The sequence below is a fragment of the Paroedura picta genome, chromosome 17, assembly GCF_049243985.1.
Source record: "Paroedura picta isolate Pp20150507F chromosome 17, Ppicta_v3.0, whole genome shotgun sequence".
Taxonomy (NCBI): domain Eukaryota; kingdom Metazoa; phylum Chordata; class Lepidosauria; order Squamata; family Gekkonidae; genus Paroedura; species Paroedura picta.
In genome coordinates, this window is record NC_135385.1 from 13,931,849 (window position 1) to 13,998,162 (window position 66,314).

At 50.8% G+C, this 66,314-nt stretch overlaps 2 long non-coding RNA genes across 2 annotated transcripts; both read right to left on the minus strand.

Annotated features, from left to right (window-relative positions):
• Window positions 1-12,628: 12,628 nt before the first annotated feature.
• On the minus strand, window positions 12,629-19,821 carry LOC143827150 (uncharacterized). The gene is made up of 3 exons (XR_013227204.1): window positions 19,718-19,821; window positions 16,731-16,865; window positions 12,629-12,885 (listed from the first exon to the last, which is right to left on the minus strand). It is a non-coding gene; the product is annotated as an uncharacterized LOC143827150 (long non-coding RNA).
• A 63-nt stretch (window positions 19,822-19,884) lies between these two features.
• Window positions 19,885-22,187, minus strand: LOC143827149 (uncharacterized). Its single transcript, XR_013227203.1, has 3 exons — window positions 22,011-22,187; window positions 21,848-21,917; window positions 19,885-20,033 (listed from the first exon to the last, which is right to left on the minus strand). It is a non-coding gene; the product is annotated as an uncharacterized LOC143827149 (long non-coding RNA).
• Window positions 22,188-66,314: the final 44,127 nt, after the last annotated feature.

Genomic DNA, 66,314 nt, shown 5'->3' on the forward strand with positions numbered 1-66,314 from the left:
TCTTCCTGGCTGTCCTTAATCTCCCTGAAGCATTTTGCGGTGTTTGTTTGAGCGCGATTGCTGGTTAATTCATGTGCCCCAGTCAGGACGGTGGTGACTAATCTTCAACCCTCCACACGCACACACATACACACAAAGGACACACAATTCAGCAGACGGGCACGCCCTGTGACTTTCACAGGGAGTCGGATCAGAGTTGTTAAATTCCCGTTCCCGGCCAGGGGTCAGAAGCGACTAACTGCTGTGCTCCCAAAGGCGCTGAGGCATTCCGCCCGTGCCGTTCATTTGCGATTCAAATTCCTCCGTGCTAAGAAATTCCAAGTCTGCACAGGAACCAAAGGACGTATTTTTGTCAGCTCTCGAGCGAAAGTTGTACTTCCTGCTTCTAACAATTCAAACGCCCCTCCTCTATTAATCCTGATGAGAAGCTTTTGACCTATTTGATTTCCTACTTAAAAAAAGAAAAGAAAAAGGAACCCCCTTCTAAATAAAGATAAGAACACGTATGGCTCAGGAAAAGACGTGGGAGGTGCATGGATTTCGAGCATAGTGATGCCCACCTAGTTCAGGTGAATCGACATCTCAAACTACTTCCTGATGGCAGTGCCTTCACTGGACATGCAAGGCTACAAGGGGCCATCCAGGCCATCTAGTCCAACCCCCTGCTTGAATGTAGGACCAGCCTGAAGCATCCAGGATAAGTGTCCGGCCTCTGCTTCCAGAGGGGGAGCTCACCACCTCCTTAGGCAGCCCAGTCCACTGTTGAACTACTCTGACTGTGGATTCCACCCACCCACCCACCCTGATATCTAGATGGAAATAGGGTTGAGACCCATTCCTGCAGGTCCTCTCCTCCGCTGCCAACAGGAACCTTTCCCTGCCCTCCTCCAAGTGACAATCTTTCAACTACTTAAAGAGGGCCATCATGTCCCCTCTCAACCTCCTCTTCTCCAGGCTGAATGTTCCCAAGTCCAGATTCAAATGGGTAGCCATGTTGGTCTGATGTAGCACAATAAAACCAGAGTCCAGTAGCAGCTATAAGACCAACAAAGATTTATTAAAGGTGTGAGCTTTTGAGTGCAAGCACTCGAAATAGGCTGAGGAAGAGTACTTGCACTCGAAAGCTCACGCCTTGGATAAATCTTGGTTGGTCTTAAAGGTGCTCCTAGACTCTGATTTCCCTCAGCTTTTCCTCATCTCTGTCTTCTGCACCTTCTCAGGTTTGACCACATCCTTGTTGAAGGAAGGCCTCTGGGACTGCACCAGGACTCAAGGAGGGTCTGCCCAATGCGAGATGCAGGGGGACCATGACCTGTTGCGATTCTGATGAGATGCTTCTGTAGATACAGCCCAAGACTTGATTGGCCTTCTTTAACTGGGGCACCAACATTACATTTGAGTCCTGGCATTGAATTCCGAAGCTGTTGGCGTCCCTTCCTGACTTGGCCCCCACCTTCTCTTCTGGGGTCACCAGAGCGACCCCCCCCCCCCGAGGGACGGATTCTCCGGCAGAGGAAAGCTCCAGGACCCATTGTGATGCGGGCTCAGAACGGGGCTTTCCATGGGGCGCCCAGGGCCCAACCGTCATTTGAGGCCAAGAAGATGGAGAAAATGGAGCCTGATCTCGTAAGTAGGACCTTTATGCCTATAGTAGAGAGGAGTGGGGGGAGGGGGGAATAGAAAGGGCCGTTTGGTGCCAGGAAGGGGCTGGGCAGGCAGGGCAGCGGAGGGGAGGGGAGGGGAAGCCGTGCCTGTCCTCCCTCCCTGGCATCTTGCCCCCAGGCTGCCCCCAGGCAGGAAATTCACCAATCCCCATTTCTTCCTGCAGGTGCTAGAAGATATTGAGGATATATGGAGTGTGGTAAGTTTTCCAGGGGGTTTGTGTTGGGCGGACCCCAGGGACACAGTGGGGTTGACGGGTCAGAGGGATAATGTCTAACGCTTTTTTTCTTCTCTCCTTTCCAACAGGATAGTGACTTATCGCTGGAGCGCGGATCCACTCCCAGTGGGTTCGTCTCCAGCTGGGCCTCTGGAGACGGATCCACTGGGTCATCTAGTGGAATAACATTTGTGGTAAGTCCAGCTCAGCCCCCAGACCCCCGTCCTGCCCGTGAGGCCCCCTCCCTGAATCCCCCTCTGGCCTTTATCACAGGCTGATTGGTGCCCCTCTCTTTTGCCCGCAGGCACAGTCCGAGGAGGTTGAGCAGGAGGAGGAGGAAGAAGAAGAGGAGGAGGAGGAGAAGGAAGAGGAGGAGGAGAAAGAAGAGGAGGAGGAAGAAGAAATTGAACAAATTATTCTGAGCCCGGAGCCCTCTGCAGCCGGCCCTCCACCAGCCCCACCCCGCATTGCCTGGGCCGCCCCGCAAGCGGCCCAGGGGTGCTGGGTGGGGTTACGCCGCCGGCTGCGGAGGGGCCTCCGGCGGCTCTTGGCCACTTGTAGATTTTGTAAATAGTACTATTTTATTATAAAGTTTTGTTCTTATTATAAAGCATCTTTGTGTTTTCTTCTAGGCTGCATCCCGGGGAAGGGGGTTTAGGAGGAAGAGGGTGTGTAAATTGTTTAACCTGACGTATAGAGTGTGGTTTTTGGCCTTCTTGGCTGAAGAATCGTAGAATCCTGGAGTGGGAAGGGACCTCCAGGGTCATCTAGTCCAACCCCCTGCAGAAAGCAGGACATTCACCACTCCCTGCCCACATACAGCGACCCTAGTTCCAAACCCCCGAAAACAATACAAAATTACTATAACAACAAGGTGAGAACAGGAAAGCCGGTCGGCCCTTTTTGGAAACGCTTCTGTTAAGCTCTTGGAAGGCTAAAAAGGCAGAGCGGGACACAGAAATGGCTGAAAATCACAGCGCTTCAGGGATGGTAGGACCACGGAGTTGGGAGTTACCTCCAAGGTCATCTAGTCCAACCCCCTGCAGAACGCAGGAAACTCACAATTCCCTGCCCACCCATGGTGACCCCAGTTCCGTGCCCAGACCCTAATTCCCTTCTGACCACCCCCTTAAAGGTAAAGGTATCCCCTGTGCAAGCACCGAGTCATGTCTGGCCCTTGGGGTGACGACCTCCAGAACTTCGTTCAGGGGACGAGGGAGGCCTGCATTTCTCCTCCTGACTGCAAACTGGGCAGCAGAGGGGTTGGACTAGATGACCCTGGGGTTCCCAGCCAGCTCAGAGCCCCTGCAAACGAAGGCCACTGCCTGAGCAGGGGGTTGGACTAGATGACCCAGGAGGCCCCTTCCAACTCTAGGATTCTATGAAGGGTGCTCTGCTATGCCGCATAAACAACAGAACCAGTTGTGCTCTGCTGGTGCTGGTGCTACGGGCCTTTAAAGCAGGCCCTTTAGCAGCCCTTGAATGGGCCCTTAAGTCCTTAAATCATGCCTGGCTCCACAAGTAAGATTTGTAACGTGTATGTGTGTGCGTGTGCGTGTCCGTGCGTGGGAGGGGTGTATTCAGGGGGTCCTCATAACCTGAAACCATTATTTAGTTCCTGCATAACTCTGGCTCTGTGAACATCACACGCCCCGTTCACAAGCAAGCTGTTTGGTTTCCTCCTTCCTTTCACTCCTGACTGTTTCCTAGCCTTGGAAAGGTTTCACCTGTTAATTCATTTACTCCAGGTTCCCCCCCCCCAAAAAAAATATATGGAAGGGGGGCTAAGCTTAGGCACCTGACATTATTTTTGCCACTTCTGTGGTCTGAGGAAAAAATCCCTTTTCCCATGGGCAGATTTCAGCATTTGGATCCTAATAAGGACAGCGACCGAGAGAGAATCAGCAAGGATCGATCCACGCCGTTCTCCAAGGCTCTCTCCTGGCAGAAGAAGGAAGGCAGGGGAAGGTCTTTTAACCGCCCACACCCAATGCATATTTCATTTGTCTTTCTTTTTTTAAAAAAATGTTTTTTTTCTTTTTCTTTTAAAGCAAGCAAGCCCCCATGCAAATCCCTTAAGGTATATAAAAGGAGATGGCGAACGAAGGGGCCCCGGTGACAAACGCCATTTCCAAGGTTGTGTAAAATATGATTCAGAGCTATAATTAAACATAACAAAGAGACGTGGTACCTGCAGCTAGGGAAGTTACATAACGGGAGAAAAAGGGACGCACTTTATGGGCGGCCTCCCCCCCCCATTCTGAACCTCACACAGGTCCAAGAAGCCAGGGACAATCTGTTGTGAAGCTCGACTCGCAGTCTGAACTTATTTACTTGGGAACGGAAAAGGGATCAGCTTTCAGTCGCATTCCCTGCTCCGCACAGTGCGTCCTTTGGACTGCTGGACACGTGGAGATGAATATTTCCCCCTCTTTCTCTGCATCCTTTCCCCCCCCCCCACCGGAGAATCAATCTGAAGCTGAGATCTGGACCAGGGGAAATTCCATCCGGAAATGTGTCGTTTCTTCTGACTTCTCAACCCCCTTCCCATGTAGGAAAAAAACAAATATGAGAGGATTACAGTATCTGGGGTATTTGAGGCTGATCCTCAAGTATGGCCCCTTCCCTCCTCTAGGATTCCTTGATCCTGCATCGAGCAGAAAAAAAGGGAAGCCGTTTGGTGCCCATTCTCGGTGACAGCCAGGAGATGTTTAGCATCTGCCTACTTAAAACCAGCAGGCCCCCTGCAAGGTCTGTGCCAGAGAGACCTCCCCTCTGCTGCTGGAGCTCTTTGGAGAGGAGATGCTGGGGGACGAACCTGGAATCTGTGCGTCTGGCTGGTAGGACAGGAAATGGGAACTACCAGCCCTGGTGTTCCTGGGAAAGGAATTGGGGAGACGGGACGACGCTGATCAAGCTCTGTCCTGTCTGGCTTCTCCTTCGCTCAGGGTTCCCCGTCCATCTCCACGGGGGCCAAACTGGGCCTCTCCAGGAGTCTGTGGACTACAATTCCCACGAGCCCCAGCCAGCCAGGATTTCATGAAAAGAGATGACTGTCTCAGTTGTCTTAAATTCTCAAAGTTTAGCCTAGCACGAATTATTTATTTATTTATTTATTTATTTATTTATTTATTTATTTATTTATTTATTTATTTATTTATTTATTTATTTATTTATTTATTTATCATACTTCTATACCGCCCTCCCCAGAGGCTCAGGGCGGTTTACACTATAACAGAGAACCATACATAAAACAGTCTGTAGAACATGTACATCAATAACCAACAATTGCAACCAAACACAACACAGTATAACAATAAACAATTACAGCCTGGAAACGACATTTCACGGCCCCACTGACTTTCCCTGGCCAGCAGAAAGGACGGGGTGAAGGGCTCCCTAGAAGGGGAGATGCCCCTGGGAGGCACTGCATCCCCTCCTTTCTGCCGGCCAGGGAAGATGAAGTGCCCTTGGGGGGCACTCCACTTCTGCTGTCTGTGGCTTTTTGCAGTTTGCCCTCTGGGAGGCCATTCACCCCTTCCTTCCTTCCTGCCAGCTGGGGAGACTGAACTGAGCTCCCTTCTCCAGCCCCATCTGAAGGGACTGCACAAAACTGCTGAAACACCTCCCCGTCGCTCAGCTGTTTTTGTGGGTTTGGCATAGAGCAGAAAGGAGGGGTTTAAGGGGACCAGGAGCTCTTTAAACCCCTCCTTTCTGCTCCCTCCACAAATCAACACAAATGGCTGAAGAAGTTCAAGATGGTGGTAGACCCTCACAAGCCTCTCTCCACAAGCCGCAAACAAAAATTCACAAACCACCACACAAATCCATGGCGACTTTTGCTTCGGAGTTCAGTTTGGGCCCATCCCTATCCAGCACACATATATTCCAAGAGCCAGTGCGATGGTGGGGTTAGAGCCGGTTCTGGGAAACCCAGGTTTGAAGCCCCGCTCGGCTCCGGAGGTTTGCTGGGTGGCCTTGGGCCAGTCCCACCATCTCAGCCTCACCTACCGACAAAATGGAGGCACGGAGGACCCTGTAAGGTGCTTTGGGATTCCACTGGGGAGAAATGAAGTAAACAAACAGACGGGGAATTCAGGAAGAGGTTTGACGCATCTCCTTGGATGCTTTAGGATGCTTAGGGCTGATCCTGCGTTGAGCTGGGGGTTGGACTAGATGGCCTCTATGGGCCCTTCCAACTCTTTGATTCTATTGGCCATTTCGCACGGCTTAAAAATAGCACAATGGTTGCTGATTGAAAATGCTACTAATTTGGCATAACGCACGACGTCGTAGACAATCTGCAACACTCCTGAAACCGACCCGCAAAAAGCGCTTCGTTGTAGCGCTTTTAGGGGAATCCAGAAAAGTGGATTCACCCTCCTGATAGCGATACACTCCTGCAACCAATCTGCAACACTAGCGCTAAAGACCTGTGCGTTACCATTGTTGCGGGTTCTTCAAAGTCCCTCCTCCCGAGCCTTTCCTCCTAACTTCCGGCGAACTGTTTGCCATTTTTTTTTCTCGGACCGAGCACAGATCAACGAGGCAACGCGACAGCGACTGGCTTTCTAGCACGATCACTGACGGAATTTGTGCCCGAACACCACAAGAGTATTTCAAAAGCACAGTGGCACACACCGTCACGTTCCCAAAATTTGCCCAAAGCTTAAAACCCCGTCTACCATCGGCCAGTCCTAGCGGAGTCAACGTACAGGGAGCATTTTAAAAAATTTTCCTCTGAGCGTGCCAACGAACGTTCGCCGCTCGCAGTCTCCTGCTTAGCTTAGAGGGGTTCAATAGACATGATTCGAGGTGATATCATGAGGGGCGGTTTATGTGTAGTGGGTCTTTGTGTGGTTCCCGGTGCGTGGTTGTGCTTGGGTGCGGACAACCCCTTCCATCGGCGGCTAGACCTCCGGCAAGCGGAGTCGCCGTCCCCCGTTCATTTTAAAAAACTTTCTTCTGAGCGTGCCAACGAACGTTCGCCAGTAACATGTCATGTTTGGTTGATTTATGCTGTGGCTGGTGAATATTATTGGGGAACTGCCGAGTACCGCTGCACTTGCTCTCGGTTGAACACCGGCATGCGTTTGTGTAATGGCGGACATTTCAGTACAATGGCCCCCACTGCATGCCCATACTGCTCTCCTCGCGTGTAAACGAATCAGCGCATGCGAGAAGTCAAACAACAAGTGCGCCAATCTGGCCATTAGGGGCAGATCCTGTTCCCGCGCGAGGAGTTTTGAACGTGACATGTGACCCCGTGTGGCCAATGTGCGTGTCCCCTACTGGCCACCACCAATCAGGAGCCGGCTGGTCCCTTTGTCTTTGTGTGCGGGAAGGTATATGATCCGTTGCACCCTGCTCCTCGCACCTCCATTTTGCTTAGCTACTCGCGAAGGCAGCATGGAAACTTCCTCACAGTCGTCGTCCGTCCAGGCAACCGGCAGGGGGCCAACATGGAGGGACGCCAAGATCAGGGACCTGATTGCTATTTTCTCCGAAGAGAAAATCCAGGACGCCTTCCAGTCGTCACACAGGAATCGAGAGGTGTTTGAGCAAGTGGCCATTAGGATGCGTGCCCTGGGCCACCAGAGGACCGGCCTCGAATGTCGGTCAAAAACAAAGACCATGCGGGCAGAGTACATGCGTGCCGTGAACCACAATAAGGGTTCCGGCAACGCTAAAGTGACCTGCCCGTATTTCGAGGAGCAGCGGGCACTGTACGGCGAGGGGGACGGAGCCGGCAGGCCGAAGCGCGTCGGGAGGAGCCTGAAGGTGATTCGTAGGCCGGCTGCCCCGGTGGAGGAACCACCCGCTGAGGAGGATCGCGGAGAGGGCACCTCGTCCACCGTCCGGCCTCCACCCCAGGTCCAGCAACGCGGTGCGGACCTCGTGACGCTGGACCTACTGGCCATCGTTCCTGGGGAGCCAGAAGAGATTCCGCAGGAGACGCCCCTGGCCTCCGGTAAGCACTTGTATTTTAATTTTATATTTAATTTTGAGCAAATGTGTGTTCTGACGTTTGGGAATCGTTTTCTCGTGTGTTCGTTGCAACGCATAAGATGGTAGGCTGTGGACTGCTTGCTGTGGTTACTATTTGAAACGGTTTTAATTTTATATTTTAATTTTAATTTTTATATTTAATTTTGAGCAAATGTGTGTTCTGACGTTTGGGAATCGTTTTCTCGTGTGTTCGTTGCAACGCATAAGATGGTAGGCTGTGGACTGCTTGCTGTGGTTACTATTTGAAACGGTCATGTTTAACCAACAACCCCAAAAGATTTGCTGCATGCCTCGCCCATAGGCCTTCTGCAGTACTTTGGCTCACTACTTTGGGAGCTTGCTGTGTGGTTCATGTCGTATGCTTGCTCCTTTTTCACTATTTTCTGCTCTTGTCCACAGAGACACAGTTGCCAGGGACGGGGCCCCTCGAGTCTCCAGCAGCGCCGGACGTGGATAGTGATTCGGGGGCATCAACAAACATTGGTAAGTATTAGTTACAATAGGGGGGGGGGGCTGTTTTAACTGCTTTGTGCTTTTCTGTTTGTGCAGGGCAGCAGCACTGCTAAGAGAAAGAAGAGAGTCCCTCTGCGTTGCTGGTGTAGGCTTTGAAGCTTGCTTTGCCACCCTTTGGTCCTAGATCTGTTTTTTTTTTCTTTTTTTGCAGATTTCATACCCGGAACACAGGAGGAGGAAGAGCGTGGGGTGCCTGGACCTCCTGCCCAGCGCAGGCGGATACAGATTCAAGATGGTGAGCGTGCATGAACTGTTCCTTTCGAGCCATAGCTGCAGGACAATGTCGCAAGCCACTAACCATGTGCTCCCTTTTCATTGTTGTGAGTCTTGCTGTGAAAGTTGGCAAAAGAAAAAGCCCACCATGGGCAAACAAACACTAACCATGTGCTCCCCGGGCATTGTTTAGAGTCTTGGTTTGAAAACACGGGAACAAAAAAGCACACCATGGGCACCATGGTGGGTTTTGACTGTATCGATGGTACTAACAGTTTTGTTTCTCATTTTTTGCCAACAGAGGTTCTTTCAGATGAGGAGGAACCACCCCTGGGTCCAGCCAGCCCACCACCTAGAGGTGCGCTCCCAGCAGAGGAGAGGCTTATGAGGGAACGCGGCAGGCTGAGGCGCGTCTCCATCTTGACAAGCGTGGGAGAGAGGCTCCTTGAGCACTGCCAGGAGGAGTCACGGCGTGCCGCGGCCGCCGACCAAGCCATGCTCACCCTCATTGCCCAGGAGGGGAAAAAATTGAGGGCAATCCTTAGGGAGTCGAACCAATCCCTACGCGAAAGCGTGGAGGAGGTGCGACTGATAAGGAGACTGATGGAGAGGGCGGTCGTGGTAATGGAGACGGCCAACCCTCCTCAGATTACCGTCCACGTCCCCCCCCCCCACCCACACCAACACCACCACCTCCAGCACCCACCCCACCGACCCCGTCTCAGAATGCCGCCACCCAAACAAGAAGGAGGACTATTCTCGGGAAGAGAAAAATAAAACCAGCGGACAAGTTCTCCCCCTGCTAGTTTGGCCCAGTTTTTCTATTTAATTTTATCTATGTTTGCTGTTGTTTGTTAAATAAAGTTTATATTTTTGACTCTGTCTCTGTGTACCCTACTGTAGAATCAGGAAGGCCAAAAGCGGCCTCTCTAGTGATGGTGTTTATTCTGGTTCTGTTGTGTGGGTTGGAGGTTGGAGGGGTGTCAGTTAAAGGCGTTTTAGGAGTGTGGGGTGAAAGGTGTGCGAGTGTAAGGAGTCACACTGGAGTCTTTCTCAGAAAAATTGCAATGACATTTTATTTTCAAAAACATTTTAACAGGGGAAAAACATTAGGGAATGTAACTTGGACCCCCCCCCCACCCTCCAGGAAAGCCAACTTTTTTTTAACAAATGTATATATTTAACAGGGATAAAAAATTAGGGAATGTAACTTGGACCCCCCACCACCACCTCAAAACACACACAGAAAAAAATACTCAGGTCCCACTGCTCCCCTCACCAGCCCCTTCCCCTCCGGTCTCCGCCATCTCCCTCACTCTTCTGCACAACCGTCCCATTGTTCCCCTGACTTTACGGCGGAACAAGTCTTCGTCCTCCTTCTTCTTAACTGTGGGGAGGGAGAACAAGTACACATTAGTGCCACACATATTTTCCAATCTGGAGTTTACATGGATACACTTTTCAGTGGCCTTAGCCACAGTGTGAGGAGAGTTGGGCAGTGGGGAACAGAACCTACGTTCTTCCGCCTCCCTCTGCTGCCTCTGCCTCTCCATCTCCCCTCTCAGGTCAGCCACTTCTGCCTGCCCTGCAAATGGGTTCAAAACAAATGGTAAGCCATATATGTAGGCTAAAGTCACACAACCCACACCCAAGCACAGGTGCAGTACTCACAGTCCCTTCTCTGCTGCTCGACTAGCCCCTCCAAGGATGTCACCCTGGCCTCCACGGCACGCACCCTGGCCTCCATTGTTTCCGCTATAGAAATCAAATAAAGAATTCAATCAAACTTCAAATGGAAGCATCACGGCAGGCTCCCTTATGGCTCCATGGGGGTACACACACATGGGTGTCCCTCAAAGAAATAAAACTCTCACCTGCAGCCTGTCCTGAGGTGGAAGGTCCCTCTTCCTCCCCTTCCTCACGCTCAGGTACTTTGGCAAGTTTAGATGGTGATTGTGTAGCTGGGCGAAGAAAAAGAGAATTCATAACTAAAAGCACACAAACCAAAGATCAAACACAGCTGATGGCCACACCACAATCAGAGCCAAAGCGCATTACCAAAGTGGTTCGACAGTACTGGCGGGCTAAGTCAGAGGGAGTTGACAGCATCTTAACACTTTCTGGAATATAATGTAGACAGTAGGGGAAAGAGGCATCTAGACATTCCATGCATGCTTAAGGGTAAAACATAACGAGGGCAGCACTCACCCATATGCCTCCTCATCTCCAGGGGGGGCTTCCCAGCCTTCTCCCATATCTGTACCATCAGATCGTGGAAGACCTTTCTCCCACTGGGCTGCGGAACCCCCCCCCCCCACTGTTCTAGACTATTTAGGAAGTCCAGCTTCACCCTCTTAAATTTCGTCCGGACCTGCTCCCAGGTCCGGACGTAGCCCCTCTCCCTCAGCTTGGATGCCAACACCAGGTAAGCACCCTTGGTGTGGCAGTGGGTGCTGGCCATAAGGCGGCCAACGCTTTTGGACTGGAGAACCAGCTCCAGAAGTGCCTCAGCCTCGGCGCGCTGCCAGAAGGAGCCCTTCCGTGGCTTCGGCATCTTCGGAATGATGGTTAGGCAACGAACATGCGTTGCTCCGATCGACCACCCCAATTTCAAATGTATCAAAGCCGCCCACCAATAAAATTATTCCTTGGAACATCAGTGGTTTTATCCTCCAGTTTGACAGGGGTCGCCAATACTTCCTGGCTACCCGCCTCCCCAACCTTTCCCTGTTCTGCGCTTCCGTACTGTGTTTGTCAACTTCAGCGTGGAGTTAGCATGAAGGGTGCTTTTGTCAAAGTGCTTTTGGACCAGAGATTCCCCGTTTTTTGGCTGGCTAAGTAGACAAACCGCACAAGACAAGGTTAAACAAAGAACATAAACCTTTATTTTACAACAGAGTAGAAAGAAACAATCAAAGACGCCTCCTATTTCTGTAGAGGTGGGTGGCTATAGCGTCCCGAACCTTGCACCCCTCCGCATAGATCCTTTTTTTCCTGGCTTCAGGGATGTCTTGTGTGTCCTCAAGGACTACAGGATCAGGTTCATCCACAGGGAAGGGGATGTTATGTCCCTTGTCCTCGCAGATGTTGTGCAAAATGACACATGCGATGATCAGCGGAGTCACATTGTCTATATGCACATGGAGTCGTGACATCAAGCAACGGAACCGAGACTTCAAACGTCCAAAGGCACGCTCCACTACATTCCTTGCCCGGGAGTGACTGAGGTTGTAGTGGCTCTGCACGTCTGTCCTTGGCCGCTTATAGGGAGTCATGAGCCAGCGGCGTAATGGGTAGGCTCCGTCCCCGAGCACCAACGCCGGCAGACGCACGCCCTCAATGGTGGCGGTGGGGTTTCCTGGAACAAAGACCCCTTCGTCCATGGCTTTCCTGAGGTTAGATTCCCTGAAAACAAGGGCATCATGCCTCCTGCCACTCCACCCCACCTCGGCATCTATGAACCGTCCGGAGAAGTCCACAGTTCCTTGCAGGAGAACAGAACAAAAGTCCTTCCTGTTCCCGTACTCCTTTATGCTTCCCCCGGGTGCACGGATAGGGATGTGGCTTCCATCGACGGCCGCGAAACAATGAGGAAATCCTAGCCTGGCAAACCCGTCCATACTCTGAAATAAGGGAAAGAAACCATGGCATGTTAGCGTGGGGTGCATCGCGTATTCGTTGCTCACCTGTCAAACAAGAAAAAAAAATTTAAAGGGAAAAGGGCATAGAATGACACTCACCGCTCCAAGCCGGTCTCCGAGGCACACCACTTTGCTGTACAATTCCGCCTCCATGGCGAGGCAGAACTCCTTAAGGATATCGCCAACCGTTGTGACTCCGAGTCCGAATTGCTGGGCAACTGTCCGGAAGTACTGCGGGGTGGCCAAGTACCACAATGCGGCTGCGACCCTTTTTTCCACTGGAACGGGGCGCCGCATGCCAGTGACTTGCCTCTCCATGCGGCCACGTAGAGCCTCCACGAGTTCAAAAAATGTCCCACTCGACATCCTGAAGTTGGCAATCCAGTGGTCATCATCCCAGCGAGTCCACACAAAATTCTCCCACCAGTCAGAGGATCGTTCGTCCACCCAGAACTGTCTGGGGAACCGGACCTCTGCCAGAGCTTGCCAGCGTTTCTTGGCCGCCATGGTTGCCCTTAGAGAACGTCTTCTGCTGGTGGACATCGTTCCGGCCACACGTTCTCGGTACTCCTCGATAGCAGACGTCCTACGCGACACGGCGGTATGCATACGCTGGACCACCGCGAGCATCTGAGCCAACAATTGAAAAATAAGCCTCTCCATTGCAACGTTGACCTGTGCTGCGGGCAGTAGGCTACGCAAACAAAAGAGTGAGGCCGACCGCGTGTCTGCCTAGGTGCATATAAGCAGGTAACCTGTGGGCGTGTACTGTGGGCGGGGATTAACCAATCAAACATGTCAATGCATCAACCTCTGGTTCATAGAAAACAATAGAAAACCCGTTCCAACGGCGCCAATGATTTGACGATGACGCGTTGCTACGGGGTTTCCTGGGTTTTTTTTAAAAAAAGGGAACCCCAACAAGTCCGGCTTTAGGGTCGAGGTCAAAGGTGTCCCTGCAGTTTGATTGACGGCCACGGGAGGCCAGAAGCGCTAAAAAGGGACCTCCTTTGTGGCGATAAGACGGAGACCGGAAGCCTGTGGGTTACGAAAGTGGCGAGAAGTGAAAGTGCCAAATTCCGCAAAAACCGCAGCTGTGCGTTACGGGCACAGCTAGTTACATTTCGCTAGTTAAAGTAGCGATTTCACAAACAGCAACCAAATAGCCACTTTGAGCTCTGTGCGAAATGGCCCTGTGTGTCTTCCAACCTGGGACCTCCCACGCTGGTTCGTATCCAGCCTATTCTCCACCAGCTGCAATGGTTACCAGTTGAATTCCGGATCAGACTAAAGGTTCTGGTAATTACCTTCAAGGCCATACGCGGTCAGGGCCCAGTGTACCTGAGGGACCGCCTCCCCGCCTGTGCCCCCAAAAGAGCTCTACGCTCTACTGCCTCCAATCAGCTTAGGATCCCTGGCCCTAAAGAAGTCCGCCTGGTCTCGACCAGGGCCAGAGCATTCTCTGTTCTGGCCCCTACCTGGTGGAACGAGCTCCCAGAGGAGATCAGGGCCCTGACGGAGCTTAAACCCTTCCGCAGGGCCTGCAAAAAGGGGCTCCTCCACCAGGCATTTGGCTGAGACCAGATGTAATCCACAGCGACCAAGGGCCCCTGCTCCCCCCCCACCCCCCCCAGAATCCCATCAACAAGCCCTGGACCTGTTTGTATTACGATTGTTTATTGTTATACTGTGTTGTGTTTGGTTGCAATTGTTGGTTATTGATGTACATGTTCTACAGACTGTTTAATTGTTGGTTATTGATGTACATGTTCTACAGACTGTTTTATGTATGGTTCTCTGTTATAATGTAAACCGCCCTGAGCCTCCGGGGAGGGCGGTATAGAAGTATGATGAATGAATGAATGAATGAATGAATGAATGAATGAATGAATGAATGAATGAATGAATAAATAAATAATTAAAAGGGCCAGACACACTGGATGCATACTGACATTACATCAGAAAGACCTCACCTGTGTTTAATTGAGAAGAAAAAAACCTCTTACTGTCTTTTGAGGCGATCTTTAAACAGTCTAAAAGTCATAAAAGGGCCAGAGACACTGGATGCCTACTGACATGACATCACAAAGACCTCACCTGTGTTTAATTGAGAAGAAAAAAACCTCTTACTGTCTTTTGAGGCAATCCTTAAACAGTCTAGGAGTGAGAAAAGGGGCCAAACTACACAGAGACACTGGAGACATGCAGAGATGACATCACAAAGAGCTTACCTGAGTTGCCTTGACAGGAAAAAAACGTCTTATTGGCTTTTGGGGCGATCTTTAAACAGTCTAAAAGTTATAAAAGGGCCAGAGACACTGGATGCCTACTGAAATGACATCACAAAGACCTCACCTGTGTTTAATTGAGAAGAAAAAAACCTCTTACTGTCTTTTGAGGCGATCTTTAAACAGTCTAAAAGTCATAAAAGGGCCAGAGACACTGGATGCCTACTGACATGACATCACAAAGACCTCACCTGTGTTTAATTGAGAAGAAAAAAACCTCTTACTGTCTTTTGAGGCAATCCTTAAACAGTCTAGGAGTGAGAAAAGGGGCCAAACTACACAGAGACACTGGAGACATGCTGAGATGACATCACAAAGAGCTCACCTGAGTTGCCTTCACAGGAAAAAAACGTCTTATTGGCTTTTCGGGCGATCTTTAAGCAGTCTAAAATTGATAAAAGGGCCAGAGACACTGGATGCCTACTGACATGACATAACGAAGACCTCACCTGTGTTTAATTGAGAAGAAAAAAACCTCTTACTGGGATTTGAGGCGATCTTTAAACAGTCTAACAGTCAGAGAAGGGGCCAAACTACAGAGAGACACTGGAGACATGCTGAGATAACATCACAAAGAGCTCACCTGTGTTGCCTTCACAGGAAAAAAACGTCTTATTGGCTTTTCGAGCGATCTTTAAGCAGTATAAAATTGATAAAAGGGCCAGAGACACTGGATGCCTACTGACATGACATCACAGAGACCTCACCTGTGTTTAATTGAGAAGAAAAAAACCTCGTACTGGCTTTTGAGGCGATCTTTAAACATCTTTAATCTTTAAACTTGCTTTACACGGGCCTGCCCTTGTCTCTGACCCAGAAATTGCAGCTGGTGCAGAATGCATAGAATCATAGAATCATAGAGTTGGAAGGGGCCAAAGAGGCCATCTAGTCCAACCCCCTGCTCAACGCAGGATCAGCCCTAGGCATCCTAAAACATCCAAGAAAAGTGTGTCTCCAACCTTTGCTTGAAGACCGCCAGTGCGGGGGAGCTCACCACCTCCTTAGGCAGCCTATTCTATTCTATGCAGCTGCTAGGATCCTCACAAGAACACCATAGAGGGCCCATATCCAGCCTGTGCTGAAGCAGCTGCATTGGTTGCCAGTGGTGGTCTGGATCAGCTTCAAGGTTTTGGTTTTGACCATTAAGACACTTCACAGTCCGGGTCCCACGTATCTGAGGGACCTCTTATCACCCTATCCTCCCCGTAGGACTTTGTGCTCTGTGGGTTCCAACTTGTTGGTCATTCCCAGGCCCAGAGAAGTACACCTGTGCTTGGCCAGCCAGGGCCTTTTCAGTCCTGGCCCCTACCTGGTGGAATGAGCTCCTGGAGGAGCTGCCATGGGCCCTGGGAGAGCTCTCAGATTTCCGCAGGACCTGCACAACGGGGCTCTTCCACCAGGGCTATGGTTGAAGTCAGTGCTTGTGCTAGTAGAAGATCAGATGGGACTTCCCCCCCTGGAAGAAGTTTATAATTGCCTGTATCCTAACAACCCCTTTGATCCTCTGGCCTGCCATCCTGCCTTAGCCCTTAGGTGGGAATGCCTTAGACCTGCTTCGTCCCTCCCCCCCCCTGTGTTGTGCCTGGGAATCACTATAAGGGATTGTTAGGTTTGATTTTCCAGTCTTAGCAAAATCCCTGTGATATTATGTTAGTTATTTCTCCAATAAAGAGCTTTCTTTTCCTAAATGAAGCCCAATTATTGGGAATAATCAAAGACTCTCCCAAAGGAAGTTGGAGGAAAATGGCTCCCCTTGTCAGATATGGTCATGAAGACCACCAGCTTAGTGACTTCTTTGGGATGGTAGAATCTTGACTCATTTGTGCTCCCTTTGTGTGTGTGTGTGTTATGTATGTCATTCATTGTGTGCATTTTGTGTCATTCAGATATGGAAGAAGAGTCCATTGTAGAGGCCTGGCATGGAAATGGGCCCAAGGAATCAGACCTATAGACTACATCATCAGCTGGTGCCTGTGGTCCACCAACCTCTCCTGGGTTTCTTTCACCCCTTCCAACAATCTTACCTGCTTCTCTGCAGGTAGAAACATTTTGGCTTTCCTTGTCTGAATCCTAGCCTCTGAGTGGACGATGTCCCTGGAGGGTGTGAGATGAATGTTTTAAAAAGCACACTGACCAGGCAGCTGTGTGCCTAAAAGACTGTACAGGGGACTTGATGTCCCAGCTCACCTCCTTGGCTCTGTGGAACACATCGTCCAGGACGATTCCTGGTAGACTATTCCTGGTAGGTAGGCTATTGGGACTTCCAGGACCTTGGTAAACACCCTCGGAGATTCTAACAGCCTTCTACTGGAAGAGCTGGACCTGGAAATCAAACAGAGAACCGTCTGGAAGGTGGAATATACAGGTAAGTATCTCAAAGGCCTAAGGACTATGTGATCATCCTGCTGAACACACTGTAGAATGCAGTGAACTGATTCAAACCAGAATTTGCACTTTGCACTTACCCATAACTTTAGTTCTTTTTGATTTAGGATTGTTTGCTAGTCCCTGGATCTTACTGGGATTACAAGTAGCATGGAATAAATCAAAGGGAAATGCTGTTCTAAAGGCCCCACACACACACACACACACACTAGATGTGCACAGAGAAGAAAGTGTCTCTATTCTGCCTTGGGAAGTGGGGAGACACAGAAGGGGGTGTGTGGGGCCAGAGTTGGCTTATCTACGTAGCATATTTAGCATGTGCTGTGGGCCCCTTGCTTACAGTAAAGGAGGTGTCTGCATTGTGCAGGTGCAGTCCTAAGAAGGTGGAGCCAAGAGACCCGGCAAGTAAGAGCATCATTATTATTAACTAGGGGCAAAGCCCGTTGTCTCCAAGAATACAACGGGCGCTAGAGCTTGGCAGTGGGAAGAGGAAGGGGAGGAGTTGTCCAGTCTGTAAGGGCATGGGATTGTCATGTGTGTTGTGTGGGAGGTTGTGGTGGCATGGTGGCAAATGAGGCCATGGGTGTGGTGATATGGGTGTCAAGAACCTGTGGTGTGGAATGTTGGTTGATTGTGGGAGAGGACTGACCTTTGGGAATTGTGGCCTAGTGGTTACAGATGAGCTTTCCAGAGCCATGTCCTCAGATATGTGAAGGGAAAATCAGACTGGAGACTCTTCTTAGGGGAAGATTACATGGCAACCAACTCCTCCCAGTTCTGTGTCATCTCCCTCCTTGTGTGAATTAGGCCACATTCACCGAAATGCCCCTCTGCCCTAATACACATGGGGTAGTCACAGTACACAGGTGTCCACCCCGTTCCTTCTGTCTCCCATATTTTCACTGTGGGTAAAATGTTATGTGCCCACATGCTTCTTTCATGGTTGCTCCTTAGAAGAACGGATTTTTGTACCCTATTGCTTACTACCCAAAGGAGTCTCAAACACCGTTTCCATTCGTCTCTCCACAATAGTCAACCTGTGAGGTATGTTGGGTTGTGAGAGATCTGAGAGAACTGGGAATGGGCCGCAGTGACCCAGCAGGCCTCAGGTGTCTCAAAGCATTTTCCAATCGTCTTCCCCATAGCAGACTCCCCATGAGGGAGGTGGGGTAGCGAGCCTCACAGGGAAGCTGGCAACCCTAAGAGGAAGACTGTCTGTGCACAGCAGTCTTGACCTTAGTAAGGTTTTTAATACTGTTTTTTTATTTGCCAGGCCAAGGTTATTTGCCAGTTATTATTTCAGTTACGATGTGTCTCCAGACATTTACTTGTTCTTTATTTAGTTTCAGGCTGTAAATATTTATTTAGATCTTCCTGCACTTTCCAGACTCACAGGACTGATGCTGGTCTGCCTGTCTGCGCCCCAGAATACAAACAGTGGCTGATAAGGGCTGGCCCATAACCCATAGGCCAGGAGGGACACTCCTGCACCACTCCCTCCCAACTGCAAGCAAAAATGGCTCATTTGAAGGCTGGACTTGAATGCCTCAATTGTACGATTTTGAAGTCCCACCTCCAAACCTCCAGGAATATTTCCAACCCAGGGGTAGCCAACCTACAGGTGTGGCCTGGAGAGCTCCTGGAATTACAGCTCACCTGCAGAGTATAAAGATCAGCTCCCCAGGCAGAAAGGGCTACTTTGGACAGGGTTGTGTTAGAGAAGAACATTTAAGGCTTCCCACACAGGTTGTTGTTGAATTGAAAGACTTGAGGCCTACTGCACAGGGTTGTTGTGCAGATGAAACAGGAGACAAAAGAGCCAGTTTCGTCTGCAGAATAAGCTGTGCAGTGGCCTCAAATCTGCAGAGAGTTGCAAAGAAGAAAGACACATGGCTTGGCTGTGTCCAACTCCCGGCCAGAGCAGTATTTTAAGCGAGAAGGGGCTTTTCTGTGGCCTCCCTATCAGGCAACTGTTTGGCAGAAGGGGAAAATGCCTCCCTCCCCTCAGTCAGGGCCTGTCAGAGGCTCCTTCCCAGCAGGCCTGAAGGGAGAAGGGGGGACCTCCTGCCAGCTCTGCCAGGGCTCTGAGGCCATCTGCAGGTGGACCTGACAGGTAGGACAGCCTTGGGGCGAGAAGGGCTGGTGCAGCCTCTGTTCTCATCCCCCTTGGCAGCCCTGCTGACCTCCTCTCCCTGCGGAGGTCAGGAGCAGACTGGCAGCCAGACTGGGCTGGGTGAATGGAATTTTGGTCTGTCCTGGTGAGGGGCCAATAGGAAGGCACTTCGCGCGCCTCCCCATTGGCTGCATGGTCCTGGATGGACACTCGGAAGGCCCAATCAGGAGCCGCTTCGCGGCTCCTGATTGGGCCCTCTGAGTTTTTATCCTGGACAGGGCCCGCCCTAACTCCTCACCATGTGGCCTTACTCTTTTATTTAATAGGACCCTGTCCTATTTAAAGATGCAGACTTTCTTTTGTCCTTATGTTCCCCTCAGTCACCGTGGCAGACTTATCCTCCGTAAATGTATCAAATCCCCTTTAAAGTTGGTTATTCCTGCAGCCATCTCTGTACCCTCTGGCAGCCAGTTCAGAAAAAGGTTGATAAAGGACAGGCATGTGCACTTCTGTTATAGATTCAGGATCGTCAAAGAAAGTACTTCATACAGCATATAATTAATTGACAGGATTCACTGCCTCAAAACACAGCTAAGGTTAGAGGGCTTCAAAAAGCTGTAAGTCCAATTCACGGGGAACATAACTACTAATCATGCAAGCTCAACAGGACACTTACTCTGAGCCCGAATATTTCTGAGCAGTCCTGGAAGTCCTGGAAACATTTGGCCAGGGCACAAGATGCTGGGCTAGGAGAACCTTGGGCTGAAATCAGAATCTGTTGTTGTTGTTGTTGTTGTTGTTGTTGTTGTTGTTGTTGTTGTGAGCCATTCAGTCGAGTCCGACTCTTGGTGACCCCATGGCACAACTACTGCCATGATTTCAGATCTTGCACTGCTTCTTTTAGCTGTGAATGTTCTGGCCAGTGTCCATTTTGATTGTATCTAACCACTGTGTTCTTTGTCAGCCTGGTTTCCTTTCCCCACTGACCAGTCCTAGCATAACAAAGAAGAAGAAGAAGAAGAAGAAGAAGAAGAAGAAGAAGAAGAACAAGAACAAGAACAAGAACAAGAACAAGAAGAGTTAGTTTTTATATGCCGCTTTTCTCTACCCGAAGGATTCTCAAAGCAGCTTACAGTCACCTTCTCTCTCCTGTCCCAGCAACAGACACCCTATTAGATGGGTGAGGCTGAGAGAGCCCTGAGATTACTGAAGAAGAAGAATTGGTTCTTGTATGCCGCTTTTCTCTACCTGAAGGAGGCTCAAAGCGATTTACAGTCGCCTTCTCTTTCCTCTCCCCACAACAGACACCCTGTGAGGTGGGTGAGGCTGAGAGAGATCTGATATTCCTGCTCAGTCAGAACAGCATTATCAGTGCCGTGGTGAGCCCAAGGTCACCCAGCTGGCTGCATGTGGGGGAGTGCAGAATCAAACCCGGCTTGCCAGATTAGAAGTTGGCACTCCTAACACTATACCAAACTGGCTCTCTAGTGCCCTACCTGTGCCCTGAACATCTAGCCATGGTGATCCATGTGACAGTCACCTCCAGAACTGATTTCTGTAACTTGCTTTACACGGGCCTGCCCTTGTCTCTGACCCAGAAATTGCAGCTGGTGCAAAATGCAGCTGCTAGGATCCTCACAAGAACACCATAGAGGGCCCATATCCAGCCTGTGCTGAAGCAGCTGCATTGGTTGCCAGTGGCGGTCTGGATCAGCTTCAAGGTTTTGGTTTTGACCATTAAGACCCTTCACAGTCTGGGTCCCACGTATCTGAGGGACCTCTGATCACCCTATCCTCCCCGCAGGACTTTGTGCTCTGTGGGTTCCAACTTGTTGGTCATTCCCAGGCCCAGAGAAGTACACCTGTGTTTGGCCAGCCAGGGCCTTTTCAGTCCTGGCCCCTACCTGGTGGAATGAGCTCCTGGAGGAGCTGCCATGGGCCCTGGGAGAGCTCTCAGATTTCTGCAGGGCCTGCAAAACGGGGCTCTTCCACCAGGTCTATGGTTGAAGTCGGTGCTTGTGCTAGTAGAAGATCAGATGGGACTTCTCCTCCTGGAAGATATGCTCCCACGCCGGTCCATTGGCGTGGTTGGTTGTCACACTCCTCTCCTAGCCACCCAAGTTCCAACAGGCTCCATCTGCCTTCGACAATCTGATCCTTGCAGTGTGTTCCCCAGACGCTTCTGCAGGTAAAGATGTCAAAATCCGATTTATGCTTTTGCAATGTAAAAACTGGCGTGCTACTGATAGTTTATAATTGCCTGTATCCTAACAACGCCTTTGATCCTCTGGCCTGCCATCCTGCCTTAGCCCTTAGGTGGGAATGGCTTAGACCTGCTTCGTCCCTTCCCCCCTGTGTTGTGCCTGGGAATCACTATAAGGGATTGTTAGGTTTGATTTTCCAGTCTTAGCAAAATCCCTGTGATATTATGTTCGTTATTTCTCCAATAAAGAGCTTTCTTTTCCTAAATGAAGCCAATTATTGGGAATACTCAAAGACTCTCCCAAAGGAAGCTGGAGGAAAATGGCTCCCCTTGTCAGATATGGTCATGAAGACCACCAGCTTAGTGACTTCTTTGGGATGGTAGTATCTTGACTTATTTGTGCTCCCTTTGTGTGTTTGTGTGTGTGTTGTATGTCATTCACTGTGTGCATTTTGTGTCATTCAGATAAGGAAGAAGAGTCCATTGTAGAGGCCTGGCATGGAAGTGGGTCCAAGGAACCAGACCTATAGACTACATCATCAGCTGGTGCCTGAGGTCCACCAACCTCTCCTGGGTTTCTTTCACCCCTTCCAACAATCTTACCTGCTTCTCTTCAGGTAGAAACACTTTGGCTTTCCTTGTCTGAATCCTAGCCTCTGAGTGGACGATGTCCCTGGAGGGTGTGAGATGAATGTTTTAAAAAGCACACTGACCAGGCAGCTGTGTGCCTAAAAGACTGCACAGGGGACTTGATGTCCCAGCTCACCTCCTTGGCTCTGTGGAACACATCGTCCAGGACGATTCCTGGTTGTTGTAGGTAGGCTATTGGGACTTCCAGGACCTTGGTAAACACCCTCGGAGATTCTAACAGCCTTCTACTGGAAGAGCTGGCCCTGAAAATCAAAAAGAGAACCGTCTGGAAGGTGGAATATACAGGTAAGTATCTCAAAGGCCTAAGGACTATGTGATCATCCTGCTGAACACACTGTAGAATGCAGTGAACTGATTCAAACCAGAATTTGCACTTTGCATTTACCCATAACTTTAATTCTTTTTGATTTAGGATTGTTTGCTAGTCCCTGGATCTTCCTGGGATTACAAGTAGCATGGAATAAATCAAATGGAAATGCTGTTCTAAAGGCCCCCCCACACACACACTAGATGTGCACAGAGAAGAAAGTGTCTCTATTCTGCCTTGGGAAGTGGGGAGACACAGAAGGGGGTGTGTGGGGCCAGAGTTGGTTTATCTACGTAGCATATTTAGCATGTGCTGTGGGCCCCTTGCTTACAGTAAAGGAGGTGTCTGCATTGTGCAGGTGCAGTCCTAAGAAGGTGGAGCCAAGAGACCCGGCAAGTAAGAGCATCATTATTATTAATTATTATTACGTATTTATTCAATTTGTATGACCGCCACTCTTGGAGACCGGCTCGCAGCGGTTCACAATAATTCACTACAAATCAATGCATTATTGCACACACACACTTGCTTCATTCTCTTCCCTCCAGTCCTGGTCCCTTTCTCGTCCAAGGCTGCCTCACCACCACTGCTGCTTTCCCCCCCAAGCCTTGTGCTCCTATTGGCTGCCCTGCCTCCCCCCTCCTGCACGGGGCCACAAATGAGGCCGCAGCAGTCGAGGCAGAGCCCCCCCCCCCCTTGGCTCCTCCTAATGCCCTCTTCACAAGGGCCTTTGGGAAAAAGTGAGCTTGGCTGATGGAGCTCTTCAAGGAGACTGGAAGTGAAACCTCTTTCCACTGGGGGGGGGGACCTCCACCCCCAGTCTGGATGCTCCTGTTGCAGTTGTGCTCTGCTAAGGTAAAGGTAAAGGTATCCCCTGTGCAAGTCCTAGGGGCATTTCGCACGGCTTCAAAATAGCACAATGGTTGCTAATTGAAAACGCTACTAATTTGGAATAACGCACGACGTCGTAGACAATCTGCAACACTCCTGAAACCGACCCGCAAAAAGCACTTCGTTGTAGCGCTTTTAGGGGAATCCCAAAAAGTGGATTCACCCTCCGGAAAGCGATACACTCCTGCAACCAATCTGCAACATAGCGATAAAGACCTGTGCGTTAACATTGTTGCGGGTTCTTCAAAGTCCCTCCTCCCGAGCCTGTCCTCCAAACTTCCGGCGAACTGTTCGCCATTTTTTTTTCTCGGACCGAGCACAGATCAACGAGGCAACGCGACAGCGACTGGCTTTCTAGCACGATCACTGACGGAATTTGTGCCCGAACACCACAAGAGTATTTCAAAAGCACAGTGGCACACACCGTCACGTTCCCAAAATTTGCCCAAAGCTTAAAACCCCGTCTACCATCGGCCAGTCCTAGCGGAGTCAACGTACAGGGAGCATTTTAAAAAATTTTCCTCTGAGCGTGCCAACGAACGTTCGCCGCTCGCAGTCTCCTGCTTAGCTTAGAGGGGTTCAATAGACATGATTCGAGGTGATATCATGAGGGGCGGTTTATGTGTAGTGGGTCTTTGTGTGGTTCCGGGTGCGTGGTTGTGCTTGGGTGCGGACAACCCCTTCCATCGGCGGCTAGACCTCCGGCAAGTGGAGTCGCGATCCCCCGTTCATTTTGAAATACTTTCCTCTGAGCGTGCCAACGAACGTTCGCCAGTAACATGTCATGTTTGGTTGATTTATGCTGTGGCTGGTGAATATTATTGGGGAACTGTCGAGTACCGCTGCACTTGCTCTCGGTTGAACACCGGCATGCGTTTGTGTGATGGCGGACATTTTCGTAAAATGGCTCCCGCTGCATGCCCATACTGCTCTTCTCGCGTGTAAACGAATTTGCGCATGCGAGAAGTCAAACAACAAGTGCGCCAATCTGGCCATTAGGGGCAGATCCTGTTCCCGCGCGAGGAGTTTTGAACGTGACATGTGACCCCGTGTGGCCAATGTGCGTGTCCCCTACTGCCCACCACCAATCAGGAGCCGGCTGGTCCCTTTGTCTTTGTGTGCGGGAAGGTATATGATCCGTTGCACCCTGCTCCTCGCACCTCCATTTTGCTCAGCTACTCGCGAAGGCAGCATGGAATCTTCTTCGCAAGCGTCGTCCGTTCCGGCAACCGGCAGGGGGCCAACATGGAGGGACGCCGAGGTCAGGGACCTGATCGCAATATTTTCGGAGGAGAAAATCCAGGACGCCTTCCAGTCCTCACACAGGAATCGGGAGGTTTTTGAGCAAGTGGCCATTAAGATGCGTGCCCTGGGCCACCAGAGGACCGGCCTCGAATGCCGGTCAAAAACAAAGACCATGCGGGCAGAGTACATGCGTGCCGTGAACCACAATAAGGGTTCCGGCAACGCTAAAGTGACCTGCCCGTATTTCGAGGAGCAGCGGGCACTGTACGGCGAGGGGGACGGAGCCGGCAGGCCGAAGCGCGTCGGGAGGAGCCTGAAGGTGATTCATAGGCCAGCTGCCCCGGTGGAGGAACCACCCGCTGAGGAGGATCCCGGAGAGGGCACCTCGTCCACCGTCCGGCCTCCACCCCAGGTCCAGCAACGCGGAGCGGACCTCGTGACGCTGGACCTAGTGGCCATCGTTCCTGGGGAGCCAGAAGAGAGTCCGCAGGAGACGCCCCTGGCCTCCGGTAAGCACTTGTATTTTAATTTTATATTTAATTTTGAGCAAATGTGTGTTCTGACGTTTTGGAATCGTTTTCTCGTGTGTTCGTTGCAACGCATAAGATGGTAGGCTGTGGACTGCTTGCTGTGGTTACTATTTGAAACGGTTTTAATTTTATATTTTAATTTTAATTTTTATATTTAATTTTGAGCAAATGTGTGTTCTGACGTTTGGGAATCGTTTTCTCGTGTGTTCGTTGCAACGCATAAGATGGTAGGCTGTGGACTGCTTGCTGTGGTTACTATTTGAAACGGTCATGTTTAACCAACAACCCCAAAAGATTTGCTGCATGCCTCGCCCATAGGCCTTCTGCAGTACTTTGGCTCACTACTTTGGGAGCTTGCTGTGTGGTTCATGTTGTATGCTTGCTCCTTTTTCACTATTTTCTGCTCTTGTCCACAGAGACACAGTTGCCAGGGACGGGGCCCCTCGAGTCTCCAGCAGCGCCGGACGTGGATAGTGATTCGGGGGCATCAACAAACATTGGTAAGTATTAGTAACAATAGGGGGGGGGGCTGTTTTAACTGCTTTATGCTTTTCTGTTTGTGCAGGGCAGCAGCACTGCTAAGAGAAAGAAGAGAGTCCCTCTACGTTGCTGGTGTAGGCTTTGAAGCTTGCTTTGCCACCCTTTGGTCCTAGATCTGTTTTTTTTTTCTTTTTTTGCAGATTTCATACCCGGAACACAGGAGGAGGAAGAGCGTGGGGTGCCTGGACCTCCTGCCCAGCGCAGGCGGATACAGATTCAAGATGGTGAGCGTGCATGAACTGTTCCTTTCGAGCCATAGCTGCAGGACAATGTCACAAGCCACTAACCATGTGCTCCCTTTTCATTGTTGAGAGTCTTGCTGTGAAAGTAGGCAAAAGAAAAAGCCCACCATGGGCAAACAAACACTAACCATGTGCTCCCCGGGGATTGTTTAGAGTCTTGGTTTGAAAACACGGAAACAAAAAAGCACACCTTGGGCACCATGGTGGGTTTTGACTGTATCGATGGTACTAACAGTTTTGTTTCTCATTTTTTGCCAACAGAGGTTCTTTCAGATGAGGAGGAACCACCCCTGGCTCCAGCCAGCCCACCACCTAGAGGTGCGCTCCCAGCAGAGGAGAGGCTTATGAGGGAACGCGGCAGGCTGAGGCGCGTCTCCATCTTGACAAGCGTGGGAGAGAGGCTCCTTGAGCACTGCCAGGAGGAGTCACGGCGTGCTGCGGCCGCCGACCAAGCCATGCTCACCCTCATTGCCCAGGAGGGGAAAAAATTGAGGGCAATCCTTAGGGAGTCGAACCAATCCCTACGCGAAAGCGTGGAGGAGGTGCGACTGATAAGGAGACTGATGGAGAGGGCGGTCGTGGTAATGGAAAGGGCCTACCCTCCACAAATCACCGTCAACGTCCCCCCCCACCCACACCAACACCACCACCTCCAGCACCCACCCCACCGACCCCGTCTCAGACTGCCGCCACCCAAACTAGAAGGAGGACTGTTCTCGGGAAGAGAATAATAAAACCAGCGGACAAGTTCTCCCCCTCCTAGTTTGGCCCAGTTTTTCTATTTAATTTTATCTGTGTTTGCTGTTGTTTGTTAAATAAAGTTTATATTTTTGACTCTGTCTCTGTGTACCCTACTGTAGAATCAGGAAGGCCGAAAGCGGCCTCTCTAGTGATTGTGTATATTCTGGTACTGTTGTGTGGGTTGGAGGTTGGAGGGGTGTCAGTTCAAGGAGTTTTAGGAGTGTGGGGTGAAAGGTGTGCGAGTGTAAGGAGTCACACTGGAGTCTTTTTCAGAAAATTTGCAATGACATTTTATTTTCAAAAACATTTTAACAGGGGAAAAACTTGGACCCCCCCCCCCCCCCAGCACCACCACCCTCCAGGAAAACCAACTTTTTAAAACAAATGTATATATTTAACAGGGGAAAAACATTAGGGAATGTAACTTGGACCCCCCCACCACCCACCACCCCAAAACACACACAGATAACAAAACTAAAGACTCAAGTCCCACTACTCCCCTCACCAGCCCCTTTCCCTCCAGCCTCTTCCATCTCCCTCATTCTTCTGCCCAACCGTGTCATTGTTCCCCTGACTTTACGGCGGAACAGGTCTTCGTCCTCCTTCTTCTTCACTGTGTGGGGAGGGAGAACAGGTACACATTAGTGCCACATATATTTTTCAATTTGGAGTTTACATGGATACAGTTTTTAGTTACCTTAGCCACAGTGTGAGGAGAGTTGGGCAGTGAGGAACATAACCTACGTTCTTCCTCCTCCCTCTGCTGCCTCTGCCTCTCCAGCTCCCCTCTCAGGTCAGCCACTTCTGCCTGCCCTGCAAATGGGTTAAAAACAAATGGTAAGCCATATATGTAGGCTAAAGTGACACAACCCACACCCAAGCACAGGTGCAGTACTCACAGTCCCTTCGCTATTGCTCTACAAGCCCCTCCAAGGATGCCAGCCTGGCCTCCATGCTCCGCATCCTGGCCTCCATAGTTTCTGCTATAGAAATCAAATAAAAAGAATTCAATCACACTTCTAATGGAAGCATCACAGCAGGCTCCCTTATGGCTCCATGGGGGTACACACACATGGGTCTCCCTCAAAGAAATAAAACTCTCACCTGCAGCCTGTGCTGAGGTGGAAGGTCCCTCTTCCTCCCCTTCCTCACGCTCAGGTAATTTGGCCACGGCAAGTTTTGCTGGTGATTGTGTGGCTGGGCGAAGAAAAAGAGAATTCATAACTAAAAGCACACAAACCAAAGATCAAACACAGCTGATGGCCACACCACAATCAGAGCCAAAGCGCATTACCAAAGTGGTTCGACAGTACTGGCGGGCTAAGTCAGAGGGAGTTGACAGCATCTTAACACTTTCTGGAATATAATGTAGACAGTAGGGGAAAGAGGCATCTAGACATTCATGCATGCTTAAGGGTAAAACATAACGAGGGCAGCACTCACCCATATGCCTCCTCATCTCCAGGGGGGGCTTCCCAGCCTTCTCCCATATCTGTACCATCAGATCGTGGAAGACCTTTCTCCCACTGGGCTGCGGAACCCCCCCCCCACTGTTCTAGACTATTGAGGAAGTCCAGCTTAATCCTCTTAAATTTCGTCCGGACCTGCTCCCAGGTCCGGACGTAGCCCCTCTCCCTCAGCTTGGATGCCAACACCAGGTAAGCACCCTTGGTGTGGCAGTGGGTGCTGGCCATAAGGCGGCCAACGCTTTTGGACTGGAGAACCAGCTCCAGAAGTGCCTCAGCCTCGGCGCGCTGCCAGAAGGAGCCCTTCCGTGGCTTCGGCATCTTCGGAATGACGGTTAGGCAACGAACATGCGTTGCTCCGATCGACCAACCCAATTTTAAATGTATCAAAGCTGCCCACCAATAAAATTATTCCTTGGAACATCAGTGGTTTTATCCTCCAGTTTGACAATACTTCCTGGCTACCCGCCTCCCCAACCTTTCCCTGTTCAGCGCTTCCGTACTGTGTTTGTCAACTTCAGCGTGGAGTCAGCATTAAGGTCTGTCAAAGTGCTTTTGGACCAGAGATTCCCTGTTTTTTGGCTGGCTAAATAGACAAACCGCACAAGACAAGGTTAAACAAAGAACATAAACCTTTATTTTACAACAGAGTAGAAAGAAACAATCAAACACGCCTCCTATTTCTGTAGAGGTGAGTGGCTATAGCGTCCCGAACCTTGCACCCCTCCGCATAGATCCTTTTTTTCCTTGCTTCAGGGATGTCTTGTGTGTCCTCAAGGACTACAGGATCAGGTTCATCCACAGGGAAGGGGATGTTATGTCCCTTGTCCTCGCAGATGTTGTGCAAAATGACACATGCGATGATCAGCGGGGTCACATTGTCAATATGTACATGGAGTCGTGACATTAAACATCGGAACCGAGACTTCAAACGTCCAAAGGCACGCTCCACTACATTCCTTGCCCGGGAGTGACTGAGGTTGTAGTAGCTCTGCACGTCTGTCCTTGGCCGCTTATAGGGAGTCATGAGCCAGCGGCGTAATGGGTAGGCTCCGTCCCCGAGCACCAACGCCGGCACACGCACGCCCTCAATGGTGGCGGTGGGGTTTCCTGGAACAAAGACCCCTTCGTCCATGGCTTTCCTGAGGTTAGATTCCCTGAAAACAAGGGCATCATGCCTCCTGCCACTCCACCCCACCTCGGCATCTATGAACCGTCCGGAGAAGTCCACAGTTCCTTGCAGGAGAACAGAACAAAAGTCCTTCCTGTTCCCGTACTCCTTTATGCTTCCCCCGGGTGCACGGATAGGGATGTGGCTTCCATCGACGGCCGCGAAACAATGAGGAAATCCTAGCCTGGCAAACCCGTCCATACTCTGAAATAAGGGAAAAAAACCATGGCATGTTAGCGTGGGGTGCATCGCGTATTCGTTGCTCACCTGTCAAACAAGAAAAAAATTTTTAAAGGGAAAAGGGCATAGAATGACACTCACCGCTCCAAGCCGGTCTCCGAGGCACACCACTTTGCTGTACAATTCCGCCTCCATGGCGAGGCAGAACTCCTGAAGGATATCGCCAACCGTTGTGACTCCGAGTCCAAATTGCTGGGCTACTGTCCGGAAGTACTGAGGGGTGGCCAAGTACCACAATGCGGCTGCGACCCTTTTTTCCACTGGAACGGGGCGCCGCATGCCAGTGACTTGCCTTTCCATGCGGCCACGTAGAGCCTCCACGAGTTCAAAAAATGTTCCCCTAGACATTCTAAAGTTGGCAATCCAGTGGTCATCATCCCAGCGAGACCACACAAAATTCTCCCACCAGTCAGAGGATCTTTCGTCCACCCAGAACTGTCTGGGGAACCGGACCTCTGCCAGAGCTTGCCAGTGCTTCTTTGCTGCCATGGTTGCCCGTAGAGAACGTCTTCTGCTGGTGGTCATCGTTCCGGCAATACGTTCTCGGTAGTCCTCGATAGCACCCCTCCTGTGCCGCACAATGTTATGGATGCGCTGGACTACCGCGAGCATCTGAGCCAACAATTGAAAAATAATCCTCTCCATTGCAACGTTAACCTGTGCTGCGGGCAGTAGGCTATGCAAACAAAGAATGAGGCCGACCACGTGTCTGCCTAGGTGCATATAAGCAGGTAACCTGTGGGCGTGTACTGTGGGCGGGGATTAACCAATCAAACATATCAATGCATCAACCTCTGGTTCATAGAAAACAATAGAAAACCCGTTCCAACGGCGCCAATGATTTGACGATGACGCGTTGCTACGGGGTTTCCTGGGTTTTTTTTTAAAAAAGGGAACCCCAACAAGTCCGGCTTTAGGGTCGAGGTCAAAGGTGTCCCTGCAGTTTGATTGACGGCTACGGGAGGCCAGAAGCGCTAAAAAGGGACCTCCTTTGTGGCGATAAGACGGAGACCGGAAGCCTGTGGGTTACGAAAGTGGCGAGAAGTGAAAGTGCCAAATTCCGCAAAAACCGCAGCTGTGCGTTACGGGCACAGCTAGTTACATTTCGCTAGTTAAAGTAGCGATTTCACAAACAGCAACCAAATAGCCACTTTGAGCTCTGTGCGAAATGGCCCTGTGTGTCTTCCAACCTGGGACCTCCCACGCTGGTTCGTATCCGGCCTATTCTCCATCAGCTGCAATGGTTACCAGTTGAATTCCGGATCAGACTAAAGGTTCTGGTAATTACCTTCAAGGCCATAGGCGGTCAGGGCCCAGTGTACCTGAGGGACCGCCTCCCCGCCTGTGCCCCCAAAAGAGCTCTACGCTCTACTGCCTCCAATCAGCTTAGGATCCCTGGCCCTAAAGGAGTCCGCCTGGTCTCGACCAGGGCCAGAGCATTCTCTGTTCTGGCCCCTACCTGGTGGAACGAGCTCCCAGAGGAGATCAGGGCCCTGACGGAGCTTAAACCCTTCCGCAGGGCCTGCAAAAAGGGGCTCCTCCACCAGGCATTTGGCTGAGACCAGATGTAATCCACAGCGACCAAGGGCCCCTGCTCCCCCCCCACCCCCCCTCAGAATCCCATCAACAAGCCCTGGACATGTTTGTATTACGATTGTTCATTGTTCAACTGTGTTGTGTTTGGTTGCAATTGTTGGTTATTGATGTACATGTTCTACAGACTGTTTAATTGTTGGTTATTGATGTACATGTTCTACAGACTGTTTTATGTATGGTTCTCTGTTATAATGTAAACCGCCCTGAGCCTCCGGGGAGGGCGGTATAGAAGTATGATGAATGAATGAATGAATGAATGAATGAATGAATGAATGAATGAATGAATGAATGAATGAATGAATGAATGAATGAATGAATGAATAATTAAAAGGGCCAGACACACTGGATGCATACTGACATTACATCAGAAAGACCTCACCTGTGTTTAATTGAGAAGAAAAAAACCTCTTACTGTCTTTTGAGGCGATCTTTAAACAGTCTAACAGTCAGAGAAGGGGCCAAACTACACAGAGACACTGGAGACATGCTGAGATGACATCACAAGGAGCTCACCTGCGTTGTCTTGACAGGAAATAAACCTCTTACTAGCTTTTGTGGGGACCCTTAAACAGACTAAAAGTCAGGAAAGGGCCAGAGACACTGGATGCCTACTGACATGACATCACTAAGACCTCACCTGTGTTTAATTTAGAAGAAAAAAAACCTCTCACTGTCTTTAGGGGGCGATCATTAAACAGTCTAGGAGTCAGAAACGGGACCAAATTCCAGAGATTCACTAGAGACCTCCTGACATGACATCACAAAGACCTCATCTGTGTTTAATAGAGAATAAAAAAACCTCTTACTGTCTTTTGAAGCGATCCTTAGTCTAGGAGTCAGAAAAGGAGCCAAACTACAGACAGGCAATGGAGACCTTCTCAGATGACATCACAAAGAGCACACCTGTGTTGTCTTGACAGGAAATAAACCTCTTACTAGCTTTTGGGGGGATCTTTAAACAGATTAAAAGTCAGAAAAGGGCCAGAGACACTGGATGCCTACTGACAAGACATCACAAAGACCTCACCTGTTTTTAATTGAGAAGGTAAAAACCTCTTACTGGGTTATGGGGCGATCTTTAGCCGACTAAAAGTAAGAAAAGCGGCCAGAGAGACACAGAAGACCTCCTGAGATGACATCACAAAGAGCTACTGAGAAACAGGAGATATTCTCCCCTGTCGCTTTAAGAAAAAGCATTCTGGGTATTGTAGTAGGCTTGCTCTTTCCCGTGTTCCTCAAATGCGATTGGAACTTAAGCCCAATTTCCTGGTAAGAGCCAAGGCGGGAAAATACCCCTTCCTCTTTCTTTGCAAACTCTTTGGTAGTCTTCGGCCATACCCAGCAGATGGACGCCTCACTCTTTTTCACCTACCCGAACTTATAAAGATTCACTTTTACTTTAGGCGAACCTTTGAATTGTGTAAGTGATGCCTAATTAAAGTGATCTAAAACTTTGGTTTGAGTTGAACACTTTCCGGAAGCAGCCTACAGCCCCTGGAGCTGTGGGACAGAAGAGTGAAAAAGAGTGTTCCTTTCTGTCTGCTGAGCAAAGTGAAGGATTGATTCAGCCAGCTACTCGTCCTTAATGCTTGCCTCTGCATGCAGATCTTATGGGTCTGCGTAAAATCCAGCCTTACAGGACTGCTTTCTATATAGAGTACACAGGGAAATCGCCTCGGAGCTGGCAAAAACCCCTTCCTCTCAGAAGCAGCCTGAGATGCTGAAAACAACGTAAACTCATAGCTCTCTGCAAGCTGCCAGCAAGCTCCCCCCCCCCCCACGTGACAAAAGATGGCCGGATCCTCAGACCGTGCAAAACAGCCTCCCCCAGATTCAATGCAGGAGGACAGGCAAAACAGGGATCCTGATGCAGTGCCAGGTGTACCTGCATCGAGCCAAAATCCATCAGCCCCTCTAGTAGAGGGCAATGTTGGGATAGGGGCGGCCCCCTATGCCCTGCGAGACACCCGGCCTCTTACGGCCATTATGGAAAAGTACCTCATCGAGGAGGTTAGCAACCTCAGCGTACGCCATGAATCCACAGGGTCAGCGCTAGAAATCCTGTGCAGAGACGCAGAGGCCACTTCTGACTCCCTGCATCATGCAAAAAGGGCGTTAGAAGAGCGTTTCAAGAAGGGAAAGCAGCTAGAGGAGAAACTTCTCTCCATGCTACATCGACTGAATGACCCGGATGCTCACAAAAAGGCGGAAGACATCCAGGTGAGGAACCAAGCGCGCACAGGAGCTTATGAAAAAGCCTGGGAGACCCTCTTCAATCATATGCAGCTGGCAGGCATGGACCAGGCAGCTTCCCCACGGCGAAGCACGCCATCCCTGGTGTCTGAGCACACATCCTCGCATCATTCCAGGTCAGCATCTTACCATTCGAAACCTGCATCCTCTCCTCCTGCTTCATCACACCATTCATCGGCTTCAAGAGTTGTGCTGTCTCATCACTCAAAGAAAAAGTACACCGAACGCTCAAGCAGTGCAAGCCACACATCACGAAATTCGAGGACCTCATCCCTGGCAGATGAAGCAGTGCGAGCCAAGATGGATGTCGCAGTGGCAATGGGGAAAGCCCAAAAGGCACAAGAGGAAGAGGCCCTCCGAGCAGAGCTGGCGGCGGTAAAAGCCCCAAAGGCACGAGAGAGGATTGCAAGGGAACAAGAAGAAGAAACTCTTCGGGCCAAGTGGGAAACGCTCAAGTGCCGCCAGGAAGCCGCAGAGCACGAAGCTCGTGCCGTGGTCCTAGACAAGGAACTCCAAAAAAGGAATCCAGACTTTGACCCTTCAGGAAGAGCGGAGGAAGAGTCTGGAGTTCGTATCCAAGAGTATGTGCAGTTTCAGAACCTCCTCAAGAATAGCAATGAGATGAAACTGGAATCACCCCCAACCAGCAAAGGTCAGATAACCATCCCAATGACCTCGCCTCCTATCCTGGCTCATCAAACCTCAGCAGTCCAGCTCCACGCAAGTGCCAAGGACTTCATACCTAGAACTTCAGAGATTTCCCAACCTTCGGTGCCAACAGCCTCGTCTCAGTGTGGCACGCACCGGGGCGCTGTCTCACCTTGCACCCACATACCCAGATGTCACGTCTATGCATCCAGTTGGGACTCTCCAATCAAATGAGCTGCCACTGCAAGTACCTGAAGACTACAGCTCTCCTCTGTCATCGTCCACTCATGCACCAGCAGCTATCCTACCACCAGCCACATCCTCGAGCAACCCACCTGGGACTACACAACATTTCTGTGCACATGGTTGCATTGTTCCTCCTCCTGGCATCATGGGAACCATCCCTGCGGCCGCTACTAACCCTCCCACCAGTAAACAACTAGAGACGAAATTAACCACCCGTTGGGAAAGGATGGACTTGGAGAAGAGAGGCTTACAGAAGTTCAACGAAAAAGGAGACGACTACATCATGTGGAAGCACACCTTCAAAACAGCCATCAATGACAAGGACCTGCGCGCTGATGAAGAGCTTACCCTATTGATGTCTTGGTCAGGAACGGAATCTGCTGATGACCTAAAGGGCATTTATAGGGCTAACCTGGCAGATCCTGCATCAGCTCTGGAGCTGGCCTGGACTCGGTTGGACCGGCGGTGCGGTACGTCGGTGGGGGTGGAAACCTCACTTCTGCAACGGTTACGCAACTTTCCCAAGCTGGATCCCAAGGAAACCTATCGTCTGTGGAAGTTATCAACCCTGCACATCGAGGCAGCAGGGGCAAAGGCCGGCCCGGCCCTACCAGGTCTTGCAGGCCTTGATCAGTCTTCATCGCAATGACCAGTCATCAAGAAGCTACCTGACGATTTGGAGCGCAAGTGGCTTTCAAAGACCACCAAGTAGGGGAGAGCGAATGGGGACCAGTGCCCACCTTTTTCTGCCTTCGTTGACTGTGTTGCTGAGCATGCTACCTCACGATGCACCCCATACTGGCACGCAGTCATGGAAGCTCAAAAGGATGGGTCAGGCAAAGTTGACCATGGCACATCCTTGAAGAAGCTTCCCTCACATGATGCAAAGGTCAAGCCAGCTGTGTCTGTCAGTAAGACTGATGTCTCTGGGTTGGCAGTAGAACACAGAGACACTCTTTCAGCAGAACGGGTGGAATCAGAGGCCTCGAGGACGAAGGAAAAGCCGACTTGTCCCTTTCACAAAAGCTCCCATGCCCTGAACAAGTGTAGAGGGTTCGGAGCACAATCTCTGGAGCGACGCAAGGCCTTGCTTAAAGAGTATAGGTTCTGCTTCAAGTGCTGTGACTCCAACGCACATATGGCGGGAGACTGCAGTGCCATCATCAAGTGTCTTCTATGCGACAGCGACAGGCATCCAGCCGCTCTGCATCCAGACTCTGCCTCACCACAACGGCCTTCCAGCCCTTCTGCCACGACAGAGGCTCAGACCAGCCCTGGGACAGCTCCCCAAACCACCGTTAGCACCCATTGCATAAAGGTCTGCGACACCACTCTTCATCAGAGATCTTGCCATCGGATCTGCTTGGCCAAGGTCTATCCTGTCAGCCAACCAGAGCGGGCCGTAAAAATGTACGTGATCCTTGATGGCCAAAGCACTCACTCACTCGCAAGTCCTGCCTTCTTCAAACTCTTCGGAATCAAAGGCAAAGGGACACCTCACTCTCTGAGAACGTGTGCTGGAGTCCAGAGCATGGGCCGGGAGGAGAGCCGTTGGGTTTGAGATCGAGGCCTTAGATGGAAATGCTCGGTTCCGTCTACCACCACTGTTAGAATGTGACACACTCCCAGACGATCGCAACCAGATCCCTACACCTGAAGAAGCGAGCTATCATCCTCACCTGAGGCAAGGTGCAAAAGACGTTCCTGCTCTGGATCCTGAAGCAGACGCCCTGCTCCTCCGCGGAACAGACATTCCAGACCTGCTGGTGTGTCTAGAGCAAGTGACTGGCCCACGGGGCAGCCCACATGCCCAGGGGTTAGAGCTTGGATGGGTCATCATCGGGAACAGGCATGAGAACCGTCGGAAGACACCAACCCAGGCAAGTGCACTCACAGCAACTCTCCCAAAAAGGGGTCACACACCCCATGTCAAACCATGTCTGGAATGCTTCGCCCCACTTCCAAAGGAACCTGAATCTACCTTGGGAGCGACAGTATTCCGGACAACCGTGGAGAACAACAATGCAGCCATGTCCATAGAAGACAAACCGCGACTGCTACCCAAAGACCATAAGCCACTACATTCCGATCAGAAGGCAGACTGGGAGAAACAGAGTAGCTCCCTCAGCACCTCAGGAGATGTTGCCCCACATTGCACCTGTATTCCTGTGTCACCTACCCCAACTCTGCACAGAAAACTACACATCTCTTCTGACACGGTCGTCGAGACAATAGCATCGGCTGTGCCTATCGGAGTCTACGGCGGGGAGGAAGCCTTTCACACCAAAGTCATTGAAAAAAAAAAAGAAAGCCTATCAAAATGACACCAGCTGCCTCATTGACTCAGAAGTCAAGAGTCCGGACAACACCTCCAGAAGACTCTATCCCCAAAGACCTGTTCAAACAGCAATGAAGACCAAGTTTGCTTATGTAATTGGTTAGTTTAGCAGTGTAGCATGTTAATTGCATGACATTCAGTTTCACACGTAGTGTTCATACAGTAGGGAGTGGAATTTAGTAATTCCAGGTGGGGACTGTTCTGTCCAGCCAGGCGGCTTTTGGCTGGAGTTCTGAGAAACAGGAGATATTCTCCCCTGTCGCTTTATGAAAAAGGATTCTGGGTATTGTAGTAGGCTTGCTCTTTCCTGTGTTCCTCAAATGCGATTGGAAAATAAGCCCAATTTCCTGGTAACAGACAAGGCGGGAAAATACCCCTTCCTCTTTCTTTGCAAACTCTTTGTTAGTCTTCAGCCATACCCAGCAGATGGATGCCTCACTCTTTTTCACCTAACCGAACTGATAAAGATTCACTTTTACTTTAGGCGAACCTTTGAATTGTGTAAGTGATGCCTAATTAAAGTGATCTAAAACTTTGGCTTGAGTTGAACACTTTCCGGAAGCAGCTCTACAGCCCCTGGAGCTGTGGGACAGAAGATGGACTGTGGAAAGGAATGTTCCTGCCCCGTGTCAGTATTCCTGTCGAAATCTCCCAGAGACCAGAAAGGGGAGACCGGATACACTGAGCATAAAATGAAAGGAGGGGAAAGTTTTGAATCCATGTTCCTATTAAACCCCTCTTCACTCAGAGCATTGTAGAGCTGGACGGGACCTCCAGGGTCATCTAGACCAACCCCCTGCACAATACAGCAAACTCACAACTACCTGCCCACTCACAGGGACCCGAATTCCATGCCCACCCCCAGCCCGGCATTTCCCTGGGCATGCAAGAAGAGGCCACAGGGGCCAAGCATGGACCCACGTCCTGCATGTGGGCAGGAGAGCAATAGGATCCCGGACAGGGTCCAGGAGCAAAGAAAGGTGTGATTATATTAGTTCAAGAGAGAGATCTACCGGGGAGTGATTTCTGCTCAACATGAAACCATCAGAAAGGCCGGTTGGCCTCCCTTCCAGAGTCAGCGGCTGGCCAACCCCCACCTATTCTGGGGACACCAGAGCAACCCCCCTCTCCTTGAGGGATGGATTCTCCGCCAGAGGAAAGCTCCAGGACCCATTGTGATGCGGGCTCAGAACGGGGCTTTTCTATTGGGCCCCCAGGGTCCAATGGTCGTTTGATGCAAGAAATCTCTCAAAATGGAGCATCATCTGGTAAGTAGAGAAATCTGTCGTTTACTTGGATTTTAGTAAAGCTTTTGATAAGGTTCCCCATGATGTTCTGATGGATAAGTTGAAGGACTGCAATCTGGATTTTCAGATAGTCAGGTGGATAGGGAATTGGTTAGAGAACCGCACTCAAAGAGTTGTTGTCAATGGTGTTTCATCAGACTGGAGAGAGGTGAGTAGCGGGGTACCTCAGGGTTCGGTGCTCGGCCCGGTACTTTTTAACATATTTATTAATGATCTAGATGAGGGGGTGGAGGGACTACGCATCAGGTTTGCAGATGACACCAAATTGGGAGGACTAGCAAATACTCCGGAAGATAGAGACAGAGTTCAACGAGATCTGAACACAATGGAAAAATGGGCAAATGAGAACAAAATACAATTTAATAAAGATAAGTGTAAAGCTCTGCATTTGGGTCAGAAAAATGAAAAGCATGCCTACTGGATGGGGGATATGCTTCTAGGTAACAGTGTGTGTGAACGAGACCTTGGGGTACTTGTGGATTGTAAACTAAACATGAGCAGGCAGTGTGATGCAGCGGTAAAAAAGGCAAATGCCATTTTGGACTGTATCAACAGGGGCATCACATCAAAATCACAAGATGTCATAGTCCCATTGTATACGGCACTGGTCAGACCACACCTGGAGTACTGTGTGCAGTTCTGGAGGCCTCACTTCAAGAAGGACATCGATAAAATTGAAAGGGTACAGAGGAGAGCGACGAAGATGATCTGGGGCCAAGGGACCAAGCCCTATGAAGATAGGTTGAGGGACTTGGGAATGTTCAGCCTGGAGAAAAGGAGGGTGAGAGGGGACATGATAGCCCTCTTTAAGTATTTGAAAGGTTGTCACTTGGAGGAGGGCAGGAGGCTGTTTCCATTGGCTGCAGAGGAGAGGACACGCAGTAATGGGTTTAAACTACAAGTACAACAATAATGAGCCTCTTGTGGCGCAGAGTGGCAAGGCAGCGACATGCTATCTGAAACTCTGCCCATGAGGCTGGGAGTTCGATCCCAGCAGCCGGCTCAAGGTTGACTCAGCCTTCCATCCTTCCGAGGTTGGTAAAATGAGTACCCAGCTTGCTGGGGGGTAAACGGTAATGACTGGGGAAGGCACTGGCAAACCACCCCGCATTGAGTCTGCCATGAAAATGCTAGAAGGCATCACCCCAAGGGTCAGACATGACCCGGTGCTTGCACAGGGGATACCTTTACCTTTACAACAATATAGGCTAGATATCAGGGAAGAAAATTTCACACTCAGCAGTGGAATAGGCTGCCTAAGGAGGTGGTGAGCTCCCCCTCACTGGCAGTCTTCAAGCAAAGGTTGGATACACACTTTTCTTGGATGCTTTAGGATGCTTAGGGCTGATCCTGCGTTGAGCAGGGGGTTGGACTAGATGCCCTCAGGCGGCCCCCAGGCAGAAGAGACAAAACATTCACCAGTCTCCATTTCTTCCTGCAGTTCCTTGAAGACATTCTTGAAGAGGAACTTTGGAGCGTGGTAAGTTTTCCAGGGGGTTTATGTTGGGATGGTCCCCAAGGGCACAGGTAGGTTAATGGGTCAGAGGGATAATGTCTGACACTTTTCTCTCTTCTCTCCTTTCCCCCAGGATTCAGAAGCATCCTTGGGGCGTGGATCCACCCCCAGTGGATTTGTCTCTAGTTGGGCATCCTCTGGAGACGGGTCCACTGGGACACCTGCAAGCATCTTTTTTGAGGTACGCCCAGCTCAGCCCCCAGACCCCCGTCCTACCCACAAGGCAAGGAGGCAGATCACCCCCAGATTGGCCTTCCCCCAAGTCCTTCAGTCCCAATCCCACAGCAACCCCTTCCTCCTGCTTCCCAAGGAAGCCGCTGCTCCAGAGAGCATATTCCTTGGCCCCTTCCCAGAATGCCTTGCTCTGGCCATGCCCTTTATCACAGGCTGATTTGTGCATCTCTCTTTTGCCCGCAGGAGCAGTCGGAGGAGGAGGAGAAGGTGAAGGAGAAGGAGGAGGAGGAGGAGGAGGAGGAGGAGGAGGAGGAGGAGGAGGAAGAGGCGGGAGAGGAAGAGGAGGAGAAGGTGAAGGAGGAGGAGAAGGTGAAGGAGGAGGAGGCGGGAGAGGAGGAGAAGGACAACGAACAGGAGGAGGAGGAGGAGGAGGAGGAGGAGAAGGAGGAGGAGGAGGAGAAGGTGAAGGAGGAGGAGAAGGTGAAGGAGGAGGAGGAGGAGGAGGAGGAGAAGGAGGAGGAGAAGGTGAAGGAGGAGGAGGAGGAGAAGGTGAAGGAGGAGGAGGAGGAGGAGGAGGAGGATGAGGAGGAGGCGGGAGAGGAAGAGGAGGAGAAGGTGAAGGAGGAGGAGAAGGTGAAGGAGGAGGAGGCGGGAGAGGAGGAGAAGGACAACGAACAGGAGGAGGAGGAGGAGGAGGAGGAGGAGGAGAAGGAGGAGGAGGAGGAGGAGGAGAAGGTGAAGGAGGAGGAGGAGGAGAAGGTGAAGGAGGAGGAGGAGGAGGAGGAGGAGAAGGTGAAGGAGGAGGAGAAGGTGAAGGAGGAGGAGGAGGAGAAGGTGAAGGAGGAGGAGGAGGAGGAGGAGGAGGAGGAGGCGGGAGAGGAGGAGAAGGACAACGGAAAGGAGGAGGAGAAGGAGGACGAGAAGGAAGAGGCGGTGGAACTACTTACTTTATGCCTGGAGCCCTCTGCAGCCGGCCCGCCACCAGCCCCTCCCCGAATGGCCTGGCCCGCCCCGCCAGTGGCCCAGGGGTGCTGGGTGGGGCTTCGCCGCCGGTTGTGGAGGGGCCTCCGGAGCCTCCGGGCTCACTGTGTACATTGTTTCGTATGTAAATAGTCCAACCCTTTGTAAATAGTTAGGAATAAATGTTTATTTGTGTTTTATGAAGTTTCTTTGTGCTAAAATCTTACTTTCCACTTCCGGTGAAGGTTTCTATTTCCTAAAGAGAAAATGGGGAAACAAGCCCTACACACTAAGGGGAAGACACATTGGGAAATGTAAGACAACCACAAAGAGAAAATCCACAAACCTAACGGCTGTCGTGTCAAAATGCAGCAATGTGATTCTCCCTGGGAGAGACACTGATGCTCTGGAACTGGAATTACAGCCCTCAGCGAGGATGGCAGGCCCTGAGCGTTCTCCCATTCAAAAACAACAGCGGGTTTTTTTGTTTTTGCATCCTAAGGAAGTTTAGAGTTCAGGAGAATGCCAGTAAATATTTTCAGCAAAGTGAGGGTCTCAGTTTCATCCAGAATTCCTAACTATCCCTCCATCTGATGGAGAAGCTGATTCTGTGAAGGTTCAGGGGGGTGGCAGGTGACAGGGGCTGAGCAATAGGGCTGTGAGTGTCCTGCATGGTACAGGGGGTTGGACTAGATGACCCAGGATGTCCCTTCCAACTTGATGATCCTATGACTCTAGGAAGGGTGCCCTGCTATGCCACATAAACAACAGAGCCAGTGGTGCTCTGCTGGTGCTGGGCCATGTGAATAACCCATGGGTTGAGATTTAGAAAGAATGAGAGAGAGAGAAAAGTGTCATATCAGTCCTGGGGTCTTTATCGAGGCCCACTGTGACTCGGCCCCTCTTTTGACCTTGTCCCTCATTCAATGCCAGACCCAAAACATGGCCATGCAGCCTGCTTGACCTTTGCCTCAGCAGGCGCTCATTTGGGAGGGAAGGCAAAATGTCTGCCTTTGTCTCTCTCATTCTCTCTGTGACTTCATAATCCCGGACAAGTCCCCTCTTACCTTGCCCAGAGGTAAACCGAGCCATCCCTTTTGTCTTGGCATTCCATGAACGGATCCAGGTCTCCTTCTTCCTCCCCGGAGACATAGGAGACGACCTTCCTCCCACCACGACAGGCCTAGCACTAGCTGGCCCACCAAGGCGGCACAGGCCTCCTCTGGTTGAAGGCCTGTCAGGCTGACCCTCATTCGAAGACACAGGTCACTGCTTACCCGTTCCAGGGGGATACACTTTTCGGGGAAGCACTAGACAGGGTACTGGTGGAGACCAGAGACAAGAAGAGAGCAATGCCCAGGCATATACGCCGTGATGGCAGACCCTTCTTGACCGCCTTCCGGAGCCAAAACACTAACCCCAGGTTTAGACCGGAAGGTAGAAGAGGTTCCTGGGGATATAACAGACAGGGCTTCAGAAGGGGAGGTTCTGGTTACAAGCCCAACCGATTCAAACAGGGGCGGTCAGACAGATCTGAGGGGGGGAACAAGTCCCCCAAGGCATGACTCACTGCCCATACCAGTGGGAGGTCGCCTTCAGGAGTTCAGCCAGGCTTGGTCGGACGCCAGGGTAGACTCTTGGGCAAAGGATCTAGTCTCCCAGGGATACACAATAGAATTTGCATCCATCCCACCAGACAGATTTATTCAGTCCCCAGATTCAAGGAATCCAGAAAAGTTCAGCAGGACCATAAGAGCCATAAGACACCTACTGGACATCAGAGCCATCGAGCCACTCCCACTGCTGGAGCAGGGAAAGGGTGTCTACTCCATTATCTTTACTGTCCCCAAGAGGAACGGAGACTGGAGAGCTATTCTAGATCTGAAGTTTGTCAATCGCTTCATCAGTCTAAAGAGATTTCGGATGGAGACACTCCGCTGCATTGCGGAGGCGCTCCAAAGCGGCGAGTATCTGACATCTTTAGACCTCCAGGAGGCATACCTCCACATCCCAGGAGCTCAGGGTCACAGGCGGCCCTTTCAATACAGGGCCCCACCTTTTGGCCTATCAACCGCACCGAGGGTGTTCACCAGGGTGTTAATCAATGTCCTAGTGCTCCTAAGAGAGGAAGGAATCCATGTCCATCCATATCTGGACGACCTGCTCATACACGCCCCATCCCGCCAGGTGTCCCTACAATTTCCCAGCAGGGTGATCCAGACCTTAGAGAGGTTCGGATTTGTAGTCAACCTTCCCAAGAGCTCTCTAGTTCCCTCACAGACCCTGGAACACCTGGGTGTCGTGATCGACACCAGGAGCATGGAATTCTTTCTTCCCCGATCCAAGGCACAGCGAACTGTACTCCTGTCTTCACAGATCATAAAGGCCAAAAGATCCAAGCTCCTGCAACTAGCCAGTCTGTTAGGCATATTGGTATCCAATTCAGAGGCTCTGCAGTGGGGACGTGCTCACGCTCGCCCTCTCCAGCAGGCTCTACGTCCCTTCCAAAAGAGAATAGCCAGGAAGGTGGATGTTTCAGTGAAGTTGGACCTTCAAACCAAACAGAGTCTATGTTGGTGGACAGTACAGAGCAACCTTTTAGCAGGGAAGCCCTTTTTTGTTCCAGAGTTTCGGCAGATGTTCACGGATGCCAGTCTCTCCGGCTGGGGAGCCACATTCAACCATTGCCCGATCCTGGGAGTGTGGACTGTGGAGGAATCCAGGCTGCCCATAAATCTGTTGGAACTGAGAGCAGTCTTCCTGGCACTGCAGGCCTTTCTGGAAGGAATAAAAATGCTCATGTGCTGATCCGCACAGACAATATTGCAGCGAAGGCTTATATCAACCATCAAGGGGGGTCTCGCTCGGGCAGACTCCAGAAGGAAGCCAAGAAGATAATGGACTGGGCCGAACTACACTTGGCATCGTTGAGGGCAGAACCCATTCAAGGAGTTCTGAACATACAGGCAGACGGGCTCAGCAGACAACAGCTACAGGAGGCAGAGTGGAGCCTCCATCGATCAGTATTCGAGAACATGGTGCGTCACTTCGGCACTCCAAGGATGGACCTTTTTGCATCGCATCTGAACTTTCAGGTGGAGTCCTTCTGCACAAGGTTCTGCCACCCCAAGGCCGCCCTCACGGACGCTCTTACCGCAAGTGGGCCAAGGGGACTCCTGTATGCCTTCCCTCCGCTGCCAGTTCTGCTGCGGTTCCTAGCCAGAGTCAAGCTCCTGGGAGCAGACGTGATTCTGGTGGCTCCCTGGTGGCCAAAACGTCCTTGGTTTTCCTCCATCATACAGTTACCGATCATCCCAGATCTCCTAGTGCAGGGTCCACTATGCCATCCTCGTCCAGAATGGTGGAACTTGACCGCCTGGAGGCTGGGAGGAGGGCCCTAAGCAGTAGGGGCTACAGTGCGGCGGTCACCAGCACAATCTTAGCTTCCAGAAGAGCATCCACAGTTAGGCTCTAGAATTGCACATGGAAGGCTTTTGTCCGCTGGCCCCATAGGAAGTTGATTAATCCCAACAATCCTAAGATAAAGCAGATCCTGGAGTTCCTCCAGGATGGCATTTTATCCGGCCTACGCTCCGGCACCCTACGTAGACAGGTGGCAGCCCTTTCCACCGTGTTAGGTCTGGAGGGTGGGTTCCCTCTCTCCCGTCACCCGCACATCATCAGGTTCCTCAGGGGGGCAGCGCTATCCGAGCCTCCCCCCAGGCATCACTTCCCCACCTGGAGGCTGAGTGTCATGCTCAACGCCCTACCCAGCGAACCCTTTGAGCCAATGAGTTCCATTCCACTGTCTAGACTGTCCCTCAAGACTATCTTCCTCGTAGCCATTCCCTCGGCTAGGAGGGTGTCAGAGCTGGGAGCCCTCTCCATTGAGAAGGACCTCTGTGTGTTTCAGAAATCCAGAGTGGTGTCAAGGACAGATCCTTAATTGAGGCCTAAAGTGGACTCACGTTTCCCCCTATCCCAGGAGATTATCTTGCCTTCCTTCTTTTCCAGGCCAAGTTCCGATGAGGAGCGGAAATGGCACAAGCTTGATGTCCGCAGGGTCCTTAAGATTTACGTGAGACGAACTGCGGAGCTTAGGAAGACCAAGACCTTGTTTGTGTCTGCGGTTTCATCCAGAGCAGGGACGGCCATGTCCAAGGCTGCCATCAGCAAGAGTCTTAGAGCTTGCATAGTGGAGGCCCACAGAGCTGAGGGCAGGACAGTGCCCGAGGGCATCACTGCACATTCCTTGCGGAGTGCGGCTACCTCAGCTGCTCTCGCCAGCAGGGCCTCTGTGGAGCAGATCTGCAGGGCCGCTACTTGGGCCACCCCTTCCACCTTTACCAGGCATTATAAGATAGAGGCCCTGGAGGTGGCCGAGGCGGAATTTGGCCGCAAGGTCCTGCAACATGTGATGGACTCTGGTTGATTCCCTCCCTGGGTTGGGACTGCTCTTGTAAGTCCCACCAAGCTGTCCTCCTGTTCTAGAGGGAGAACGACCCCCGGATACTCACCGAGAGGGGTCCTTCTCCTCGTAGATCAGGAGGACAGCTTGTCCCACCCGGTGGCTGACCAGAGTCCTTCATAATAATAATAATTTTAAAAAAAAGAGAGAGAGAGAAAGAAGGATGGAGCGCGCAAAGCGCCACGAGTTTTTCTTAGGGTCCATGGAGACGCGTCCATTGTTGCATAGTTTCAGCTGGGGGCTTCCTGTTTGGTCCTTCCTTGCATGTTCTATCAAATAACAGTTTGGTTCTAGAGTAAAAATCAGTAACTTCATGGCTCGGGAAGAATCCGACTGGGCAAGGAGGGCGTTTCCCACAAGGGAGACAGGAAGTTCTTCTTTGACCGGCCTCCCTCGAAGAGAGATGGGAAATCACCCCTCCACCAAGCTGTCCTCCTGACCTACGAGGAGAAGGACCCCTCTCGGTGAGCATCCAGGGGTCGTTTTCAGGATCCATAGTTGATGGTATGCAGAAGGACAGTGCTGGGAACTTCATTAAGGCTGCCTGTAATGTGGGTGTGAAAGACAAGGGCAGAGTCTGCACTTACTTTGTGTATTCCATTGTCAATCCTGTTGAATTCAGATCGATTTGAACTCGGGTCTTCCTCTTCTCCCCCCCCCCTCCCCATTGAAACAGGAAATCAACAGTGTCATCCTGGCTTTAGCTTAAGCCTAGACTATTGTGGGGTGCCATTGGTTATAGAAGACGGTGTGCCTGTCAGTGAGGCAGGGGGTCCTGCCACGCCTTAACAATCCCCCCTCTGGAGCGAATTTTATTTCCATTTATTCGCTCCAGACCAATGTATACTGTGTTAGTGGCGGCAAAGATTGAAATTCCGACTAGAAATTCAGAGAGAAAAGTGGGGCCACCTTCTGCCACTACAAAAACTACAAAAATGTAAGCCAAATTAAAAACAAAACACATTTCGGAGGGGTTTGGGTGACTTAAGGAAAGCTGTGAAGTTGCCGTTCCTCTTTACCACAACCACTCAAAACTAAATGCAACATGCATGAACTATGAACTAGCTAAGCGTGAGGTCTCCACCATATGAATAAAGCAATGAACCAATGCAAACTAATACGTTGAGCGAGGCAATCTAGCAAACAGCAGACAAAAAGCAAATGCAGTGAAAACCAAATTCTAGGCAGGCAGGAAACTGTGCGCAGTACCTGAGCAATATTCTAGAATGCGAGCACTAGGCAATCCGAAAAATGCTGGCAATGAATATCAAGCAATTACTATGAAGCAGGCAGAAAGTGGGAGAAACTAAAAAGTTAGACAATGAACTAAGCCACGTCTTCTAATAAGCAATGCAATAAGGACAAAGTAAAGCTAAGCAATTCAGCAAAACTTATCTACATAAACTAGCAAACGATTTAAAACTGATACAGGCACAATGCAATAGACAGTGAGTTGAAATACAGGGCACAGTACAATTTGGAATACAGACAATGCAGTTTGAAAAACTTCCTCCCCCCCTTGTCTCATTGGTAAAGGTGGGAATGGAGCTGGAGATTCCTTGAGGATGGATGAAGATGAGCAACTGGTTCAGCAGTTGAAGATGTTGATATATATATATATGCATATCTATATTGCTGTGGTAAGATATTGCTGGATGATGTTTGCAATGGGAAAGGAGTTTCCTCCCTGGGGGTAAAGAAAAGTGGTTGTGGAAACAAGCCAATAGCTGGAGATGCGTTCAGCATACCAGTCGGTCTTCCTTCCCCCCCCCCCCCTTGTGACTGAAATGACAGGGGAGGAGGCAGTGAAGGCACTAATCCAGGGGGGTCAGAGGTACGCAGGGCCAGAGGGAGCATGCAGAAGAAGAAGCAGGCCGGCTGGGCAGGGAGGCTTCCTAGAGCAGGAGCTGGGGTAAACAGCAAGCATCAGAAGTTCACCAGCAGGTGGGCTGGGGCAGAAAGGGCAGAAGAGCAGGTCACAGGACACATCCATAGCAAAGGCAGGCAGAGGATCGCTGTCATCTTGACCAGGCCAGGTCTGGAGGTTGGCGAGCAGGAACAGTATGCAGGCAGGACCATCAGGGATTGGTTGTGATGCACAAGCCTGGAGCCTCCTTAGGGCAGCCTTGGCAGACGTGGGTTGCGAGAATATTTGAGCGACCCAGAGCATCAACCGCCCAGCGGGGCTGAAGAGCTCAAAGGGGAGACACCCAATTGAGAGAGGAGGATGAAGCTAGACAAAAGTTGAAGGGAGAAGGGTGTGCAGCTGCAGAGAGTGAGGCTGCACGGTCTGCTGAGGCTGGGCTCAAGGAGGCACCCAGCCTGAGGGATATGCAGATTAGGGAAAATACCCACAATGTAGAGCTTTGAAGACAAGGAACTCAAAGGAACGGTTGGAGCAGAGCAGAGGGGTGCCCCCATAAGTGACTGTCAACAAGATCCACTGTGGGGGGTGCCCACCAGGACCTCACAGAGACCGGAAATAGAACTGAAGAGGAGCTACATGCCGTCTCCAGGGAGGGAGAGGGAGATGAGAGCGAGATTATAAAACAAGGGAAGGAGGTTGCCAAACTCCTGGTGCGTTTGGGAATTTGAGAGAAACCTGGAAGATTGCTATGGGTGACTGAAGCAAGATGTTTTATAGAAAGACACAAGAGGAGAGAAAGTCCTGTAAGTCCTGTAAAAACAAGACAGTTATTGGAGGCCAGATCTACAGGATATATGCATGCCTGCTGCACTGTTGTGTAAAAGGAGGCACTCAGAAAAAGAATCAAAAAGCCAAAATTAAAGGTTCCTGCAAACATGTAGCACATGGTCTGTGAATGAATAGATTAGCAGCTCAAATACAAATATATATATGAGGGGGAAAAAGAAGAAGAATAAAGAAATAGAAGCTCTGGTATGCAATAGGTTAAAAGCATAAGCAGAAAACATACTACAGATTTTTCTCTCTAAGGAACATAAGATAAATCAAAACACAAAAAGAAAGCTTCAGAAACAAAACTTGGATTGTGATCTATAAAGATCTTGCAATAAAGAGCACAAGAGAGGACTCCTAATTAAAAGAGGACTCAAAAACATGGCAAAAGAATTTGCAAAATATTGTGGATTGACATTAAAAGAATTTGGACATAAACATAAACAATCTCTATAGGAGTACTGCTGAGGATATGAGTGGGAAAGAATGAATGAAAACAACATGAAGATGAAGTCAGAGTCCCATTACACAATAGTGTGTTAACAGAATGGTGTTCTTAAGGAGGAAATACTGTTCCTCTGTACATGCACAGAGTGCCTTTTCGTAGAAGTCAGGCTGAATAAAAGTCTGAGTACCCAAATGAAAGGTCTGTATGAAGCTGTTTCAACATATTCAAAACAAAAACAAAATATCAAAAACAGATTTTCAAACAAAATGGTCTTATGAAAAAAGAAAAAAAATGTTAACTGCCAATTAAAATTTGAAATAGGAAGTAAAAATGAATAAATGAATAAAAAGGGCCGTTTGGTGCCAGGAAGGGGCTGGGCAGGCAGGGCAGCGGAGGGGAGGGGAGGGGAAGCCGTGCCTGTCCTCCCTCCCTGGCATCTTGCCCCCAGGCTGCCCCCAGGCAGGAAATTCACCAATCCCCATTTCTTCCTGCAGGTGCTAGAAGATATTGAGGATATATGGAGTGTGGTAAGTTTTCCAGGGGGTTTGTGTTGGGCGGACCCCAGGGGCACAGTGGGGTTGACGGGTCAGAGGGATAATGTCTAACGCTTTTTTTCTTCTCTCCTTTCCAACAGGATAGTGACTTATCGCTGGAGCGCGGATCCACTCCCAGTGGGTTCGTCTCCAGCTGGGCCTCTGGAGACGGATCCACTGGGTCATCTAGTGGAATAACATTTGTGGTAAGTCCAGCTCAGCCCCCAGACCCCCGTCCTGCCCGTGAGGCCCCCTCCCTGAATCCCCCTCTCTGGCCTTTATCACAGGCTGATTGGTGCCCCTCTCTTTTGCCCGCAGGCACAGTCCGAGGAGGTTGAGCAGGAGGAGGAGGAAGAAGAGGAGGAGGAGGAGGAGGAAGAAGAGGAGGAGGAGGAGAAAGAAGAGGAGGAGGAAGAAGAAATTGAACAAATTATTCTGAGCCCGGAGCCCTCTGCAGCCGGTCCTCCACCAGCCCCGCCCCGCATTGCCTGGGCCGCCCCGCAAGCGGCCCAGGGGTGCTGGGTGGGGCTACGCCGCCGGCTGCGGAGGGGCATTCGGAGACTCCGGGCATGTATTTTAAATAGTTTATGTAAATAGTTTGTTGTTTGTTAATAGTAAATAACCATTTGTACATAGTTATAAATAAATGTTTGTTTGGTTCTTATAAAGTTTCTTTGTGCTGTTGTCTTTGGTATGGACCATGTGCAATTTCCTCTCTGTGTATCAATGGTCCCCATGTCCAGCCGCCTCCATTCCAGTTCTCAGCCACGCAGGCATTGAATGGGATAGAAGCAGGGGCATCCAGGGCAGAGTCTGCACACAACACACAATGCACTTTCAATGCACTTTAGAAGTAGATTTTCCTGTTCCGCATAGGAAAATCCAGCTGCCAAAGCAACTTGGAAGTGCATTATCCTACGTGTGCAGACTCTGCCCAGGTCTTCCATTACAGTTCTGTTAACAAGGGTTCCCCATGGATGAGTTTGGCGTATCTCAAGCCAACACCTTTGGGTGTCAGGTTGTGTTAGTAATCCTGCCATAATTTAGCCTGGGTTCCTCCATGTCAGTTAGAGTTTTGTAGCTAGGGCCTCTTTGGCCATATATTATGCATGCTTGTTATTGTAACCATTGGTATGTGCTGTTCCTGTTATCTCTCAGAGCTGTGAAAGCTCTTCCCGTTTGAAGTTGCCTGGCCAGGCCTGGGCTATAAACCAAAACATGCTATCTTCGAGAGGCGCCCAAGGACATGTGAATTGTAACACCGTTGCCTGCAATTTGTTGAATCTGTTTCCTCTCCCTTCCCTCCTCCCCTTGGGAACTTTCAAGTTTTGGGCGGGAGACTTGTTTTAAAAGAGCTTCGCCAGTCTTGTAGTATGCAGTATTCTCATTAAACGCTTTCTACTTTAAGAAGTTCGTTGTGAGTTCTTGCTACGCTTGACATTAAGTCAATTCTCACAACCCCTTTCGCCTGCCAACATGCAGGACGAAGGCAACATTTATTCTGACCAGGAGGAAGAGTGGGACTACACCCAAAGCGAAGGGGCGACCGCGGGCTCGTTTAGCTCCGGGATGGCCCGGGTCTTAGGGGAGGCGTCCCCCGGCCATGCCGACTTCCTGGAGAGGCACATCACCGAGCGCAGACGGCTGTCGAAATACGACCGGGTGACCGGTGATGAGCTGTGGCCGGAACACCTGCCTGCAGGGGCCGCATCTAGGGAGCCCGGAGCTAATCTCGAGGTGCTGGAGCTGCAGCAACAGGTCCGGAGAATGACCGACTGGATACAGACGGTGTCGGGGGATTTGGCCCCGGAGGCGCAGCGGGAGGCGAGACGCTTGCTGCGGGGGGTTCAATTCGAGCCCCGAGGAACGGGCGGTCTGGCGACCGGGGACCTTCCAATTTGGAGGGAACGAGAGGCGGCAGCCATGGAGGCAGCGGCGGCCGCTGAAGCTGCAGAACGGGCGGCCGCGAGGGCAGCGGCCCATCTGTTGGAGGAGGAGGGGGCCGGAGGCGGCGGCGGAGAAGAACCTCGCGCCCCGGCTGGAGGCGACCAAGACGGCGACGGGGGACCCCGAGATGCGGAAGTGCAGGTCGACGGCAGAGGTGGCCGGGGGCTGGGCAGGGGAGTCCAGCCTCGCCCTCGCGGCGCGCGAGCCCTGCAAGATTGGGGTCCTGGCCACCTGCCTCCCCACCTGAGGGGAGTCGAGATGCGCAGCATCTACAAGTTCAAGGCTCGCTTCTCCGGGGACTCCTCGGCGTTCCCGTCCTTCCTGGTGTACCTCCAAGCCTACATGATGGACATGGGCTTCACCTTCCATGACGCCGCCGAGCGCATCCGTTTCGTGGGGGAATGCTTGGAAGGGGAGGCTTCGAAGTGGTTTATGGACCTCTACTGCTACAACCCGCGGGCTGTCCGGAATTACAACCACTTCCTGAGAACCCTGCGCTTGATGTACACGGAGCCTTTCGAGAGGGAGACGGCGGAGAAGAAACTCAAGGCCCTCAAACAAGGGACGATGTCTGTGGCGGACTACGCCCGCGAGTTCAAGAAGTTGTCATCCTCAGTGCCAGACTGGACCGAGCCCCAAAGAGTGCAGGCGTTCGTGAGCGGCCTCTCTGGAAACCTGTCAAGCAAGTGCCTCCTCCTTGACGACCCACTCACCGTCCTGGGGTGGGTGCAACTGGCGGGGGAGATGGAAAACCGCATGGAACGAGCCGCGGCATTCAGAGGGATCAAGGAGAAACCAGGTGAAAAGACTTCGACCCCCAAGAATCCCAAGCCCAAGAGCAGGGAGTGGTTCCTGTTGGCAGCAGAGGAGAGGAACCGCAGTAATGGCTTTACTCGATGTGTGGATGGGCATTGGCTAGCTATCAGGACAACATTTTTCTCAGAGCACTTCAGCAGTGGAATCTGCCGGCTAAGGAGGTGGGGAGCTCACCCTCACTGGCGATCCTCCAGCATATAATTAATTGACAGGATTCACTGCCTCAGAACACAGCTAAGGTTAGAGGGCTTCAAAAAGCTGTAAGTCCAATTCACGGGGAACATCACTACTAATCATGCAAGCTCAACAGGACACTTGCTCTGAGCCCGAATATTTCTGAGCAGCTGGAAGTCCTGGAAACATTTGGCCAGGGCACAAGATGCTGGGCTAGGAGAACCTTGGGCTGAAATCAGAATCTGTTGTTGTTGTTGTTGTTGTTGTTGTTGTTGTTGTTGTTGTTGTTGTTGTTGTTGTTGTTGTTGTTGTGAGCCATTCAGTCGAATCGACTCTTGGCGACCCCATGGCACAACTACTGCCATGATTTCAGATCTTGCACTGCTTCTTTTAGTTGTGAATGTTCTGGCCAGTGTCCATTTTGATTGTATCTAACCACTGTGTTCTTTGTCAGCCTGGTTTCCTTTCCCCACTGACCAGTCCTAGCATAACGAAGAAGAAGAAGAAGAAGAAGAAGAAGAAGAAGAAGAAGAGGTTAGTTTTTATATGCCGCTTTTCTCTACCCGAAGGATTCTCAAAGCGGCTTACAGTCACCTTCTCTTTCCTGTCCCAGCAACAGACACCCTATTAGATGGGTGAGGCTGAGAGAGCCCTGAGATTACTGAAGAAGAAGAGTTGTAAGCAACAGACACCCTATGAGGTGGGTGAGGCTGAGATAGCCCTGCTCAGTCAGAACAGCTTTATCAGTGCCATGGCGAGCCCAAGGTCACACAGCTGGCTGCATGTGGGGGAGTGCAGAATCAAACCCGGCTTGCCAGATTAGAAGTTGGCACTCCTAACACTACACCAAACTGGCTCTCTAGCGCCCTACCTGTGCCCTGAACATCTAGCCATGGTGATCCATGTGACAGTCACCTCCAGAATTGATTTCTGTAACTTGCTTTACACGGGCCTGCCCTTGTCTCTGACCCAGAAATTGCAGCTGGTGCAAAATGCAGCTGCTGGATCCTCACAAGAACACCATAGAGGGCCCATATCCAGCCTGTGCTGAAGCAGCTGCATTGGTTGCCAGTTGCGGTCTGGATCAGCTTCAATGTTTTGGTTTTGACCATTAAGACACTTCACAGTCTGGGTCCCACGTATCTGAGGGACCTCTTATCACCCTATCCTCCCCGCAGGACTTTGTGCTCTGTGGGTTCCAACTTGTTGGTCATTCCCAGGCCCAGAGAAGTACACCTGTGCTTGGCCAGCCAGGGCCTTTTCAGTCCTGGCCCCTACCTGGTGGAATGAGCTCCTGGGGGAGCTGCGGGCCCTGGGAGAGCTCTCAGATTTCTGCAGGGCCTGCAAAACGGGGCTCTTCCACCAGGTCTTTGGTTGAAGTCGGTGCTTGTGCTAGTAGAAGATCAGATGGGACTTCTCCTCCTGGAAGATATGCACCCACGCCGGTCCATTGGCGTGGTTGGTTGTCACACTCCTCTCCTAGCCACCCAAGTTCCAACAGGCTCCATCTGCCTTCGACAATCTGATCCTTGCAGTGTGTTCCCCAGACGCTTCTGCAGGTAAAGATGTCAAAATCCGATTTATGCTTTTGCAATGTAAAAACTGGCGTGCTACTGATAGTTTATAATTGCCTGTATCCTAACAACCCCTTTGATCCTCTGGCCTGCCATCCTGCCTTAGCCCTTAGGTGGGAATGCCTTAGACCTGCTTCGTCCCTCCCCCCCTGTGTTGTGCCTGGGAATCACTATAAGGGATTGTTAGGTTTGATTTTCCAGTCTTAGCAAAATCCCTGTGATATTATGTTCGTTATTTCTCCAATAAAGAGCTTTCTTTTCCTAAATGAAGCCCAATTATTGGGAATAATCAAAGACTCTCCCAAAGGAAGTTGGAGGAAAATGGCTCCCCTTGTCAGATATGGTCATGAAGACCACCAGCTTAGTGACTTCTTTGGGATGGTAGTATCTTGACTTATTTGTGCTCCCTTTGTGTGTGTGTGTGTGTTGTATGTCATTCACTGTGTGCATTTTGTGTCATTCAGATATGGAAGAAGAGTCCATTGTAGAGGCCTGGCATGGAAGTGGGTCCAAGGAATCAGACCTATAGACTACATCATCAGCTGGAGCCTGAGGTCCACCAACCTCTCCTGGGTTTCTTTCACCCCTTCCAACAATCTTACCTGCTTCTCTTCAGGTAGAAACACTTTGGCTTTCCTTGTCTGAATCCTAGCCTCTGAGTGGACGATGTCCCTGGAGGGTGTGAGATGAATGTTTTAAAAAGCACACTGACCAGACAGCTGCCTAAAAGACTGCACAGGGGACTTGATGTCCCAGCTCACCTCCTTGGCTCTGTGGAACACATCGTCCAGGAGGATTCCTGGTTGTTGTAGGTAGGCTATTGGGACTTCCAGGGCCTTGGTAAACACCCTCGGAGATTCTAACAGCCTTCTACTGGAAGAGCTGGCCCTGGAAATCAAAAAGAGAACCGTCTGGAAGGTGGAATATACAGGTAAGTATCTCAAAGGCCTAAGGACTATGTGATCATCCTGCTGAACACACTGTAGAATGCAGTGAACTGATTCAAACCAGAATTTGCACTTTGCATTTACCCATAACTTTAGTTCTTTTTGATTTAGGATTGTTTGCTAGTCCCTGGATCTTACTGGGATTACAAGTAGCATGGAATAAATCAAAGGGAAATGCTGTTCTAAAGGCCCCCCCCCCCACACTAGATGTGCACAGAGAAGAAAGTGTCTCTATTCTGCCTTGGGAAGTGGGGAGACACAGAAGGGGGTGTGTGGGGCCAGAGTTGGTCTATCTACGTAGCATATTTAGCTTGTGCTGTGGGCCCCTTGCTTACAGTAAAGGAGGTGTCTGCATTGTGCAGGTGCAGTCCTAAGAAGGTGGAGCCAAGAGACCCGGCAAGCAAGACCATTATTATTATTAATTATTAGAAGAAGAAGAAGAAGAAGAGTTGGTTCTTATATGCCGCTTTTCCCTACCCGAAGGAGGCTCAAAGCGGCTTACAGTCGCCTTCACATTCCTCTCCCCACAACAGACACCATGTGGGCTGGGTGATTATTACGTATTTATTCAATTTGTATGACCGCCACTCTCAGAGACCGGCTCGCAGTGGTTCACAATAATTCACTACAAATCAATGCATTATTGCACACACACACTTGCTTCCTTCTCTTCCATCCAGTCCTGGTCCCTTTCTCGTCCAAGGCTGCCTCACCAGCACTGCTGCTTTCATATTGCCTCCCCTGCCTCCCCCCTCCTGCACGGGGCCACAAATGAGGCCGCAGCAGTCGAGGCAGAGCCCCCCCCCCCTTGGCTCCTTCTAATGCCCTCTTCACAAGGGCCTTTGGAAGAAGTGAGCTTGGCTGATGGAGCTCTTCAAGGAGACTTGAAGTGAAACCTCTTTCCACTGAGGGGGGGGGACCTCCACCCCCAGTCTGGATGCTCCTGTTGCAGTTGTGCTCTGCTAAGGTAAAGGTAAAGGTAAAGGTATCCCCTGTGCAAGCACCGAGTCATGCCTGACCCTTGGGGTGACGCCCTCCAGCGTTTTCATGGCAGACTCAATACAGGGTGGTTTGCCAGTGCCTTCCCCAGTCATTACCCTTTACCCCCCAGCTTGCTGGGTCCTCATTTTACCGACCTCAGAAGGATGGAAGGCTGAGTCAACCTTGAGCTGGCTGCTGGGATTGAACTCCCAGCCTCATGGGCAGAGCTTCAGACTGCATGTCTGCTGCCTTTCCACTCTGTGCCACAAGAGGCTCTTTTTTGTGCTCTGCTAGGACCCTGCAAATTCTTAAACTGGCCCTGGTGTGTCCCTTCCAGGTAATGGAGAGTACCCATTGGTTGGTCATAGACTACATCAGATGCGGGAAAACTGCTTGCGTTTTGGTCTTTGTTTCTTTGGCTCCTATCCTGTTTGTCAGGATAGAATCTGGACATGTAGCCAAAGGTGCAGGCACTCCTAAAATAATTTTGCTCCCTTGGGGGGGGGGGTCATTTAACGCAGATAAATCTGAAACAGACAATCTTCCTGTCAGTGCTTTAGCCATAGGTTTCTTCTAACCACTGTACTGATGGCCTGTGCTACGGCTTCGAACTGCATGGTCTCTTAGGATGCCTCTGCAGCAAATTCTGCAGCCCTTCCAAACTTTAGGATTGATCTCTTAAGCGTCAAAGTGTCCATGTCTGGCTCCTGAAGGACGTTATCAGCCCAAACCATGATGGCCCTGGGGAAATTTAGGAGCAAGGCAGGGGCTCAGATTGTCAGCAAGGCTGCTTTCATGGGATTCCCTGTCTCTTTATTGTTGTTGTTGTTGTTGTTATCCACTGAATCCTTAGACGTTGTTGTTCACATCCATAGGCAACTCTGCTTCTGAATGTAAGACAACTACTGGAGCTTCTAGCGGAGGGACCTGAAGACATTTTTTTCTCATGCCTTCAAGAAACCGCTGTTGCCTGGAACTGCACATTCTGCCTTCAGCCCATAATCAGAATGGACACACCGAGGACGGTGTCCTAAAACCTCTAGCATTAAAATTGGCTGAAGACGATCATCTAGGTTTTTCTGCTGTACCCAACTGGAAGTTAAGTGAAGGAAAAAACACGCCTTTTCTAATTTCTGGAAATGTTCTGGCTGGAAAGTCCTAGAATCACTCCAGGAATTTTCTGATTTGCCCCCTTCCTCTTTATCAGAGATTGTTGCAATTGGTACTATGATTGAAAGGAGCTCCTCTGCTCCCAAACCCAAGCCTGACATGGGGGGCGGGGGAGGAAGAGAACATTTCAGCTCAAAGATTCCTGATGTCCAAATTTCTAGCATCCTTGTGGGCAAGATCAGTCACAGCTACCGCTTGGACAGGTCCTCCGAGCCACAGAAAAGCCAACATGATTTTAGGTTGGAGGTGGCCCAGGCTGATCTAAAGGCCTGCGTCCTACAATCTGTGGAGGGAGGGCAGAAAAAGTATGGGGAAAACCTGAGCAGAGGCCCTACTGGAATTTCCCCCAACTGGGGGATCCAGCAGGAAAGGCCTCAGAAAGGCTTGCGGGAGGGGAGAATGCTCTCCAGCAGGGGGAGTCAACCTGTGGTCCCCAAGGTCAGATGGGGTGTTTCTTCAAGGCTTTGCCATCTCAGAAAGCAGAGCTAGGCTTCCTTGGGAGGTGGTGGGTTCTCCTTCCTGGGAAGTTTCTAAGTGGAGGCTAGAGAGTCACCTGACAGAAAGGCTGATTTTATGAACTTAGGCAGATTGTGAGTGGGCAGGAAGGGATGTGCCAGTGTTTGTCTCTTGTGGTCCTTCCTGGCATACCCAGGGAAGTGCTGATCACCACTGTGGGATGGTGGGTGAATTTCCTCGAGGCTAGGCTGGATTCTGGAGATATTTGGTGATGGTGGGCATGAAATTGGGGTCACTGTCGGTGAGCAGGTAGCTGTGAGTTCCTGCATTGTGCAGGGGGTTAGACTAGATAATCCTGAATCCAACTCTATGATTCTATGATTAAGACAACAATATAAGCTGCTTTGGGTCCCCCAAAGGGCAGGGCATAAATCAAGTAAATGAATAAAATAAATGAACAGGAACAGCAAACTTCTACACGTAACGTTGGGGCAACGCTTGAGCAAAGAGCTAAAGAGTAGTATTATAGTTTTATGGAATGGTACAATGAGTAAGAACCAGAGAGAGAAGCAAAATATAATATTATTGCCACAATTTCTTCCATAAGACCTGTTCTGCTTAAGGGAGAAACTGAATAAAGATGCCAGATTTCATCATCTACTTAAAATTTACCCCCTCAAGCGATTATTGCATTAGCCATAGCAATTTACTTGTCAATCTTGCTGCAGGGAATTAATCTTGCAGTTTTACTAGGCATACAGGTCCACAGTAACTGGAATCTTCGATTGTTAACAGTCGCTCTGCATATGCATAAACAAACAAGCCATTCAAGTAAATGTTATTGCTGTGCTTAAGGCAACACAACAGGGGAATTGGCAGGTCAGTCTCAGGGTCTCCACAACTATGTTTTTACTGACACCACCTGCAGGACATTAAGCCTAATTTGACAGTTTGTTCTCTTTCTGCCAACTGCACCAGATTCTATATACACACACAAGCAGAAATCAACCACCTTCACTTCAACCACTCCACAACAGCATGAGCACCACTGTCAGACCTAACACCTGCGGAAAGCATGGTTTGGGGAAGGAGGGGATCACAGCAGGATAGAATGTCACACAGTCCACCTTTGAAAGCGACCATTTCCCCCTGATCACTGTAGTTAGGACATCAATTTTAAATCCACACAACCTCGAGGTTGGCAATCCGAGCAAGCAGCTCTCCCAGGCTGCCAACCTTGCATTTCAAGGGGAGCCTGACCACATCCAAGCCCGGAGATCTCAAGTCTTTGCTTCGCCTTTCTACTACTGCAAATTGATTTTAGAAAGTAGGTGGGACTGGGTGGGTGGTTAGGAGCTTGGTGTAGTGGTTAGGAGCACCGACTTCTAGACTTCTAATCGGGTGAACTGGGTTTGATTCCCTGCTCCTTCCTCACATGCAGCCTGCTGAGTGACCTTGGGCTCACCATGGCACTGATAAAACTGTTCTGACCGAGCAGGAATATCAGGACTCTCTCAGCCTCCCCTCCCTCACAGGGTGTCTGTGGTGCGGAGAGGAAAGGGAAGGCGACTGTAAGCCACTTTGAGACTCCTTCAGGTAGAGAAAAGCAGCATATACGAACCAATTCTTCGGGGCTTTTCGCACGCCTTCAAAATCGCACAATGGTTGCCAATTGAAAACGCTATTGATTTGCCATTATGCACAACGTCGTTGACAATCTGCCACACACCTGAAACCGATCCGCAAAAAGCGCTTCCTTGTAGCGCTTTCAGGGAAATCCCCAAAAGTGGATTCACCCTCCGGAAAGCGCTACACTCCTGCAACCAATCTGCAACACTAGCGGGAAAGTTCTGTGCGTTACCATTGTTGTGGTTTCTACAAAGTCCCTCCCCCTGGCTCTCTCCTCTGATCTTCCGGCGAAGCGATCGCCATTTTTTTTTCTCCGAGCGAGTGGAGTTCAACCCACCAGCGAGCCTCTGTTTAGAGGCTTCCCCGGCTTCAGTCCCTCCCCAGAGCTGTTTAGTCACTAAGCACAAACAACAGAGAAGCCCGTTTGCTGATGTATTTTCCCTTTATTTTTTACACTGTTTTCGGCCGAAAATCGGGCCCGTGAGGGGGGGGGGGGTTCACTTGGCAACGATGAAACGACAGCTCAAACACACCTGCCAGCTGATGGGTCTCTCCGTTGCAACGAATCAACACATATTCGTTGCAACCTTTCTTAAAGGGAAAGGGGCTGTTTGGGAGCATGCTAACGGCTGCCCATTGGCTGCTTGACGGCCAGGGGCGGGATGAGCTCGGCAATAGCACTTCCTGTCTAGCGATTTTTGCTGAGACCGGAAGCTTGTGGGAAACGATGGAAACGCAACTGGATTCCACTACAAAGTCAGGTATGCATAATGACGAATTCCACTATTTTAAATGGCGATTTTTCGTTCAGCAAACAATTTGCTACAAGGATCCCAGTGCGGAAAGCCCCTTCTTTTTCTTCAGTAATCTGAGGGCTCTCTCAGCCTCCCCACCCTCACAGGGTGTCTGTTGTGGGGAGACGAAAGGGAAGGCGAATGGGAAGCCACTTTGAGCCTCCTTCGGGTAGAGAAAAGTGGCATCTAAGAACCAAAACTCTTGTGCTTCTTCTGACCAAATCCATTGATTACACCGGGGCTTCCTTCACACCAGGCATGCCCCCTATGGCCCCTTCCCAGCCTAACCCCCTGGCAAGAGAGGAGAACTGGCGAAGAAGGCGACGCTCCCTTTTGGGGCAGGGCGGGGTCGAAGGCCAACAAATGTATCGTCATCATCAAATTTATCACCACCAGCCTAACTGCAACTTCTGAGGCGAAAGGGCGCCGCTCTCCGCCCTCCACATCCGGCCCGGCCGCCGCCAGAGGCCACTGGGCGCTCCCAGGCCCGGACGGCCGGCTGAGGCTGAGGCTGAGGCTGAGGCTGAGGTTAGGCTGAGGCTGAGGAGGCCACACATTAAGTAGCTCTCAGGAGTTCAAGCCTGAAGCGAGATCCATCCCTGCTAAATGAAGAGTATCTGAAGGGCGGGGAGCCAGTGGCCCCGGTGTCCATCTACTAACACCAATGAAATAGACAACATTATAGCCAGCCAACATTCTGGACCCAGAAATGTTATTTATGGAGGTATATTTATATTTATGACGCAGAGACCTCAGGCCCTCATCGGAGGGGCCCTTGTCCTCAGTGGTTAGAGGCCAGCTTCCTATTTGCTGAGTGCTGCTTCAGAGGCCCAGGAGAGAAATCCAATCTTGGACCTTTTATTCTGAGGCCGGGGAACAACCCTTCCTCACAGGTTGCCAGAGACCCTTGGAAACAGGGAGAAGGAACTGACCACAGCCCTGAACACCCCCAAGATTTGTAAATGATCCCATTAATATTCTAATTTGTGGTGACAACAGACCAAAATGCAACCTGTCTAGACCCACATTCTAAAACTTGCACACCTTTCCTGACTGGGCTAAGGAAGAGACTCAGATAAAGGAACTGTATTTCCCAGGCAAGCTCAACACATGATATAAGCACTTGAAACAGAAGGCTGTGTGTGTGTGTGTGTTTGTGTGTCTGCAACCATGTGTTTGTGTGTTTGTGTGAGGGAGGAGGACAGAAACCACTACAATGAGACAAGAGCTGGTGGAAAGGGAAGGATAAGGAACATCTCTTTTAAGACAATGGAGAGACAGGAAGAATTCCGATGCTTACCACAACCATGGAGTTCAAAATGAGTCCTACGAGACGGAGATCTGGTAGATACGGCACTGCCTGAAACGCTGAAGAGACCACAAAAGCGCAGCTGAAACCATCCTGAGCCCTCCGGCTGCCGTGTCTTTCCCAGGACGGGGCTGGCACAGGTGAGGGGCAGGGCGGAGGTGGCGTCCTGTTGCTAGCAGAACAGCAGGTGCTGACACTTAAGCGTCTCCAACTCCCAGGATCCCATTCTGCGTGAGCGTCTCCCGAAGGCACACGGCACGGGGACACTCGATTCCTGGCCTGTCTCCTGATCCTGAAAGAGAGCCAGGGAGCCCAGAACCGAAGTCGGCTGGAGTTCTGCCAAACACGCCCCTCAGTTCTCCCTCTCCTTGCAGATTTCTTCTTCCCTCTTCCTGGCTGTCCTTAATCTCCCTGAAGCATTTTGCGGTGTTTGTTTGAGCGCGATTGCTGGTTAATTCATGTGCCCCAGTCAGGACGGTGGTGACTAATCTTCAACCCTCCACACGCACACACACACACACAAAGGACACACAATTCAGTAGACGGGCACGCCCTGTGACTTTCACAGGGAGTCGGATAAGAGTTGTTACATTCCCGTTCCCGGCCAGTGGTCAGAAGCAACTAACTGCTGTGCTCCCAAAGGCGCTGAGGCATTTCGCCCGTGCCGTTCATTTGCGATTCAAATTCCTCCGTGCTAAGAAATTCCAAGTCTGCACAGGCGCCTTAATGCAAATCATGGCCAGTATAATCCTTGAATGTGCCACTGTGAAACAAAACACTGCAACGTACCTGGCGCCGCCTGGGTTCCCGGTCCTGCCCCAGTCTCGGATCCATGCCAGGGAGGAGGGGTGACCATCGTGGTCCAGGAGGCCTTCTCCTAAGGCGCCGGCCATCAGTGGAGTGGAGTGTGTCAGCATTGGTTGGGACTTGGTTGAGAACTGGGCCATCGGGCTGATCTATCACCCACCCAATGCTCCACCAGATGCCCTGCTGAACCTGCTGGAGGTGGTGGCCACCTGGGCGTTGCAGTCCCCCAGCCTTTTAGTCTTGGGGGACTTCAATGTCCATGAGGACGCACCATCCCCAGGACTTGATTCGGACCGGGTGTCATCCATGGGGACACTGGGGCGCTAGCAATTTGTTGATGGGTCCACCGATCAGGCTGGCCGCACACTTGATTTGATCTTTGGTGCTGGGATAGAGGTGGGTCTGGAAGCGGCATCAGCCGTACCGTGGTCAGACCACTATGCCCTGTGGGATACTACCCCTTTGCTGTTTGGGTGAGGGGCAGATTTTAGCTCGCCCACAAAGACTCATGGATCCAATTGGTTTCCAGAATTCTCTGCAGGTCCGATGCCTCCTGGTGACTTGTTGACCGCACTGGTGGAGGGCTGGCAGTCCCACCTGTCAGCTGCCATAGACAAGATCAGCCCTAGATGTCCTCTCTGCCCTAGACTCAAACGTGTTCCTTGGTATTTCGGGGAGCTCCGGGAGAGGAAAAGGGAAGTGAGATGACTAGAGCAAGTGTGGCAGAAAACGCCCTTGGCTGGGATGCAACTTACCTTCGCGCCCCAAGCCAGGAATTTGGGTGTGATCTTGGATGCCTCGCTGACTATGGTGGCTCAGGTCAAAACAGTAGCCTGCCAGGCATTGGAAGAACCAACTCTTCTTCTTCTTCTTCTTCTTCTTCTTCTTCTTCTTCTTCTTCTTCTTCTTCTTCTTCTTCTTCTTCTTCTTCTTCAGGAAAAGACGTGGGAGGTGCATGGATTTCGAGCATAGTGATGCCCACCTAGTTCAGGTGAATCGACATCTCAAACTAGTTCCTGATGGCAGTGCCTTCACTGGACATGCAAGGCTGCAAGGGGCCATCCAGGCAATCTAGTCCAACCCCCTGCTTGAATATAGGATCAGCCTAAAGCGTCCAGGATAAGTGTCCGGCCTCTGCTTCCAGACCACCAGTGAGGGGGAGCTCACCACCTCCTTAGGCAGCCCAGTCCACTGTTGAACTACTCTGACTGTGGATTCCACCCACCCACCCTGATATCTAGATGGAAATAGGGTTGGGACCCATTCCTGCAGGTCCTCTCCTCTGCTGCCAACAGGAACCTTTCCCTGCCCTCCTCTAAGTGACAACCTTTCAACTACTTAAAGAGGGCTATCATGTCCCCTCTCAACCTCCCCTTCTCCAGGCTGAACGTCCCCAAGTCCAGATTGAAATGGGTAGCCGTGTTGGTCTGATGTAGCACAACAAAACCAGAGTCCAGTAGCAGCTATAAGACCAACAAAGAAGTATTAAAAGTGTGAGCTTTCGAGTGCAAGCACTAGAAATAGTCTGAGGAAGAGTGCTTGCACTCGAAAGCTCACGCCTTGAATAAATCTTGGTTGGTCTTAAAGGTGCTACTAGACTCTGATTCCCCTCAGCTTCTCCTCATCTCTGTCTTCTGCACCTTCTCAGTTTTGACCACATCCTTGTTGAAGGGAGGCCTCCGGAACTGCACCAGGACTCCAGGAGGGTCTGCCCAATGCGACATGCAGGGGGACCATGACCTGTTGCGATTCTGATGAGATGCCTCTGTAGATACAGCCCGAGACTTGATTGGCCTTCTTTAACTGGGGCACCAACATTATATTTGAGTCCTGGCACTGAATTCCGAAGCTGTTGGCGTCCCTTCCTGACTCGGCCCCCACCTTCTCTTCTGGGGTCACCAGAGCGACCCCCCCGCCGAGGGATGGATTCTCCGCCAGAGGAAAGCTCCAGGACCCATTGTGATGCGGGCTCAGAACGGGGCTTTCCATGGGGCGCCCAGGGCCCAACCGTCATTTGAGGCCAAGAAGATGGAGAAAATGGAGCCTGATCTCGTAAGTAGGACCTTTATGCCTATAGTTGAGAGGGGTGGGGGGAGGGGGGAATAGAAAGGGCCGTTTGGTGCCAGGAAGGGGCTGGGCAGGCAGGGCAGTGGAGGGGAGGGGAGGGGAAGCCGTGCCTGTCCTCCCTCCCTGGCATCTTGCCCTCAGGCTGCCCCCAGGCAGGAAATTCACCAATCCCCTTTTCTTCCTGCAGGTCCTTGAAGACATTTGGAGTGTAGTAAGTTTTCCAGGGGGTTTGTGTTGGGCGGACCCCAGGGGCACAGTGGGGTTGACGGGTCAGAGGGATAATGTCTAACGCTTTTTTTCTTCTCTCCTTTCCAACAGGATAGTGACTTATCGCTGGAGCGCGGATCCACTCCCAGTGGGTTCGTCTCCAGCTGGGCCTCTGGAGACGGATCCACTGGGTCATCTAGTGGAATAACATTTGTGGTAAGTCCAGCTCAGCCCCCAGACCCCCGTCCTGCCCGTGAGGCCCCCTCCCTGAATCCCCCTCTCTGGCCTTTATCACAGGCTGATTGGTGCCCCTCTCTTTTGCCCGCAGGCACAGTCCGAGGAGGTTGAGCAGGAGGAGGAGGAAGAAGAAGAGGAGGAGGAAGAAGAGGAGGAGGAGGAAGAAGAAGAGGAGGAGGAGGAGAAGGAAGAGGAGGAGAAGGAAGAGGAGGAGGAGAAAGAAGAGGAGGAGGAAGAAGAAATTGAACAAATTATTCTGAGCCCGGAGCCCTCTGCAGCCGGCCCTCCACCAGCCCCGCCCCGCATTGCCTGGGCCGCCCCGCAAGCGGCCCAGGGGTGCTGGGTGGGGCTACGCCGCCGGCTGCGGAGGGGCATTCGCAGACTCCGGGCACGTTTTTGTAGTTTATGTAAATAGTTTGTTGTTTGTTAATAGTAAATAACCACTTGTACATAGTTATAAATAAATGTTTGTTTGGTTCTTATAAAGTTTCTTTGTGCTGTTGTCTTTGGTATGGACAATGTGCAATTTCCTCTCTGTGTATCAATGGTCCCCATGTCCAGCCGCCTCCATTCCAGTTCACAGCCAGGCAGGCATTGAATGGGATAGAAGCAGGGGCATCCAGGGTAGAGTCTGCACACAATACACAATGCACTTTCAATGCACTTTAGAAGTAGATTTTCCTGTTCCGCATAGGAAAATCCAGCTGCCAAAGCAACTTGAAAGTGCATTATCCTACGTGTGCAGACTCTGCCCAGGTCTTCCATTACAGTTCTGTTAACAAGGGTTCCCCATGGAGGAGTTTGGCGTATCTCAAGCCATCACCTTTGGGGTTTGATGTCTGGGTTGTAACAGAATAGCTGGGAATTTCCCTGGCATCTGGAATAGACTGTTCTATTATTCACTGGAGGCGGAGCTGCATTGATAAGTGTTCTATACAAAAGGGTTCGTAGGATCTGGCGGATCCGCTTGTGATCCTGCTGAAAACAGTGTCAGATAACCCAAAGGGGAGCACCCAGGGCAAAACAGACTTCTAATTAATGTGTTGCTTTCGTCGTGTATGTCTCTGGGAAAGTAAAATCTTACTTTCCACTTCTGGTGAAGGTTTCTATTTCCTAAACAGAAAATGGGGAAACGAGCCCTACACGCTAAGGTGAAGACCCGTTGGGGAATGTAAGACACACACACACAGGAAATCCACAAACCTAACGCCTGTTGTGTCAAAATGCAGCAAGATTATTCTCCCCGTTCGCCTCAGCCCTGCCGGGAAGCCTGGCTTCAGCTCCGAGAAGAATCCCAGAGAATCACTTTTGTAACGGGGGCAGATAAATCTACGGACTCCCAGGAGCTGCAGAACACGAGTTTCCCTCCACCCCTAATCAGGTTCCGGCTAACTTTTTCTTATCCCTTTCCCTACATTCACGCACACTGGCGCAAAGCACAGCAGGAGGAAAGGGGAGGGGGTGCTCTGGTGGCAGCATATGCTGCATTTGACGGCCTCCACCATGGCCTGCCAAGCGACAAGGTAACCCACCCCCAAAGAAACAGCCTCCCCCACAAGAAAACCCTTGAGGAGAATGCCAGAGCCCCCACCCAACCCCACCCCAAGGACAAAGCTGAAGGCAGGGGTGGGTGGGCTGTGGGCAGCTCAGAGCGGCTGGTGTCAGCGGAGGCAGGAGGGCGGCCTCTGAACTGCAGCTGACACATGGGAAAGGTTCCCTGGGAGAGACCCTGATGCTCTGGAACTGGAATTACAGCCCTCAGAGAGGATGGCAGTCCCTGAGCATACTCCAATTCAAAAACAACATTGCTTTTGTTTTGTTTTGTTTTTTACATGCGGAGGATGCTTAAGAGTTCAGGAGAATGCCAGTAAATATTTTCTGCCAAGTGAGGGTCTCAGATGCTTCCAGAGTTCCAAACTATCCCTCCATCTGACCGAGAGGTTGATTCGGTGAAGGTTCAGGGGGGTGGCAGGTGACAGGGGATGAGCGAGAGGGATGGGAGTGTCCTGCATGGTACAGGGGGCTGGACTAGATGACCCAGGAGGTCCCTTCCAACTCTAGGATTCTATGAAGGGTGCTCTGCTATGCCGCATAAACAACAGAGCCAGTTGTGCTCTGCTGGTGCTGGGGCTAAGGGACTTTAAAGCAGGCCCTTTAACAGCCCTTTAATGGGCCCTTAAATCCTTAAATCATTCCTGGCTCCACAAGTAAGATGGGTAACGTGTATGTGTGTGTGTGTGTGTGGGGGGTGTATTCAGGGGGTCCTCATAACCCGAAACCATTATTTATTTCCTGCATAACTATGGCTCTGTGAACATCACACGCCCCGTTCACAAGCTAGCTGTTTGGTTTCCTCCTTCCTTTCACTCCTGACTGTTTCCTAGCCTTGGAAAGGTTTCACCTGTTAATTCATTTACTCCAGGTTCCTTCCCCTCCAAAAAAAAAAAGAAATAGGAAGGGGGGCTAAGTTTAGGCCCCTGACATCATTTTTGCCACTTCTGTGGTCTGAGGAAAAAATCCCTTTTCCCATGGGCAGAATTCAGCATTTGGATCCTAAGCCAAGCACTAATGACAGCCTGGAAACGACATTTCACGGCCCCACCGACTTTCCCTGGCCAGCAGAAAGGACGGGGTGAAGGGCTCCCTAGAAGGGGAGATGCCCCTGGGAGGCACTGCATCCCCTCCTTTCTGCCGGCCAGGGAAGATGGTGCCCTTGGGGGGCACTCCACTTCTGCTGTCTGTGGCT